A 72,089-nucleotide genomic window follows, 5' to 3' on the forward strand; every position below is an offset into this window, starting at 1 on the left:
ACCTGATGGCTGGTCTGTAATTACAAAAGTTGGGCACTGACCCTAAAACTGGTAATACTTCTTCAGGTGCTCTCCATTCCAATGTTTCGACATTACCTCACCATTGAGCCTCGCTAGCTTTTACATCAAAATTGCATGATGCCTTCTACCAAATAAGGCGCCTTCCAATTCGGACCTAGGACCCCGACAAAGGGGTCTTGTGTATTGAGGCACACGAAGAAGAACGAGGTCACCAATGGATAATTTCTTATCCTTGACACATGCATTGAAGTAGTGAGCCATGTTCTGCTGGTAGGCTGCCACCTGCAAGTTAGCTTGCTCTCGCTTTTCTTTAGTAAGATCTAGGGACTCGGGAAGTAGTTCTTTGTTATGTTGGAGATCATAGTTCAATCTTCTATGTGAAGGAATGTCTACCTTGATGGGTTACATATCCTCATAGCCATAGACGAGTGCGGAGGATGTGTGGCTGGTGGAAGTTCGGGAAGTGGTCCAGTACGACCGTAGTACTTATGGGAGTTTGTCTTGACATGCACCTTTTGCCTCTTCTAGGCGTTTTTTCAAGGTTCCTTTCAGGGTCTTGTTGACAGCCTCTGCCTGCCCATTCGACTGTGGGTGTGCCACCGCAGAAAAGTTCTTCACAATTCCATATCAAGCACAAAATCTTGTGGAGAGTTCGTTGTCAATTTGAGTTCCATTATAGAAGACAATCTTTTATGACAACCCTTAGTGACAAATTATATTCTTCACGACAACCTCCAGCACTTTCTTGGAAGTGATGGTCACCAATGGCTCCGCTTCGTACCATTTGATGAAATAGTTAATGACGACTACTGCATACTTCACTCCACCACGACCGGTAGGAAGCTGACCTATCAAATCAATCCCCTAAACTACGAAAGCCCATGGGCTTCACATATGCTTCAATTCATTTAAAGAGGCTCTTGGAATTCTAGCAAACCTTTGGCATTTGTCGCACTTCCTCATATTCTCGATAGAGTCCTCATTCATGGTGTTCCAAAAATTACCTTTCCAAAGTATCTTTTTAGAGAGGCTCAGCCCCCTAGCATGATCATGGTAAAATCATTCGTGGACTTCTTGCAACAAGGTTTGGGCCTCCTCCTTAGTAACACATCTTAGCAGAGGCATTGAATGTTCCCTTCGGTATAGGGGACCATCATATATGATATAGCGGGGTGCTTGGTAAAGAATTTTCCTTGCCATGTTGAGATCCGATGGGAGGACACCTTGTCTTAGATATTTCATGATGGGGGTCATCCACATTTCTTCATCATCGATTAGCATTGACGTGTTGTGATCGCCACAGGTGGCGTTGCTGGGAGTGAAGTCACCGATGGCGCAGTCGCCGGTCTCGGCGTCGCCTGTGGTGAGGCTGATACTGCATGCCGCAAGGAATAACATTTAGTGTCTCCACATATCTTGTGCTTGCTAACTTTTCTAATGCATCCGCGTTGGAATTTTTCTCTCTAGGCACTTGCTCGATCGTGTAGCGGTCGAACTGGGCAAGCATGTCCTTGGCTTGCACAAAATAGGTAGCCATGCATAGTCCGCGGGCCTTGTACTCACAAGGATTTTGTTAACAACTAGTTGGGAGTCACTTCTGTTCGTTAGGAACTTATCTTTCAATTCTTTTACCATGCGCAATCCAACTAATAACGCCTCGTACTAGACTTCATTGATTGTAGCGGCAAAACCAAACCATAGCATGCAGTAGATACAGTGGCCTTCCATGGTTACTAAGATTAGGCCTACCCTAGTGTTGTGTTGATTTGAGGTGCCATCCACATAAACCTTCCAATAAGTGGTCATCCATCACCTTCGGTCGCTGAATTCACCTGACAATGGAGTCCGCAAGGGCCTATCCCTTTATCTCTGTTCTTGGATGGTAAGCGATCTCAATCTGTACCAACTCTATGGCTCATTTCAACATGCGACTTGAGGCATGAGATCGCTGTAAGACTAGTCTGAGAGGTTTATTGGATGAGCTTGGAAGTATGGTCGTAGTTTCCAGGACGCCAACACCAAACGGTAATCAACATTCTCCATTTGGGGTTATCGTGTCTCAACATCTACTAGTCACTTGTTGACATAATAGAGGGGATGTTTTACATTTCACTCGTCTTGAACTAATGTTGTGCTCAATTCATGGTCAGAGACATCCAGATATAGGTACAAGTCATTGCTCTTGATGGGTTGGGATAGGACGGGCGGCTGTGCCAAATGTAGTTTAATCGCCTGAAAAGCCTGCTCATATTCTTCTGTCCATTCAAGTTTCTCTCTAAGGGGGATTTCCTAGAGTCATTGGGAGCATGATGGATCCAATAGGGTCCAAGCTCTCACCATTGAATATTTGTAACACCCCTCGTTTTGTAACGTAGTAATAGCAATTCAGATCGAGATTTTATAACCATATATATATATCATACTTGGGTCATATTATGATTTGAAAATCAAAGTTCAAATTAGGATGTGACATCATTATGAATTTAATTGACTTTTGGTCAAACTAAGAATTTCGGTCCTGGACCGAAACAAAAACCTTGCACAGGTAAAATCTCGGGTAATAAAATATTTTGAAAAATAAATAATTATGGAAAAAATTATGTTTGGGCATAAACATGTATCAAAATTTCTAAGAATTTAATGGACTAAATAAAATTTTAGAAATTTTGTGAATTTGTAGTATTTTGAGAGAAAATGCTTATTTGGACTTATTAGGGTAAACAAATTGAAAATAGTTTCCACAAATAATATAATAGGACTTTAATGACATTTTGGCTGGCCATATTTACAATTTTATCATGTTTTAATGGACTTTAGGTTTATACCACTATAGTTTATCATGCAAAAATCCCATAATACACTATAGTTTCATGTTTTTAAGATAATTATTTAAATCAACATGGGAAAATTAAGGGATCAATAGGAAGTGGCAGAGTGTATTGGTCTAATCACATGTGGTAGTCAACTCTCAATAGTGTCTTGTGACACTTGTTGAGTCAAAGGAGCCACTCAACACCAACCTACATAAACTCACCATCATCATACCACCTAGCCTCACACCCTACTCTATCTCATTTCTTTCAATCAAGCTCTTAAAAATTCAGAGCACTTTTCTCTGTCTACCTCTCAATTTCATTGTTCTCTCTCTCTCTCTATCTCTCTCTCTCTTTCTTGTTTCCTCAAGGAAACCTCCATGGAAACTTGAGAACAAGCTGGAGAAACAAAGTTTAAAGGTGAGTTCTTGCACCATTTCCTCTTGTTCTTCATTATGCCGACCCTAGGGCTCCATTTTTGCACTATTATCTCTGAGTGTTAACGACTTTTATCCATGGTTTTAAGGTCTATAATCCCAAGGCAGCCACAAGTCTCTCAAGCTCACTTAGAAGCTTGCATGCAACTTTGATCATCAAGGAGGTAGCCCTCTACTTTTGAATTGTCCATTTCTTCCCTTGTTTCCTTATCTTCTTTGGGTTATGATTTGAATTGGTGAAGTTTTGGGAGAGGTTTCAAGATATTGGAAAATGGTGGAGAGGCCCGAAACCTAGGAGGGACATGCACAACCAAAAGCTAGAGCGACCAAGGTAAAACTCTAGTGAATTGGGATTTATGTTTTGACAAGCTTAGGAAATATGTTTTGTATGAGTGTGTCATGTGTTGTATTCTTCTTTTGGCCTATAATATTGTTTTTATGATGTATTGTTTATGCATGCATGGTGGTAGGGTTAGTTGTTAGCTTGGAATCCAAAGTTCAACTAAGTTGTATGATCTTATGCTTGTTGGCAAAGTTTTGTACTTTAATTCAAAAGGGTCAAGCCCTGCCATAATGACTTATTTCATAAAATATATTCTATAAATCAATTCTATAGGAAGAGTACATGATTTTAGGCTTTTTAAATGCTCCAAAATATTTTGTATGCTAGCACTTATCCATGTTTTGTGAAAATCTTTAAAAAATGATTACACACTGGATTCATAAATTTTGGGCAGTGTGTTTAGTAGGTAAATCAAAGTATTTTCAAATGAAATTTTGTGAAAATATTTATGGTAGATCAAAGTTTAAATCTTGAAAGTTTCATGGAAATATGATTAAATATTGGGAGTTATAAAATGTTAATTTAGACAAGAAATCAGGAAAAATATTTTTAGTCAATTTCGCCCTTGCGATTTGGAAAAATGTTTAAGTAGGAAAAATTATATATTTTGAGTTGATTTTAAAACTATACACTCTCTGTATATTTTTATTAACATGTGGATAGATTCATAGAAAGATAATTAAAATGATAGGAGTTATATCTTTAAAAAGTTAGAAGAAAAGATACGATTTCTAAAAAAAACCTTATGGGTTGCCACCTTGGTGAACGTTTTTCACCAAGAAAAATCTATATTTTGGGCCTAGTTTTTTCTCAAGGATATTTTTAGCATAACCTAATTTGGATCTAAGAAAAATAAGATAAAAATACCAAGCTGATTAGATTTGGTAGGTCTCCTAAGTTTAGGAAAAATCCAGATTTCGAAGAAACAATTCATAACATAATTTTGGCGACAACTTTCATCAAATAAAATGTGTATGTTTGTGTAAAAATTTGTATGGAATATTATTGAATACCCAAGTATGGCTCTATAAAAATTGGGAACATTTAGGTCTAAGGATTTAAAAAGGCAGCCTTCCAAAGTTTGGAAATTTTCACAAATTGAACAATTTTTACCAAAAAGTAAGTTATAATGGATATTCAAAAGTAGGCTTAGATTTTCATCTTAATAAAGTAATAGGATTATTTTAAACACTAATAAATGGAAAAAACTTATAATGACAAGATTTCATGTTAAAATATTTAAATAAATAATAATAAATAAAAAGGGGTCCAAAGCCTATTTTTCCAAAATAATTAAGGAAAAAAACAATTATTTTCTAAATAAATCTCAAGGGATTTTTGTAAATAATAAATTAATTCTTCTAGGACCTAAATAAAGTAAAATAGTGAACCTATTATCCCTATTATCGAAGTACTAAGGAAGGAAATTCTTGCTTCCTCATTAGTTGGTAAAGCATTAAGCTTAGTGCATCATTAGTGCTCTAAATTTAAATAACAGGCTAGGGTCGATAATAGAATAAATCTTGGAAAGTAATTAGGATCGAACCTATCTAAAGAATCTATGGTTCACGATGGCTTAGAGGGAAGGTTTGAAGAACTAATAATGAATTTTTGTACTAGTTCAATATTTTCTATATTGATCTTAATGCCCAAAGAAAACATAATAATTATTAATCACCATAATTAATCCAAGTGTACTGTATGACTAACTATAGTACTGTCTAATTGAGGTCAGGACCTCTACTAGAGGAAAATCCTGCATATTGCTAAGGACTACTATATGTGAACCTTGACTTCTTTGACTACAACAGGAATAACTAGTGTATTGCTTGTTAGATTTAGGTCACGAGCTCGTATCCCTGTGAGGAGGTAAGAATACCTAATGGCACTAATGACTCTAATGGTACTAATGGCAATAAAATACACTAGTGAAGCCGAGGGCTCGATAACTGTGGACCATTATTAGACTGGTGTTGCCACACTCATGATAGTAGTTGATAGGTGATATGACTACTACTTAATTGAATATTGATAAGATGCATGCTCTCTCTAATTGATGTTTGGATTTGTTAATCCGATTAAATAGAGATATTATTGATATGAAGCATGCTATCCCTAATTAATGTTAGGATTGGTTAATTCGATTAAATAGAAGAATGAAATAGAGAGATTACTGATGTAATGCATGTACTCAATGAACTATATTTTGGATGAGATGATCTGAAATGCATTGGAATGTAAGTTGTAGAGAAAATATTTGGGGATGAAATTATAGGTTGCCTCTAGAATAGTATGTTTTGGTGTTGTTGCTGATGTGATTGACCGATCATTGTTATGACTACTCTAGTGTTATGGAGATTATTCTATATATATGTTCTATATCCAGGTTAGATTTCTGAATGTTGTTGTTATGGCTAAAACTTTGTTGTCTTTATTGTTGTTATTTGTGTTGGGTTGATCTTACTAAGCGCTTTCGCTTAACTAGTTATTTCATTATGTAGGTAAGCTGAAAGGTAAGGAAAAGCAGTAAGCGCTGGAGTTTGTGTTGTGGAAATGTACATGTGGCTCGACTGTGGGAAATCTACAATTTTGGAAAATATGTCTTACTTTTATAAGAACATATTTTGGGCTATGTATTTTGAATGTTTAGAACTTTTTAATGTTGTAATGACTTTTGAAGTATGCAAATACTTCCAAAGTAAAACATTAATTTTTTTTTTAAAATAGTTTTTTATATGAATTTTTTAGCCCTTTTAAGGTTACAACTGTAACGCCCTACTTCCTTAGAGCCGTTACCAAGTGAGTTTTAAAAGAAAACTTTGTGCAATTAACTCGCTAACCGAGATTTTGAAACGAAAGTGTGACTAATTAAAAGTTAAGGCTGTAATCTTTGAAAATGCGTTGTTTCAATAAAAACTTCTAGTATTAAACATTTGGGATCCCAAAATAAGGTTTGAAAGCTATTTACATCTTGAAATAAGTTTACAGTTGATCAGTTCTAAAAATCATAGATTATTACAGCCATTTTCGAATAAACCCCCAACCAAAGCAGTCGGGCAGGCCAAACATGTACACGTCGCTTCACGCTCTCCGTACTCATGGCTGGTTGACTCAATCTTTGCCCTTACCTGCAACACAGAGCACCCGTGAGCCGAAGCCCAGCAAGAAAACTCATGCAGTACATAACATATGCAAATTATACAATTAATCATACCAGATAGTCCACAGATAAACAAGTCAACCATTAGACTAAGCAAACACGGCTGTGCCGCCCCAGAAACCTTACCAAAGCTTGGGGTCTCGGTCCTTACCGTAAGGATATCACATTTATCCACTGGGTCCGACCCTGACTATAAGCATCCCAGGTGCTAAGTGCTACTTCCGGCCCCACTGCCGTTCTCGGCCTTTCGCCGTTCTCGGCTCCGCGCCGTATCATTCAACTATAATCACAGATAGTCTAACTCAAATAACATTTGAACATATATATCAATTCAATAAAGTCTACACCCTAACATATAATGCAATATAGGGCCGTGCCCTGCAATCACACTATGGGCCCATGCCCTATCCTACGGGTGTTATAGTTTTCTTACCTGTATTTCGAGCTTTCCGATGCACCAAGGTCACAAGCACGGTCCTCTAGCACGAGCCTCCCCGAAATCCTAGTCACAACACACATAAAACACTTTCAATACTAACCAAGCCCAAGACCACTTCCCGGGACCAATCCTGCACTCCTGGGACCTCTAAGTCCATAAAACAAAACATCGGAACCATCCCCCATGTCCCTGGGCAAAAGCCCAAAAAACCCAACTTTTTGGCTGCCAAAATGGCCTAGGGCCGCGGCACTCCCTTCAAGGGCCGCGGCGTCCAGCGGCTTGGCCCCCATCCTAAAGCATCCTCGCGCCGCGGCGCCCAAGAACAGGGCCGCGGCGCTCCATCGCGAACCCAGAATTTCTGGGTTTTCCCATGCGTTTTTCCCGAGCTTCAACCTCTCCAAATCACCCCAAACAAATACCTCAACCCCAAAATCAAATCAAAACCTCATATAAACCATCTAACAACCCATAAACTCTAGATTCAAGCTCAAAACACAAACATACCCAACAATCCACCCTTGGATTGCAAAATCAGCAACTTCAAACTAAAACTTTAAAAACTTAACTCAAGCTTTAAATTTCACAAATCAAAACAGAAACAACTCTTAAATATGCATAAGATCCTTACCTCAAGTTGAGAATCCACCCTAAAATTTTCCTTGATCTCCTCCTAAACTCCCACTTCAGCCCATTTTTCTCTTCTTCTTCTTCTTCTTCTTCTCATTGCCCTAACTTTCCTTCTCTTTATTTTTAACAAAGCCATCAAATAACCCAAATGCCCAAACCGTGTACCCTCTAATCCCAGCTGAAATCGCACATAAATCCCAACATGCCCTCCTGGCACACTAATCAAGGTCCTTAAGCCTTGTTGACGGTGAGAACTCGTCAACGAAGTTAAGTTGGAAAAATTATCGAATTGAAATTGCTAATTCGAAAGCTATGAAAACTTGAACGATGACTCAAGAATAATGGAGTAACAACAATGGAGAATTCAGTATCTTATTCACACTAATGTCTCTGTTACAGTAAAATTTTCCAACAACCTCTCAGGTGGCCTTGGAATTCCATTTATAGTAGGCTCTAACGGCCTTAGGTACATAGTGGTCCAGGGGACCAAGAGGTACAAACGTACTGTACCAGGGAAGTGGCTTCAGAGGTTGTGGCTGTACATCCCGTACAGGAGCAGGTGTCAGGAGGATGTCTCCACTACTTGTCTGTACCCCTTCCTGAGGCGTGGTAGCAGGCGTGTTGGCGCAGGAGGTAGTGGTGTCGGCTCTGACCTATGGCCGTAGACGTACGGACCACGATCCTCACTGGTACTGGCATCCGTACCTGGTACCTGGTCGTACAAACATGTCTCCTTTGACTCACACTAAGCATAGGGACTTTGAAGTGTGAAAAAGGGGATCTTCGGTGTCCGTATTGGCCGTGGCGTTGAATAGGGGTCTTGGGCCCATACACGTTAAGTCATGGGGCGTCGGCCTCCTGAGAAGATTATGGGCTGATGGACCTCCCGGGGCGTGCGCGCGCGGGACCTTGCACGGCCTCGCGCATGGGGCGCCGTAGACGGCCCAGTGGCCCCTATTGGCCTTGCGCATGGGACGCCGTAGACGGCCTCGCGACCCCCTCTTGGCCTCGCGCATGGGGCGCCATAGACGGCCTCGCGGCCCCTCATGGCCCCGCACATGGGACACCTTAGACGGCCTCGCGACCCCCTCATGGCCTCGCGCATGGGGCGCCTTAGACGGCCTCGCGACCCCCTCTTGGCCTCGCGCATGGGGCGCCGTAGACGGCCTCGCGGCCCCTCATGGCCTCGCGCATGGGACACCTTAGACAGCCTCGCGACCCCCTCATGGCCTCGCGCATGGGGCGCCTTAGACGGCCTCGCGACCCCCTCTTGGCCTCGCGCATGGGGCGCCGTAGACGGCCTCGCGGCCCCTCATGGCCTCGCGCATGGGACACCTTAGACAGCCTCGCGACCCCCTCATGGCCTTGCGCATGGGGCGCCTTAGACGGCCTCGCGACCCCCTCTTGGCCTCGCGCATGGGGCGCCGTAGACGGCCTCGCGGCCCCTCATGGCCTCGCGCATGGGACGCCTTAGACGGCCTCGCGACCCCCCTATGGCCTCGCGCATGGGACGCCTTAGACGGCCTCGCGATCCCCTCATGGCCTCGCGCATGGGGCGCCTTAGACGGCCTCGCGACCCCCTCTTGGCCTCGCGCATGGGGCGCCGTAGACGGCCTCGCGACCCCTCATGGCCTCGCGCATGGGACGCCTTAGACGGCCTCGCGATTCCTTCCTTGGCCTCGCGCATGGGATGCCGTAGACGGCCTCGCGACCCTTCTTGGCCTCGCGCATGGGGCGCCGTAGACGGCCTCGCGGCCCCTCTTGGCCTCGCGCATGGGGCGCCGTAGTCGGCCTCGCGGCCCCTCTTGGCCTCGCGCATGGGACGCCTTAGACGGCCTTATATTTTCTCTTGATGAGATTATGAGCATCAACACTTGCCCCCCCTAGTCTAGGAGAGGGCCTTTAGGTGCTCTTGTAGACTATTCATCTTGGTTCCTATAAATAGGCCGTCATGCATGGCTTAATATTTCACATCTTACCTCCTTGGCTTAGTGGTAGTTAGACCCTTGCTCCTCCCAAAAGGTAAAGGGTTCAACCCCCCACAACTACACTTTCTCTACAATTTCATCACTTTTCCACTCATTTTTATTTTTTTTTATTTTTTTTTATTTTTATTTTTTTTTTATTTTTAGCTAATTTCTTGGTGTGTACATTTTTGGGCTAACACACTTTTCTGATTAACTCTTGCAGACGCGCATTTTCAACGCTTTGGTACTTTTTGCCTCCCAACTTTCCTTGGACTCCGACTTCGTTCTTTCAATTGCTTGAGGTATATTTTCTTTTCTTCTCCTGTTTATTTACTTATTTTATCGGATTCAGACCAACAATACTTGGGGTGGGGTACGTTAGCCCGAGCTTGTTTTGACCACACGCGCGCCCCTCCTCTTTCTTTTTATACATGTCCCTTGTAGTAGTCCATTTAGGGCGTTTGCACCTAGGGGTATTAAGCCTGTTCCTTTGTGTTTTGTAGTCTTCCCCTTGTTTAAACGTGACCCCCTTTTTGCTGTTGGGACGCGGTTTCATGGCCAGTGAGGGCCCGTCCGACATACCCTCGAGGGCTGAGTTTATCGACCTGTCTTCAGATCCTGAGTCCCCTGAGGGCAGCCCTTACCAGGACTATGAGTCTTTGAGGCAAGCCCGCATTCGCCACCTCGAGTGCATGGCTGATCTTAGGCATAAAATTTGGGTGGTAGAGAGCGAAATTGACTCGGTGTCGAGGGGAGACGGAGGACCTTCACCCCCGGGCCTTAGCGACCATATAGCGCGTCTTAGGACGGCTCTTTTTGAATTGCGGTGGGAGTTAGAGTTTATGGAGGGACACATTCCGCCAGAACCTCCCACTCCCCCTTCGCCTGATGACGATCACGGGGCTATCAACTCCTCTCCTCAGCCCCTAGTCTCCGTTGATCCTGGCTTAGCGCTTCCGCCATCGCTCCCTCGATGGAAAACCCTTGCTAGGAAGAGAAAATGGAGGGTTAAGTGCTCTGCCTCTTCCTCACATGTTTCTTTTGATTTTGCAGATATGTCGAAGGTACGCAGACAGGTGTCCGTCCAGGAAGAAGACGACGCCCCCCTACTGGCGTCCAGCCTAGTGTCCAATATGTCTTCGAACAAACTGAAGACCATCGTGAAGCGCTACCGAACTCCTCCAGAATACGCCTTGCATGTTCCTCAGGAGACCTGCCGGGCCGACCGCCCTGAGAAGGGCTTTGTGACTTTGAGTGAGCAGATTATGAAGGCGGGTGGCACCGTTCCTCTACACCCGTTCTTTGTGGCGGTTCTCAACTATTTTGATTTGGCCCCTCTCCAACTGTCACCCAACAGTTGGTTGACTTTAAGTTGCCTCTTTCTTTGGTTCAAGAATAATGAGCAACGCGCCCCGACGGCGCAAGAGGTGCATTCCTTGTACAACCTTATTGGGGTGCACAATTCCAAGGGCTTCTATTACTTGCAGAAGGCCAATAGTGAGCTACCCTTGATAGATGGCTCAGTGTCTAACCCAGGGTCCTGGAAACAGGATTTTTTCTGGGTACAGGGGCCTCTTTCAGTTCGTGAAGGCTTTCGCGCTGAACCTAGTAAGTATCCAGTCTTTTTCTTTTTCTTATTAGAACTCACCATTTTGCACTCTCGCTTGTACTGATATTGGTGCGGTTCTTGCAGGGCAATTTGCTGATCCCTCGGTCATCGGGTCGGAGGCGGAGGCGATAAACAGACTCATTGCAGCAGACCCCGCCCTGAAGAAAGCAGCAGTCCTATTTACCATGACGAATCTCAATCGCCACCAATTGTCTCCGGTCTCTAACCCCAAGTTCCTATGGTCAATCACCGGGTCTAAGAAGGTTGTGGCTACGCCGGCTGGGCCATCACTGCACGAAGATGAGGCTGAGGTGGAGATGGAGGATGCCCCCCTGTCCCCCAGGGGACATCCTCCTCATGACTCCCATGACCAGGACACGGCCTTTCACCCTCTAGGTCCGCAGGCCGCGGCAAGATGCTACGCCTCTCCTGGTTGCGGTGGTGGCGATGCCTTCCCTCCAATTCATCATGATCTCGGCATACCGGCTGCTGATTTCGTCGGGCTCGCGGAGCCCCCTGCCGATGCACCAGAGTCTCAATTTTTCTCTTCTGCTGCGCCTCCTCCTGCCTCGGCGAGTGGGTCGTCTGTCCCAGTCCAACCAGATGCTCCTAGCGTGGGGGCAGAGGCTTGGGTGACCAGGATGGCCTCAGTTTATGGGCAGCGTTTCGTTCCAATAGCTGAGAGTCTCCCTGTCTCCGACTGGAGGGGCCTAGGGAACGTGACTCAATCAGACCTCGGGGAGATGCTAAGGCGTGCTGCGGCCTGGGTGAGGCTTTTCACTTTGCGTTGATTAGTATTATGCATAGATGCACCTGTGTTCCTCTTTTTGTTACTTATTGCTGATGCCATTGGTTTTCTTGTGCAGGTCTATATCGTGTCTCTTCGACATGCTGACTCAACTGGCATCCTTTCCGCATCTACCACTGAGAGGGACGGCCTCATAGTCCAGGTCCAGGAGCTCGAAAATGAGCTTAGCGCAACCAAGGTCCAATTGTCAAAAGCCCGGACTAAGTACACCAAGTCGGACTTGAAGAATGAGCAGCTGAAAGCTAAGATCAAGGTGCTGAAGGGCAAGGCTAAATGTTTGGAGCGCGAGCTCAAGGAGGCCAAGATCGCTGCATCCGGGTCGCATGAGATGGTTGTTCGACAGGGGACTGAAGTTGAGGCCCTTAGGACTGAACTACAGTCGGCTCAGGAGAAAGTCGCTTCCTTGGAGGCGGAGAAGGCTGTAATCGAGCGCAAGTCTATAGACCGGGCTCTTTACAATGTGTGGAAGCAGGATCCCAACTTCGACTTCTCCTCTTTTGGCGAGCAAGCTGTTGCCCGAGCGGCCTGGTGGAGTGCCCACTACAGGAGGCCTTGAACTAGTTTCGCTCCTTTTTTTTTGTTTGTTTTGTAACGTCATTACTAGTGCTACTTTTCTGTTAGTAACCCTTGTATTGTCTTGAGAACTCCTTTCTTTTTTATGTATGAATACATGTGATGTTGTTGTTTATTTCTTGTTCTACTGCACTTGAGGCCCTTTTATGCCTGTATGACGCGGTTTGGTTGGTTCCCTTCTTTTATTTGTCAGGCTGGAGGTCCTTTGGATCCCATGTGAGAGGGTTCACTGGGACCTCTTTTGGTGCCCCTTGGCGGTTTTTGTAAGGATATTTTGACCCCTTGGGTCTTAGCTATCCTTTTGGGTTTTTCTTGCGCGCGCTTATTATTTCTTTGCGAGAGGCGTCCCTCTCGTCCTTTTGCATAGTACTATTTCGGCAAGGGTCTTTTTTGGGACCCTTTTTGGCTGGGCGGCTTGGTGGCCGCTCCAGACTTATTAGTGTTGTCACTATATATATATTTTTCTTTCGTAAGGCCTTTTGGCCTCCTTGATGTTCACGAGGGTAGCTAATCCTTGTAAACTCAGGGGAGGCCTTGCAAGGTCTTTTTACTACTTTCTATGTTTAGGAACTTCGTCTAGGGCCCCGATATAAGGGGTCCTTCTAGGAACTCCCATTGAACGGTCCTTTTTAGGGCTACGGTCCTTCTCGGGTCCTCCTGATGCATAGGGGGTCGCTTTTGGGCTACTCCTAATCGAGGGCCCTTTTCAAGATCCCTTATCAGAGGGTCTTTTTTAGGAGCCTCTTTTTTAGGAGGGCGAGGGGTCCTTTTCAAGACCCTCCGTTAGAGGGTCCTTTTCAGGTCTCCCTTGCTAGCTGCGTTATCGCCCCCTGTCCTGCCCCCCAAGTGTTTGGTGAAATTTATTTCGGCGGACACTTTGGCTGATGCCCTGGTATTGAAGAAAAAATAACACACGAAGAGGCTAACAGTCTTACTTATAATACGTGGTTTCATTCATTATATTCGTAACATAATGGTTTCATACACGTAGTTGCAACGGTACATAGGTGATTTTCACATAAAACGAAATAAAATGGCTCACGCCTACTTAGGAGGTTATCTAGGTAACCTCTTTGATTTCTTCCTACCATATCAAGGCAGCGTGCCACACTTGTGCTTTTATCCGTGGGCACCGGCGTCTTACTGGTAGTACTTCCTCAGGTGTTCCGCGTTCCATGCCCGGGGCACGATGGTGTCGTCCATGCGCGCCAGCTTGTAAGTGTTTGGGGGGATGCACTGAGCGACTTGGTAGGGTCCCTCCCAATTTGCCCCCAGCACTCCTGCACTCGGGTCTCGTGTGTTTGGGAGCACCTTCCTCAGCACTAGGTCGCCGACTCTGAAAGTTCTCTCTCGGACCCTCGAATTGTAGTACCTTGCGGCGCGTTGCTGGTATACTGCCACCCTCATCTGGGCTTTTTCTCTCTTTTCCTCCAGGAGGTCTAAGCTTTCGGTCAGGGCTGTGTGGTTGGCTTCGTCTTCATACGCCTGCACCCTGTGGGATATGACTCTCATTTCGACTGGGAGCACAGCCTCGCATCCATAGGCCAAGGAGAATGAGGACTCCCCAGTCGTCGTGCGTGGGGTGGTTCTGTAAGCCCACAGCACATTTGGTAGCTCATCTGCCCAGGCTCCTTTCATCTTCTCTAGCTTTGTCTTTAGGTTCTTCTTTAGGACCCTGTTGATGGCCTCCACTTGCCCATTGGCCTGGGGGTGTACCACTGCGGAGAAGCTCCTCCTTATACCTCTTTTCTTACAATATTCATCGAAGGCTCCTCCTTCAAATTGGGTACCATTGTCGGAAATAATTTTGTAGGGTACCCCATACCGGCACACAATGAATTTGTTGACAAAAGAGGTGATGTGCCTAGCGGTTATTTTCACAAGGGGTTCCGCTTCTACCCATTTGGTGAAATAATCTACTGCCACCACCGCGTACTTTGCTCCACCTCTACCTGTAGGCAGAGCGCCGATCAGGTCTATCCCCCAGATGGCGAAGGGCCAGGGGCTGGGCATGCTGGTCAGTTCGCTCGGGGGTCTTCGAGAGTAATTAGAGTGCCTCTGGCACTTGTCACATTTCGTGGCAAAGTCCTGCGCGTCTTTCTCCATGGAAGGCCAGTAGTATCCTTGTCTTACGGCCTTCCTAGCCGTGGAGGGTCCACTTTCGTGGTTGCCGCACTCTCCCTCATGGATCTCTTGTAACACCTTCAACGCCTCCTCTCCTTCTACACACCGCAGGAGAGGCATGGAGAATCCTCTTTTGTAAAGGACCCCATCTACCAAGGCGTACCTCGCGGCCTTGTACACCAACCTCCGAGATTCGTTTTTATCCGCAGGCAAGACTCCTTCCTCCAGGTACTTCTTGATTGGCTCGGTCCATGATTTCTTTGGGACGCTGATCATGTGCACATCTACGCCTCCGATGCTGGGCTTTGGCAAGTACTCCACGGGTATTGATTCCAAGACGTCACCATCCTTGGTGGATGCCAGCTTTGCAAGTGCATCGGCATGGGTGTTCTTTTCTCTGGGGATTTGTTCTATAGTATATGCCACCATTCGCCCCAAGTAGCCCTTCACCTTCTCTAAATATGCTGCCATCTTGGGCCCCCTTGCCTGGTACTCCCCCTTTATTTGGCATACCACCAATTGTGAGTCACTGAAAATATGGAGGCGCGTTACTTTCAATTCCTGGGCTAGGCGCAGGCCAGCTAAGAGCGCCTCGTACTCCGCCTCATTATTGGAGGCCTCGAACCCAAACCGGATTGCGCAGTACATTCTGTGTCCCTCGGGCCCAGTCATCATGATGCCCGCTCCTGATCCTCCTTCATTTGACGCCCCATCAACATGCAAACTCCACTTCTCTACATTTCCCAGTTCATCCTCCACAACAGGCTGCGCCCCTCCTTCACTCTGTCCTTCAGTCGGCTGATGGGTGAATTCTACTATGAAATCTGCCAGCACCTGCCCATTGATGGAGGCCCTTGGGGTGTAGACAATATCAAACTGACTTAGCTCAATCGACCATTTCATTAGCCTCCCTGAGGTCTCTGGCTTATGTAAGACTTGTCTCAAAGGACTATCCGTTAAGACATCAATCGTATGCGCATGGAAGTAAGGCTTCAACTTCCTCGACGCCACTACTAGCGCATAGGCCAGTTTTTCGATCTCTGGATACCGGCTCTCTGCGTCCACCAGACGCTTGCTGATATAGTATACGGGCTGTTGTTGCTTCTTCTCTCCCTTAACTAAGGCTGCGCTGATGGCATGCTCCGACACCGCCAAGTATAGGTACAGCTTCTCGCCCTTCTCTGGCTTTGCTAACAGGGGCGGCTTCCCCAGGTGCTCTTTCAACCTGACAAAGGCTTCCCCACATCTTTCATCCCAAGCGAACTTTTTGCTCCCTTTGAGGATGTCAAAGAATGGGAGGCACTTGTCGGTGGACCTTGAGATGAACCTGTTAAGGGCCGCCACCCTTCCTGTTAGGCATTGTACCTCCTTCTTATTCTTCGGCGGGCTCATTTCTATGAGCGCCTTTATCTTGTCGGGGTTGGCCTCGATTCCTCTGGAGTTGACCATGAAGCCCAAGAATTTTCCCGAGGATACCCCGAAGGTGCATTTGGCTGGGTTCAGTTTCATCCGATATTTCCTGAGCGTGCCAAACATCTCACCAAGGTCTTTGTTGAGTTCTGCAGCTACTTTGGTCTTCACCAGCATGTCATCCACATACACTTCCATATTCCTCCCTATCTGATTTGCGAACATTTTATTCACCAGCCTTTGATAGGTGGCTCCCGCGTTTTTGAGCCCGAAGGGCATCACCTTATAACAGTAGAGCCCTTTGTCTGTAATGAATGACGTGTGTTCCTCATCTGCAGGGTTCATTGGGATTTGGTTGTATCCCGAGTAGGCGTCCATAAAACTTAGTAACTCATGCCCCGCTGTTGCGTCTACTAACTGATCTATCCTGGGGAGTGGGAAGCTGTCCTTAGGACAAGCTTTATTCAAATTCGTGAAATCGACGCAAGTCCTCCACTTCCCGTTTGGCTTCGGCACGAGTACTGGGTTTGATACCCACACAGGATAGAAAGACTCACGGATGAACCCGTTGGCCTTCAATTTGTCAACCTCTTCCTTTAACGCTGCGTACCTTGTTGGATCGAGCGCCCGCCTCTTCTGCCTGACGGGCCTTGCTCCTGGGGAGATGTTCAGGTGGTGGCACATTACGCTGGGGTCTATGCCCACCATGTCCTCATGACTCCATGCGAACACGTCCAGATTATCCTTCAAAAATCTTATCAATTCTTCCTTCACGCCACCTTGTAGGCTTCTCCCTATCTTCAATTTCCTTAAAGGCTCCTCCGTCACCGTAGCCTCCTCTACTTCTTCTTCCGGTTCTGCTCTTGCCTCATCCACGACCCGAGGGTCCAGCTCCTGCGGACCCCCTGTGGGCATGCTTATCGCCTCGTGTACCACCATGGCCATCGGCTCGCGTGGCTTTGCAGGCGTGCGGAGTGAGGTGTTGTAACACTCCCTTGCTTCCTTCTGTTCTCCTTTCATACTCGCGATCCCTCCTGGGGTCGGGAACTTGACAACTAAGTGATATATTGAAGTTATGGCTTTCAATTCTCTCAGGGATGGCCTCCCTAATACCGCGTTGAAAGCTGATGCGCAATCTACCACAACAAAGTTAGACATAATTGTGGTTTGGCGGGGCTGCTCCCCCATGGTAAGTGTCAACTCAATCATTCCAAGGGGTTGCACTGAATCCCCTGTGAATCCGTATAGTGACGACTGGCAAGGCTTTAGGTGACGAATGCCCAGTCCCATTTTTTCCAAAGCTGGGCGATATAGGATGTCCACTGAGCTCCCGTTGTCCACCAGGACTCGATGCACACGCATATTTGCCAACTGAACTGTCAGCACCAGCGGATCATTGTGGGGGAAGTGTACCCCCCGTGCATCTTCCTCAGTGAACGTTATTGAGTCGTTTTCCCCCTTGAAACTCTTCGGGGGTCGCTGTTCTAAACTCATGACACAGGGGGGCGGACTTCGTCGAGCCTCCCTTGCATATTTATCTCGTCCCTTCCGAGAATCTCCTCCAAATCCTGGGCCTCCAAAAATGGTGCGGACCTCCCCTTGTATTTCTGGGGCTCGCTCCTGTGCCTGGGATGCTCTGGGCTCGTTTTCTGGCCTTTGCCTTTCTTTCTTGACATAACGGCCTAAGTGCCCCCGGCGGATGAGCTCCTCAATTTCCTCTTTCAAGTGGATGCACTCTGCCGTGGTGTGTCCAATGTCTTTGTGGTATTGGCAGTATTTACTGGGGTCCCTCTTGGACCGATCCTTTCTCATTGGTGGGGGCTTCTTGAAGGGCACTCGATCTTCGTTGGTGACGTAAAAATGCTCCCTGGTGTCAGTGAGGTTCGTATAGTAAGTATAGGTCGCTGGCCTATGATCACCCCCTCGTTTGGTTTTTCTCTGCTGGTCATCTCTCGACCCCTCATACGTCCTCTTCTTCTTAGCTATATTCGGCCCGTCGTTAATTGGGGGCTTTGCATGGGACTCCTCCTTTCCGGCCTTCAGGTTTGCATGGCCATCCTCCACACGGATGTACTTCTGTGCTCTTTCATAGAAGTCGTCCAAGTCGGTGACTTCCCTCTTCAGCATGTTGTCCCACAACTTGCTCCCTGGGAGTACCCCAGCAGTAATGGCCATTTTTAACTCCCGGCGCGTCAGGCTCCCCACTTTCGCGGCCTCCATATTGAACCGGTGAATGTAGCTTTTTAGGCTCTCCTTTTCCCCTTGCTTCACGTTGGCTAAGCTGGTGCCTGGCATCGTGTAGTCCCGCACGGCATGGTGCTGCTGGAGGAACTCATCAGAGAACTGCTGCCAGGACCTGATGGACCCCGGCCTTAGCCTTTTGAACCATTTGTAGGCGGGTCCTTTCAGAGTAACAGCGAAGCAATGGCACCTGGCACCACTTCCAATCCCCCTCAATTTCATGAGATCGTTAAACGCATCCAGGTGGTACTTTGGATCCGTGCTCCCTTCGTAAGGGGTCATGTTAGGCTCCTTAAAATTGGCAGGGAGCCGGATTGCCTGAATTTCTCGCACGAAGGGTGACTCGTGGTCGAATTCTTCCTCAAAGGCCTGGCCACCCGACGCGGTGACAATCTTGCTCCGCAAACTCCGCATCTCTGTGTCTAAGTCTTGCCTCCTTTTGCTGAGGGAGTCTCTTAGAGTGGACGGGCTAAGACCCGCCTTTCCCTTGCCTTCTCGAGGCGCCTCAGGGGGTGTGGTCCCTTTGCCTGCCCTTTTCCTATTGATCTCCTCCCGCAAGTCTGGGGGCGTTCTTTTGGAGGTGACCTCATCCTCGCGTCGAGGGGCAGCCGTGGTTCTCGGCGTTGGCTTTTGGGCCTGCTTAGGTGGTTCGGGGTGATCACGTTGCTTCGTGCGGGGGGTGTTGCTAGTCGAGTGTCGGGTTCTTCCATCATCTACTGGCACAGTGGTCTCCACCCCACCCTTGCCCTTCTCCTTTCTCTTGGGCAAGGTTATGCTGGATTTACCCTGCAGTAGGCCGTTAAGGACCTCTTGCATGTTCTCCAAGGTAGTTTCTAACCTTTGGTTTTTACGGTGGAGCTCACGTATCTCCTCTTCGTAAAATCGGGACTTTGAACTCGAGCTCACGGAGTGGACCCGGGGGTGTTTGTCTGGCCTATGAGTAGAAGGGCCCGGGTCTTGCCGGCCGGAGTTCGGTGCCCGCGGTGGTTTCGGAGGAGGGAACTCATCAGCGTGCACCGGTGGTGCTCTGGGAGGACTCCCCCCAGGTGGAGCAGCCGGTGACGAGGCCACCCTGTCTCCTCCTTGAACCTCAGGGTCTTTCGGGGGCTCCACGTCCCTGGGTGGAGGAGCGTCCTTCATGGAGGCCTTCAGCTGGACTCCGTTTAAGTGAACTTCGACCTCCTGCGTCTCCCTTAGTCGCTTCGAGCGTCTCGGCATCTTCTTCTTGTCGGGAATAATGGTGGAACAGTAGCTTAAAACTAACGTTCCCACAGACGGCGCCAAACTGTTGACGGTGAGAACTCGTCAACGAAGTTAAGTTGGAAAAATTATCGAATTGAAATTGCTAATTCGAAAGCTATGAAAACTTGAACGATGACTCAAGAATAATGGAGTAACAACAATGGAGAATTCAGTATCTCATTCACACTAATGTCTCCGTTACAGTAAAATTTTCCAACAACCTCTCAGGTGGCCTTGGAATTCCATTTATAGTAGGCTCTAACGGCCTTAGGTACATAGTGGTCCAGGGGACCAAGAGGTACAAACGTACTGTACCAGGGAAGTGGCTTCAGAGGTTGTGGCTGTACATCCCGTACAGGAGCAGGTGTCAGGAGGATGTCTCCACTACTTGTCTGTACCCCTTCCTGAGGCGTGGTAGCAGGCGTGTTGGCGCAGGAGGTAGTGGTGTCGGCTCTGACCTATGGCCGTAGACGTACGGACCACGATCCTCACTGGTACTGGCATCCGTACCTGGTACCTGGTCGTACAAACATGTCTCCTTTGACTCACACTAAGCATAGGGACTTTGAAGTGTGAAAAAGGGGATCTTCGGTGTCCGTATTGGCCGTGGCGTTGAATAGGGGTCTTGGGCCCATACACGTTAAGTCATGGGGCGTCGGCCTCCTGAGAAGATTATGGGCTGATGGACCTCCCGGGGCGTGCGCGCGCGGGACCTTGCACGGCCTCGCGCATGGGGCGCCGTAGACGGCCCCGTGGCCCCTATTGGCCTTCCGCATGGGACGCCGTAGACGGCCTCGCGACCCCCTCTTGGCCTCGCGCATGGGGCGCCATAGACGGCCTCGCGGCCCCTCATGGCCCCGCACATGGGACACCTTAGACGGCCTCGCGACCCCCTCATGGCCTCGCGCATGGGGCGCCTTAGACGGCCTCGCGACCCCCTCTTGGCCTCGCGCATGGGGCGCCGTAGACGGCCTCGCGGCCCCTCATGGCCTCGCGCATGGGACACCTTAGACAGCCTCGCGACCCCCTCATGGCCTCGCGCATGGGGCGCCTTAGACGGCCTCGCGACCCCCTCTTGGCCTCGCGCATGGGGCGCCGTAGACGGCCTCGCGGCCCCTCATGGCCTCGCGCATGGGACACCTTAGACAGCCTCGCGACCCCCTCATGGCCTTGCGCATGGGGCGCCTTAGACGGCCTCGCGACCCCCTCTTGGCCTCGCGCATGGGGCGCCGTAGACGGCCTCGCGGCCCCTCATGGCCTCGCGCATGGGACGCCTTAGACGGCCTCGCGACCCCCCTATGGCCTCGCGCATGGGACGCCTTAGACGGCCTCGCGATCCCCTCATGGCCTCGCGCATGGGGCGCCTTAGACGGCCTCGCGACCCCCTCTTGGCCTCGCGCATGGGGCGCCGTAGACGGCCTCGCGACCCCTCATGGCCTCGCGCATGGGACGCCTTAGACGGCCTCGCGATTCCTTCCTTGGCCTCGCGCATGGGATGCCGTAGACGGCCTCGCGACCCTTCTTGGCCTCGCGCATGGGGCGCCGTAGACGGCCTCGCGGCCCCTCTTGGCCTCGCGCATGGGGCGCCGTAGTCGGCCTCGCGGCCCCTCTTGGCCTCGCGCATGGGACGCCTTAGACGGCCTTATATTTTCTCTTGATGAGATTATGAGCATCAACAAGCCTTATTAGCGATTTTGGGTTGTTACAACTATCCCCTTCTCATAAAAATTTTGTCTTCAAAATTTACCCAAACACATTAGTCAGCAACCCGCAATGCTGACCATAATTTCCAAGGTCCACCGCCTTACTTTAGTTCCCAACAACACTTTTTCAGGCGTAACAATCTTGCCCCACAAGATCTTGTCTAATATACATACTCTCGTTATCCCCTCGTTTACACCGCAACCCTGCTGAAGCCTCAGGGTCTGCCTAGATTACAATGACCAATTCATTGTCTTATTCCTGATTCCAGAGATACTCAAAAGTCATCACCTCTACTAGGTGGGATCAATTAGTAGGCCCCGCTGGCCTAACCCTTGGTAAAACTTCAGAATTTTATGTTGAATCAGGAGACAGAATTCTCCCTTCTTTCTCTGAACACCATACAAATCCTTGTCTGATATACGTAGAATTACAAATCTTTCCCTCCGGAACATTATTTCCTCATAATTTAACAATTCACAAGCTCTTTATCCTTTCAAATAGGCAGACACTCCTGCCTTAAGAATTCCAACAACCTGTTTGGCTTTCTCTCTGAACCAATGCCAAATCGTAGTATTCACTAACCTTCACCTCTTACCATATCCTATGTCGTGTTACATTAACATGACACCAGCAACTGCTACCACGACTAACTCATCAGGGATTACACTTCCCTTAATACCTCAAGTATTCGCCTACTCAGCGCTCAATTCTTTAAGATATCTGATGAACTTTCAGACTGTTATTCAACTCGCAATCAACTGATAATTCCAGATTCCTTCTCTGTTCTTTTCGTTCTCTAGCTCCATTCCAAAATTTAAAATACTATAGGGTCTCAATTCAGTATCATCGACGTTCTACCCTGAAACCAGTTCACTAGACCCAACCACATTAACTCCATCAACTGAGTTAAAACTTTTCATGTTTGGATACCTTGCTTAGGGTCTAAAGTGGACTATACCCATGATACACTTCCACATCACTTAACCTGTCAGGGTCCAAAGGAAAACACTAGATTCTGTCACCCGGTCAACCCTCCCGGTACAACGTACCCTAGGAGGTGGGATGATATCCATTCAGAATTCTCATTCATGAACCAAATCTAATTGGACCCTTCACCCATTCCTGGTATCCTAACTTGTACCACCTTGGCAGGGTTCTTCCCTGCTTCAACCAAAGCCGCCACTTCAGATTCCATAGTTCAATGACACTCCCCAGCTAATCATTACCTACTAACGTTGCGCCGAACTCAGTCGTTGCCTTGTCCACCCCATTACAATCTATGGCGTTATTCCCTGACTGACACACGCCTCTCAGTTAGGAGTTCCGCCTCCAACTAAATTTCCCCTCGCTCAATCGAGGACTTCAAACACTGATCATCCGTCTGTTACTTTTCACCACATCTGGGTCTCAACGTTATCTTTCTTACTAATACCCAATACTCAAGCATCTTATGATATCCATAACTGTCAACTTAACGCTCCAAGTATAACAACCGTGTTCATTCTTTCGTCTCCCGCAAGGTTCGATCCATCCTCGCATCAATTTTTTCCTGGGCGTGCCCAAATCATGATACACTCCCCCATTTCCATATCCTACAATAGATCAGGTTCTTTATGCTATCACTCTATACTTAACCATATCACACACATAATCCAGCATCGCCAAATACCAATCCATTCTTACCTTGTCTTCTGAATTTTTCTGATTTGACACCACTCATTCTGTCTAAGAATGATTTGACGCCCAGTGGCTTGGCCCCCATCCTGAAGCATCCTCACGCCGCGGCGCCCAAGAACAGGACCGCGGCGCTCCATCGCGAACCCAGAATTTCTGGGTTTTCCCATGCGTTTTTCCCGAGCTTCAACCTCTCCAAATCACCCCAAACAAATACCTCAACCCCAAAATCAAATCAAAACCTCATATAAACCATCTAACAACCCATAAACTCTAGATTCAAGCTCAAAACACAAACATACCCAACAATCCACCCTTAGATTGCAAAATCAGCAACTTCAAACTAAAACTTTAAAAACTTAACTCAAGCTTTAAATTTCACAAATCAAAACAGAAACAACTCTTAAATATGCATAAGATCCTTACCTCAAGTGGAGAATCCACCCTAAAAGTTTCCTTGATCTCCTCCTAAACTCCCACTTCATCCCATTTTTCTCTTCTTCTTCTTCTTCTTCTTCTCATTGCCCTAACTTTCCTTCTCTTTATTTTTAACAAAGCCATCAAATAACCCAAATGCCCAAACCGTGTACCCTCTAATCCCAGCTGAAAATTGTCTAAACCCCTTGCCAAATGACCATGCTACCCCTCCAAATAATCCTTTCCCAACTAAGTCCTCAAGGGCACTCTAGTCCTTTCACTAATATTTCAATTCTACCATTTTCCAACTAAACTTGTTACTCACAGTAGTAATTAATGGTTACCCAGGTTACTCAATCACCAATAACCATTACCCGCTAAATCTCAACTTAACCATAGAATTCCCAAGGTACCCCTAGGCTCCTCCCGAGCCGGGTATAGAAATCCCGTTGTGACTTTTAAGTTAATTTGCTCTCTAGGACCGGCTCGGCACGTGCATCACAATAATAACACCACACTCACGTGGTACAATTCATAGAATACAACTATCACATATATGCCCTCAGTGGGAAAAAATTACCAATTTACCCCTATCATGCAAACGGGGTCCACATGCATATTTATTTCACCTAACATGCATACTAACCACGTATTCATGCATCTCGAATGTTCAATTAGTCATATAACATGCTTTAAATCATAATCATGCATTTAACTCATAAAATCGCACATAAATCCCAACATGCCCTCCTGGCACACTAATCAAGGCCCTTAAGACTTATTAGCGATTTTGGGTCGTTACAACAACTATTATTATTCTGCATTTTTGGTCTTATAAATTATTTAGGCCGTTACACTATTGACACCCTTATCTCACCTATGTGGTTGGCTATGAAGTGAGCGACTATCCGAATCTCCTCTATGGTTTCGAACCTGGGGTGGTCGCTGACCTCCTTTGTTTGGAGGCTAAGGGGGTCATTCTACCCAGGACCAAGATCTTTCAGGGTTTGACGTGCTCCAGGAGTGATGAATGGTTGATTGTCCTAAAGGAGCTTGGCAATGCCTTGCTGCCATGCAAACTGCCATCTCGAAGGCGAGGGTCGCCTCTCTCTAGTGCTGCTCCATGTCCTGTAGTGGGACAGCCATCTCAGCTATCGCGACAGTGTTCATGGCGTGAATCGCGCCATCTATTCTTTCAGAGTGGCGACATCTCCCCGGGTTGTCTCTAGCTATTGGTTGATTTGGTCGCCAATGCCTTCTTTCAGGTTCCCATGAAGGTCTTCCTCAATGTTTCGAGGTGGAGGAGGAGGAGGAGGAGGATTCGGCGGGGCCGCAAGGCCATTTTCTTTGGCTGGACCATGCCTAGGTTCCATGACCTATGAGATGGTAGGCCCTCTCCAGTTGTAGGTGAGAAGATCACACTCTCAACGAAAGCACCAAAATGTTGACTCATTTTTTTTCCAACTTGCACAGTTCAATAAATGAACAGTTGTTTTGTGTGTAAAACCCCAAACGTGAGCTTAATGATGAATAGTGAGCCAAATAAAAGAGAAGGGAATGCAATAATAAATGAAAGAGACAAATATTTATAGTGGTTAAGCTAAAATAAGATGTCCTACGCTCATTTGAGTAAGTTTTATTTGTGATGACCTGTGAGGGCCACAGGCGAGTGGCGAGCATCCCCGGTGACCAGCGGGGGCCTTTGGTGACCAGCTAGGATTCCTGGTGACTAGCTGGGGCTTGTGGTTTGTACGCGATCGACTAAGGCAACTGGCTAGCACGATCGGCTAGGGCGGCTGGCTAGGGCGATTGGCTAGATCCATTTTCTTCTTATGATTGGTGCCAACATCATCATCTGGGATCATTTGGCTTCACACAATTGAAGAATTAGGCCAGCTCTCGCGAGATCCGCTTCTTCTAAGTGTTGGGAGAGTGGCGAGGGTCACTTAACTTGGCGACTAGTTGCAACTGTTGTGTCTCGCAACTTGGTCTAGATACATCATCGTTTTGTGGGCCATCACGCTTGGTTCAAATGCATACAGCTCGACTTTTACCTTGGCCAGGTAATCAGCCATCTTGGTTCCCCATGCTTGGTAGTCACCTAGGACCTGGTTTACCACGAGCTGGGAATCGCTGTAACACTGAACGGAGCTGGCCTTTAGCTCCTGGGCCACCCTCAGCCTGGCCAGCAAAGCTTCATATTCAGCCTCGTTGTTAGATGCCTTGAACACAAATCTCAACACCGAGTGGAATCTATGTCCTTCTGGGGATATCAAAATGATTCCAGCCCCGGAGCCGTTCTCGTTAGACGAGCCATCTACGAAGATCTTCCATGAGGCCTAGACCGAGGTGGCCTGTGGTGAATCTTCCACAGGATCTTCTCGGAATCTTGTACATTCAACCACAAAATCAGCCAAAGCCTGGCTTTTTATTGCAGTTCGCGGAGTGTACAAAATCTCAAACTGGCTGAGTTCAATAGCTCATTTCAACAAACATCCCGATGCTTCAGGTTTTTGCAGAACCTTCCTTAAAGGTTGATCGGTTATGACATGTATTGAGTGGGACTGGAAATACGGCCTGAGCTTTCAGGAGGTCGTAATGAGACTGAAATCCATCTTCTCCATCAATGGATACCTGGACTCAGCTCCGAGAAGCCTCCTGCTGATGTAATAGACTGGCTTCTGAACTCGGTCTTCTTCTCGGACCAATACAGCACTAGCTGCGTCTTCTGTGATAGCTAGGTAAAGGAAAAGAGGCTCTCCTGCCGTTGGTTTGGACAATACGGGTGGCTTGGCAAGATGTACTTTCAGGTCGAGGAAGGCACGTTCGCACTCCTCGGTCCATTCGAACTTCTTATTCCCCCGGAGCAGGTTGTAGAATGGCAGGCAATTGTCGGTAGATTTAGAGATAAATCGATTAAGGGCTGCCACCCTTCCTGTCACGACCGATGCGAGGGTAGCTCGAGCAACGACCTGATCTTATCGGGGTTTGCCTCGATTCCTCTGGTATTGACAATGAAACCCAGGAATTTTCCAGATGCTTCCCCGAAAGCGCACTTCTGCGGGTTAAGCCTCATGCCGTACTCTCTCAGTATCTTAAAGCATTCTCCCAGGTCGGAAACATGGTTATCGGCAGTTTTCTACTTGACCAGCATGTTGTCAACGTACACTTCCATGTTATTTCCGATCTGGTTGGAAAACATCCTGTTTACCAATCTCTGGTATGTAGCTCCAGCGTTCTTCAGCCCGAACGGCATGACCTTGTAACAATAAACATTAGTTGGGGTCATGAAGCTAGTGTGCTGCTGGTGCGCGGGATTCATGGCGATCTGATTATAGCCCGAGTATGCATCCATGGTCGATCCTTGGCAAGGGAAAACAGTCTTTGGGGAAAGCTTTGTTCAGATCGGAGAAGTCGATGCAGGTCCTCCATTTCCTGTTGGGCTTCGGGACCAACACAGGATTGGCGACCCAGACCAGGAACTTAGCTTCGCGGATAAAGCCGCACTTTTTGAGCCGGGCTACTTCCTCTTCTAGGGCATCAGCTCGGGTCGTTCCTAGGCGCCTCTGTTTCTGGGATTTCGCAGGCACGCTCTTATCCAAATGGAGGGTGTGCATGATGACACTCGGACTGATCCCTACCATGTCCTCATGAGACCATGAAAACACGTCCAGGTTCACCTGCAGGAACTTAATCAGCTCCGTCTTCCTCTCGCCACAAAGAATTTTCCCGAGCTTTACCATCCGTGAGGGATTCTGTGGATCGATATTTACCTCCTCGAGCTCCTCGATAGCTTGGAGCTCGGATTTATCCTCGCCTATTATGGGGTCAATATCATCACTTAAGACGATATTTTCCCCTTCGACACTTTGAGGTTTTTCAATCTTAGGATTAGGCAAAGGTTCCTAAGATTCCTCATTTCCATCTTGGACGGTCATCGTTAACTCCCTGGGTTTTAACTTTCCCTTCATGGAAATGCTGTAGCATTCCCTGGCAGCAAATTGATGGCCACAGACCGTGCATATCCCCATGGAAGAGGGGAATTTCAGCGCTAGGTGGTGGATGGAGGAAACAGCTTCAAACTCTATTAGTGTAGGTCGGCCCAAAATGGCATTGTACGCGGTGGGACAATCGATGTCCACAAACTCGAGGAGTTTCGAGACCGTTCGAGGTCCCTCTCCCAAGGTGATCACTAGCTCGATCGTTCCTATTGCCACCGATCCTTCTCCAGAGAATCCGTAAAGCATCATGGAGGTGGCTTTCAGCTTGGTGACAGACAAACCCATCTTTTCCAGCGTGGACTGGAACAGTAGGTTTACTGAGCTCCCATTATCAACCAGCACCCTCCTAACCCTGTGATTAGCAAGCTGCACTGCTACGACCAGAGGGTCATTATGAGGGAACTGGACGTGGCTGGCATCTTCTTCAGTAAATATGATTTGTTGCCTCTCCAATTGTTGCTGCTTTGGTAGATGTTGTTCGGGGACGAACTCCACTCCATTATGAGCCTTAAGTTCGTTAACGTACCTCTTTTGGGCACCTCTGCTCATGCCAGCCAGCTGGGGACCTCCAGAGATCGTGGAGATCTCTCCTCCTATCATTGGAGGAGGGACGTCCTGATCTACATGATACCCGGGCTAACTGACCGGGACATCCGGAGCTGGATGGCCTGCGGGAACTCTATTCCGCGCATACTCAGCCAAGGGTTCGACTCTGATGAGAGTTTCGATCTCATCCTTCAAGTGTCTACAGTCATCGGTATTGTGGCCAATGTCGTTGTGGAACCGGTAAAACTTGGAAGGGTCTCGCTTGCCCTTCTGGTGCTTTAGCGGCTCCGGCTTCTTCCAGGGAAGGTGAGCAGAATTTGCTAGGAAGATGTTCTCCCTAGAGTGGGTGAGCTCCGTATAAGTCGCGTAGACCGGCTTAAATTTTTCTACGGACTTGTTCTTCTTTGGGCCGTGTTGGTTGCCCTCGCCGCTTCCCTTTCTCTTGCCTCCACCAGACTGGTTATTCTGTGTAACGGTTTGGGTCGATATCACGACCTCCAGTCCCACTCCAGCGGGCTGTTCAGGGGCCTGGCTGGTTCCTGCAGCTGAGGCTTTCACCTCCTCCAGATTGATCCATCCCTGGGTCCTATTTAGGAACTCATTTACGGTGCTGACTCCCTTCCTTTGTATCTCTTTCCAGAGTCCCCCTCCGACGAGGATCTCAGTTCTCAAAGCCATGAGTTCGTAGCTTTCATCTGGGTCTCTGGCCCGAGCAGCGACGTTCGCGAATCTGCTCAGGTAAGCCTTCAGAGGCTCGTCGGGTAGCTGCCTTATGTTTGGTAGGGTGTTGGCCTTGACGCGGGCAGCCTGGGAAGCTTGGAATGCTCTCTTGAAGTTAGTGGAGAAAGTTTTCCACGAGCTGATTGACTGTTTCTTACTCTGTTTGAACCACTGTCTAGCCGACCCAGTCAAGGTGGAAGGAAATATTAAACACCTCAGCTCGGGGCCAATGTTGTGGGCCATCATCAGGGTATTTAACATACCCAGATGATCTGATGGATCCCCGTCTCTGTTGAATTTGGACAAGTGCGGCATACAGAAACCAGGTGGATACGCCGTTGCTGCTATGCTGGGGGCGAAGAGCTCGAGTTCGTCCCCCAAATCATATTCATCATTTTCTTTTTCCGATAGGAGCTTCCTCATCAGCTCCTCCATCTGAGCCAGACGCTCAAGGGTTTTTTCCTGATTTCCTTTGTTGTTCCGAGGCTGTTCAACAACTCCGGATCCATTGTACGCGTTTGGTGGGTTATTGTCCCTCCTATCTTGAGATAGGTTATATGGGACGTTCTCGCTGTCACGTACCTCGGACAGGTCTTCCCTTTGGTGAGCACGGCTGCCGTTTCCCACTGGGTTTCCCCTTTGAGAGTTTAGATGATCTCGGAGGTCGTCCCTCAGGGTGGCTTGAGGACTTTGCGCTGAGCTCAAGCGTTGGCGCAGGTCTCTGCCAGAAAGGTCACTTCGACACCTTCCGGTCCAATAGCTTCCATTTGAGAAGCTTGGAGCCCGCCTCTGGGGATGAGGATCCGGTACTTTGCTGGGCGCCCTGCTACGATGGGAAGGTCCTGCGGAAGGTGGATTTCTCCTACTGCTCCCATGAGCTGGAATATCTCGGACCAGTCGAGGAGGAGACGGGTATCTTATCGGTGAAGGAGGATGCTTGACCGGGGATGCAATTTTGGTCTCGTCAGGGCGGATCAGATTAGGTCGGGGCTGCTCGGCTCTACCAACCTTCGGGTCCTATGCTCGGCGGTCTGAGTGGGGCGCAGGATGGCTGGCCGGGGCGGGCTGTCGCTGTGAGCCCTCCTCGAATCTCCTTCGCGAATTCCCTTGAGCCCTCCTGGGCGCGTTTGAGGGTGGAAGTGAGATGGGAGTAGAAGTTCAGAACGATCAGCTATACTATTGCTCGGCCCTAGGCAGTTCTTCAAAAGTGGTCTCCCGGCGGTGCGAGGTAGGAGTAGAATTTGACGTCGGGGGTCTGACCGAACGGCTAGGCCTGGACCGATTACCCCGGCGGGACTTATGAGTCTCGCCTTGCCTCTTTCCGACGTTAGCGTGGGTTGTTAGAGGGGGTAGTCGGGCCAAAACCTCTTGAATCTACTGGTTAGCTTTCGCCAGCTGGCTCCTTAGCTGTGCATTCTCCATTTCCACCGCCGTGTAGAAATCTGGGTTCGGATTAGGTGGCCGGGGAGCCGAACTTCCAGTGTCATCTTGGCCTATTGGCTGCTTGCCCGGCTGCTGCTGAACCTCAGGGTTCTGATCATCGGAGATGGCGGCATGATGGGCCTCCTGCCCATCACGTTGGTCCGCCTCGTTACCATGTCTTGAGCGAGTGACCACCATGGTTGGGTATTTGCAATAGCACCAATCTAACACCCTCTCAATGAAAGCACCAAACTATTGACGCGGTTCTTCACCAACAGATAATTAATAGAATAAAGAGTGGGATTAGTGCTAAGTAATGAACCGTAATAGATGAATGATCTTGAAATAAAATGGTAACACAAATACTTTCTTAGGTGGTTCAAAGGTTAAAATCCTTTTAATCCACCAGCCAATATTATTGCTATCTCTTGGATATTCTTTACAGGGTATTTCTTTACACAATAGAATCCAACCCTTTGTAACTCCCAGGGTCTCCATATTTATAGGGAGAGGGCACCTGGGGGTTGGCAAAGGGGGTCATCCTGTGCCCTTCTTACCCATCATGTCACTTCTGTGACATTCATGATTAATTCCTAAAACCTGACAATGAAGTGTGGTCTAATCAATAGGTAAGGGGGTGTTGACAGTGAGAACTCGTCAACTAAGTTGATTTGGAAGAAATTATCAAGTTAGGATTGTCAATAAAAAAGCTATACAAATCAAAGCAATAAATCAAGAATTATGACAGAATAACATTGGAGAAATCAATCAATCTTTCATTAACTCTCAAGCCTTTGCTACAGTAAAACTCCCAACCCCCTTTCAGGTGGTGTTAGCGTTCATTTTATTGTAGGCTCTAATGACCTTAGGTACATAGTGGTCCAGGAGACCATGGGGTACATAAGTACTATGTCAGGGGAGTGGCTTCAGAGGTTGTGGTCGTACATCCAGTACAGGAGCAGGTGTCAGGAGAATGCCTCCACTACTTGTCTGTACCCATGTCTGATGAGTGGTGGCACGCATAATGGCGCAAGAGGTGGTGGTGTCGACTCTGACCTTTGGTCGTAGACGTACGGACCATGACTCTTATCCCAGCAGTCCCACTGGCACTGGTATCCGTACTCAGTACTAGGTCGTACAAGTACGATTCGACTCGTACTGGAGCCTCTAAGCATAGGGGTCTCAAGGTGTAAGGAATGGGACCCTTGGTGTGTGTTATGGTCCTGGCGTGAGGTGGAGATCTTGGGTCCTTGGTACGAGATTCCTGAAGCCTTCTGAGGTCACTCACGAGTCTAGTTGATAGGCATGTGGCCTTGATAGATGTCTAAGGATGCGTAGCTGCTCACGAGGCCCCCCTCCTCTCGCGAGGCCATGCGAGGCCATGCTCGGGCGAGGCCATGCGAGGCCACGTGAGGCTATGCTTGGGTGAGGCCATGAGAGGCCATACTCGGCGAGGCCATGTGAGGCCACACTTGGCTGAGGCCACGCGAGGCCATACTTAGGCGAGGCCATGCGAGGCCACGCTTGGCTGAGGCCACGCGAGGCCATCCTTGGGCGAGGCCACGTGAGGCTGCGCTTGGGCGAGGCCATACTCGGCGAGGCCATGTGAGGACACACTTGGCTGAGGCCACGCGAGGCCATACTTAGGCGAGGCCATGCGAGGCCATACTTGGGCGAGGCCACGCTTGGCTGAGGCCACGCGAGGCCATCCTTGGGCGAGGCCATGCGAGGCCACGTGAGGCTGCGCTTGGGCGAGGCCATGCGAGGCCGTACTCGGAGAGGCCATGTGAGGCCACACTTGGCTGAGGCCATCTGAGGCCATACTTAGGTGAAGCCACGCGAGGCCATGCGAGGCCACACTTGGCTGAGGCCACACGAGGCCATCCTTGGGCGAGGCCACGTGAGGCTGTGCTTGGGCGAGGCCATGCGAGGCCATACTCGGCGAGGCCATACTTGGGCGAGGCCACGTTTGGGGCCATGGGCGCGACGCCGAGAGGCTCCAGCGAGGGGACGGGCGTGACGCCGAGACACTTCAGCGAGGCCACGGGTGCGACGCCATGGGCACTCCAGCGAGGCCATGGGCGCGAGGCCGAGGGCACTCCAACGGGGCCATGTGGGCTTGGACGCGAGCCTATAGATGATGGGGCGTGAGCCTATGTGCGCGAGATTCACCTGGCGTGGCATGATCCTAGGCCTGCTAGGCCGTTGCGAGAAGGTGGCGGCTCGATCGCCTCGTGGCTCAAGTAGGCACTTGGGCCTCTGGGGGACCTTAGCGCCTGTCCTAGTTCTTTTATGGGCGCGGAATATTGGGCGTCCACACTTGCCCCCCCAGTCTAGGAGAGGACCTTTAGGTGCTCTTGTAGACTATTCACCTTAATTCTTATAAATAGGCCCTCATAAATGGCCTAAAATCTTCACTTCACTTCTTTGGCTTATTGGTTTGGAGAGCCCTTCCTTTTTCAAGAGGTAAGGGGTTCAATCCTCCACAACCCCATTTTTGCCATAGTTTCATTTGTTTTATTTTTTCACTTAATTATTATTTTATTTTTTTTACACATGAGCTAATTTCTTGGTGTGTCTATTTTGTGATTAACACATCTTTCTGGTCCATTCTTGCAGACGCATTTTCGACCCTTTGGTGCTTTTCACTCCGCGACCTCCTTTGGACCCCAACTTCGCTCTCTTAATCGCTTGAGGTATATTTTCCTTCCTTCTCCCTTTTATTTTTTATCGGGTCCAAACTAGCATTCCTCGGGATGGGGTACCTTAGCTTGAGCTTGTAGTGAGTTTGACCACATACATGCCCTTCTCTTTTTTTTTTATACCCTGTAGTGGGCCATTTAGGACGCTTGCATCTAGAGATATTGAGCCTATTCCTTCGTGTTTTGTAGCCATCCCCCATTTGTACGCGAACCCAATTTTCGCTTTCGGGACAAGGTTTCATGGCCAGTGATGGCCCGTCCGACATACCTCCGGGGGCTGAATTTATTCACCTGTCCTCAAACTCAGAGTCCCCTGAGGGCAACCCTCACCAGGACTATGACTCCTTAAGGCAAGCCCGCATCCGCCACCTTGAGTGCATGGCTGAACTTAGGCGCAAAATTTGGGTAGTGGAGAGCAAAATTGACTCGGTGTCGAGAGGAGATGGAGGACCTTCACCCCCAGACCTTAGTGACCATATAGCGCGTCTTAGGACGACCCTTTTTGAATTGCGGTGGGAGTTAGAATTTATGGAGGGACACTTTCCACCGGAACCTCCCACTCCCTCCTCGCCTGATGACGGTCATGGGGCTTCTAGCTCCTCTCCCCAGCCCCTAGTCTCAGTTTATCCTAGCTTAGTGCTTCCGCAATCACTCCCTCGATGGAAAACTCTTCCTAGGAAGAAAAAATGGAGGGTTAAGTGTTCTGCCTCTTCCTCACATCTTTCTTTTTATTTTTCAGATATGCCGAAAGCACGCAGACATGTGTCTGTCTAGGAAGAGGACGACGCCCCTTTACTGGCGTCCAGTCTGGTGTCACATGTGTCTGCGAACAAATTGAAGGAGATCGTGAAGCACTACCGTGTTGCTCCAGAATACACCCTATACGCTCCTCAGGAGGCATGCCGGGCCGACCGCCCTAAGAAGGGTCATGTGGCTTTGAGTGAGCATATTTTGAAGGCGGGTGGTACCATTCCTTTGCACCCGTTTTTCGTTGCGGTTCTCAACTACTTCGACTTAGCCCCTCTTCAACTGTCACCCAACAGTTGGTTGACTCTAAGTTGCCTTTTTATTTGGTTCAAGGAAAAGGTCGGACGCGCCCCGACGGTGCAAGAGGTGCATTTCCTGTACAACCTCATGGCATTGCACAAGTCCAAGGGCTTCTACTACCTGCAGAAGGTCAACAACGAGCTCCCCCTGATAGAGGGCTCGGTGTCCAACACAGGGTCTTGGAAACAAGACTTTTTCTGGGTAAAGGGCCCTCTCTCTGTTCGTGAAGACTTTCGCGCTGGCCCCAGTAAGTACCCTGGTCCTTCTTTTCTTCTTATTAGAACTTACTGTTTTGTACTCCTACTTGTACTGACATTGGAGTGGATCCTGCAGAGTAATTTGCTAATCCTGCGGTCATTGGGGCGGAGGCGGAGGCCGTGAACAACCTCATTAATGCAGACTCCGCCCTGAAGAAGGCGACGTTCTTATTTACTATGGCGAACCTCAACCGCCACCAGCTGTCCCCGGTCTCTGACCCCAAGCTCCTGTGGTCAGTTACTGGGTCTAAGAAGACTACGGCTGCGCTGGCTGGGCCGTTCCTACACGATGGTGAGGCCGAGGGGGAGCTGGGGGATGCCCCCCTTGAATGTGGGGGATCTCATCAGCGCCCCCTGTCCCCCGGGGGATGCCCCCCCTATGGCTCCTATGACCAGGACATGGCCTTTCAATTTCTGGACCCGCAGGCCGCAGCGGGATGTTATGCTCCCCCTGGCCTTGATGGCTGTGACGCCTTCCCTCAGGTTCCTCATGGCATCGGATCACCGGGGGCTAACTTCGTCGACCTCGCGGAGCCCCCCTCTAATCTACCAGGGTCTCAGTTTTTCTCCTTCCCTGCGCCCCCTCCCGCTTCAGCGAGCGGGTCGTCCGTCCCTGTCCAACCAGATGCTCCCATTACGGAGGCGGAGCCTTGGGTGACTAGGATGGCCTCATCTTATGGGCAGCGTTACATTCAAATTTCCTCGGGCCTCCCTGTCTCCGACTGGAGGGGTCTAGGGAATGTGACTCAGCCAGACCTTGGGGACACCCTAAGGCGGGCCGCGGCCTGGGTGAGTTCTTGCACCTTGCGTCGATTAGTATTATGTATAGGTGTACGTGTATTTTTATTTTTGTTACTTATCGTTGATGCCATTGACTTTCTTGTGCAGATCTACACCGTGTCTCTTCGGTATGCTGACATGTCCGGCACCCTCTCCGCATCTACTGCTAAGAGGGACTGCCTCATAGCCTGGGTCCAGGAGCTCGAAAATGAGCTTAACGAAACCAAGGTCATGTTGTCGAAGGCCCGGACTAAGTTTTCCAACTTGTTCTCAAAGAGGGAAAAAGTAAAGGCCAAGACTAAGGAGCTAAAGGGCAAGGTTAAACGCTTGGAGCGCGAGCTCCAGGAGGTCAAAACCATTGCGGATGCGTCACAGCAGAGGGTTTCCCAATTGGAGACTGAAGCCGAGGCCTTTAGGGCTGAACTACAGTCGGCGCAGGAGAAGAATGCTTCCTTGGAGGCGGAGAGGGCTTCCTTGGAGGCGGCGAGGGCTTCCTTGGAGGCAGAGAGGGTCACCACCGAGAGTTGGTCTATAGATCGTGCTCTTTACAATGTGTGGAGGCAGGATCCTAACTTCGACTTCTCCTCTTTTGGTGAACAGGCCGTTTCCCGAGCGGCCTTGTGGAGTGCCCACTTTAGGAGGCCTTGAAGTAGTCTTGCTCTTTTTTTTTTTTACTTTGTAATATCATTATCACTGCTACTTTTCTTTTGGTAACTCTTGTACTATCTCAAGAACTCTTTTTTCTAATGTATAAATACATGTGCTGCTATTTATTTCTTGTTCTACTGCATTTGAGGCCCTTTTAAGCCTGCGTTTGAGGCCCTTTTAAGGCTACCACCTCTTTTATTTACCAAGCTGGAGGTCCTTTGGAGCCCATGTGAAAGGGTTCACTGAGACCTCTTTTGGTGCCTCTTGATTACTTTTATAAGGATATTTTGACCACTTCGGTCCTAGCTATCCTTTTATATATTTTTGCGCGCGCTTATTATTTGTTGCGAGAAGCGTCCTTCTCGTCATTATGCATAGTACTATATTTACAAGGGTCTCTTTTGGGATCCTTTTTGGCTAGGCGGCTTGGCAGCCGCTCTAGACTTATTATTGTCGTTACCATATAATGGCTAGACATATTATTGGCTAGACGGCTTGGTGGCCGCTCTAGACTTATTATCATTGTTACCATATATATATATATTTTTTTGTAAGTCCCTAAGGCCTCCTTGATATTCGCAAGGGTAGCTAATCCTTGTGATCCTAGGAGATTCCTTGTAAGGACACCGCTTAAGGCCCTGATATAGGGGGTCCCTCTGGGATCCCCGTTGAAGGGTCCTTTTTGGGGTCCTTCTGATGGAGGATTGTTTTCAGGATCCTCTTGGTAGAGGGTCTCCCTTAGGAGTTAGGAAGGCAAGGGGTCCTTTTTAGGATCCTCCGTTAGAGGGCCCCTTGTTAGGAGTTAGGGGGGCAAGGGGTCCCTTTTAGGATCCTCCGTTAGAGGGTCCCTTTTTAGGAGCCCTTTTGCTGGCTGCATGTTCTTGCCCCCTGCCCTGCCCCCCAAGTGCTTGGTGAAATTTATTTCGGCAGGCACTTTGGCTGATGCTCGTGCAGCGAAGAAAATAAACACAGGAAGTAGCAAACGGTTTCATTCATAGCACGTGATTTACATCTAACTTTGTAAATAAAAATGGGGGGGGGGGGGTTAGATCTAACTAGGAGGCTACCTAGGGTAGCCTCTTTGATTCTTACTTAGGCTAAAATAACGAAGAACAAGCTAAACATAGGTTCTTTTGGCATTAAGAGCCGAAGCCTTGCTGGTAGCACTTCTCGAGAGGCTTCGTAACCTGTCCCATCTTGTGCGGATCTAACTTGTGTGAGTCGCTCCTTCATGCACAGCCATCGTCATTGACATGGATGGTTTGGTGGCTGCGCAGAGGGACATGTTATAGCATTCCCTTGCTTCCTTCTGCTCCCCTTTCACACATGCTACTCCCCCAGGGGTAGGGAATTTCATGGCTAGGTGATACACATAAGTTATTGCCTTCAATTCTCTCAGAGAGGGTCTCCCTAATACCGCATTGAAGTCTGAGGTGCAATCTACCACGACGAAGTTAGCCATTACGGTGGTTTGCCTGGGTTGCTCCCCCATGGTGAGGGCCAACTCGATTGTCCCCAGGGGTTGCATCGAATCTCCCGTAAATCCATACAAAGTCGTAGTGCAAGGCTTTAGGTTACGAAGGCTCAACCTCATCTTTTCCAGCGCCTGTCGATACAAGATGTCCACGGAGCTCCCGTTATCCACCATGACCCGATGTACCCTCATGTTAGCTAGCTGGGCGGTTAGCACCAGAGGGTCGTTATGAGGAAAGTTCACCCCCTGCGCATCTTCTTCAGTGAAAGTGATTGAGTCATTCTCACCCTTGAAGTTCTTCGGGGGGCATTGCTCCAAACTTAAAACGCAATGTGGTGGACTTCGTCGGGCCTCCTTGGCATACCTGTCTCGCCCTTTTTTAGAATCGCCTCCGAATCCTGGTCCTCCAAAGATGGTCCTGACCTCCCCTTGCACTTCCAGGGCCACCTCACGTGCCCGCGGCGGGGACACTCCTCCTTCTGGCCTCTGGTTATCCTTGCGCACATACCTGCCTAAATGTCCCCTGCGGATGAGTTCCTCAATTTCTTCCTTCAAATGGATACACTCTGCCGTGGTATGACCGGTATCCTTGTGGTACTGATAGTATCTACTAGGGTCCCTTTTGGACCGGTCCTTTCTCATTGGTGGGGGCCTTTTGAAAGGAACTCGATCTTCATTGATGAGGTAAATGTGCTCCCTGGTATCTGTGAGGTCTGTGTAGTAGGTGTAAGCCGCTTGCCTGTGATCATTCCCCTGTTTGGTTTTCCACTGGTGGTCATCTCTTGATCCATCGTATGCCCTTTTCTTCTTTGCTACATTCGACCCGTCGTTAGTTGGGGGCTTCGCGTGGGGCTCCTCCTTCCTCGCCTTTAAGTTTGCATGGCCATCCTCCACGCAGATGTACTTCTGCGCTCTCTCATAGAAGTCATCTAAGTCGATGACTTCCCTCTTTAACATGTTGTCCCACAACTTGCTTCACGTTGGCCAAGCTGGTACCTGGCATCGTGTAATCCCTCACGGCATGATGCTGTTGGAGGAATTCGTCAGAAAACTGCTGCCAGGATCTGATGGACCCCGGCCTTAATCTTTTGAACCATTTGTAGGCGGGTCCTTTCAGAGTAACAGCGAAGCAATGGCATCTGGCACCACTTCCAATCCCCCTCAGTTTCATCAGATCATTAAACGCATCCAGGTGGTACTTTGGATCCGTGCTCCCTTTGTAGGGGTCATATTGGGCTCCTTAAAGTTGGCAGGGAGTCGGATGGCCTGTATCTCCCTCACAAAGGGCGACTCGTGGTCGAAGTCCTCCTCAAAGGCCTGGCCGCCTGATGTGGTGACGATTTTGCTCCGCAGGCTCCTCATCTCCGTGTCCAGGTCCTGCCTCCTCTTGCTTTGAGTGTCCCTCAGAGCTGACGGGATAAGATCCGCCTTTCCCTTGCCCTCCCGGGGTGCCATAGGGGACGTGGTCCCTTTGCCCGCCCTCTTTTTATTGAGCTCCTCCCGTAAGTCTGAGGGTGCTCTTTTTGAGGTGACCTCGTCCTCATTGGGAGGGGCAGCGTTGGTCCTCGGCGCTCGTTTCTGGGCCTGCTTAGGCGGTTCGGGGTGCTCACGTGGCTTCGCTCGGGGGGTGTTACTGGTTGAATGTCGGGTCCTCCCATCATCTACCGGTACAGTGGTCTCCACCCCATCCTTGCCCTGCTCCTTCCCCTTAGGCAAGGTCACGCTCGACTTACCCTACAACAGGCCGTTCAGGACCTCTTGCATGTTCTCCAAGGTGGTTTCTAACCTTTGGTTCTTACGATGGAGCTCGCGTATTTCCTCTTCATAAAACCGAGATTTCAAACTCGAGCTCACGGAATGGACCCGAGGGTGCTTATCATGCCTATGGGCAGAAGGGCCCGGGTCCTGCCGGCCGGAGTTCGGTACCTGCAGTGGTTTTGGAGGAGGGAACTCAGTAGCATTTCCTGGTGGTGCTCTTGGAGGACTTTCTCCAGGTGGAGCGGCCGGTGACGAGGCCACCCTATCACCTCCGTGACCTTCAGGGTCCTTAGGGGGCTCCACGTCTCTGGGTGGAGGAGCGTCCTTCATGGAGGCCTTCAGCTGGACTCCGTTCAGGTGAACCTCTACTTCTTGTGGCTCCTTCAGCCGCTTTGAACGTCTTGGCATTTTCTTCTTGCCGGAAACAATGGTGGAACAGTAGCTTGAAACTAACGTTCCCACATACGGCACCAAACTGTTGACGGTGAGAACTCGTCAACTAAGTTGATTTGGAAGAAATTATCAAGTTAGGATCGTCAATAAAAAAGCTATAGAAATCAAAGCAATAACTCAAGAATTATGACAGAATAACACTGGAGAAATCAATAAATCTTTCATTAACTCTCAAGCCTTTGCTACAGTAAAACTCCCAACCCCCTTTCAGGTGGTGTTAGCGTTCATTTTATAGTAGGCTCTAATGGCCTTAGGTACATAGTGGTCCAGGAGACCATGGGGTACATAAGTACTATGTCAGGGGAGTGGCTTCAGAGGTTGTGGTCGTACATCCAGTACAGGAGCAGGTGTCAGGAGAATGCCTCCACTACTTGTCTGTACCCATGTCTGATGAGTGGTGGCAGGCATAGTGGCGCAGGAGGTAGTGGTGTCAGCTCTAACCTTTGGCCGTAGACGTATGGACCATGACCCTTATCCCAGCAGTCCCACAGGCACTGGTATCCGTACTCAGTACTAGGTCGTACAAGTACGTCCCATTCGACTCGTAATGGAGCCTCTAAGCATAGGGGTCTCAAGGTGTAAGGAATGGGACCCTTGGTGTGTGTTATGGTCCTGGCGTGAGGTGGAGATCTTGGGTCCTTGGCACGAGATGCCTGAAGCCTTCACGAGATGCACGAGGTCACTCACGAGTCTGGTTGATAGGCATGTGGCCTTGACGGATGTTTAAGGATGCGTAGCGAGACGCCCTCCTTGCGACCCCCTTGGTGACTCGGCTCCCTAGCTGCTCACGAGGCCCCCCTCCTTTCGCGAGGCCACGTGAGGCTATGCTTGGGCGAGGCCATGGGAGGCCATACTCGGTGAGGCCATGTGAGGCCACACTTGGCTGAGGCCATGTGAGGCCATACTTAGGCGAGGCTACGTGAGGCCATACTTGGGCGAGGCCATGCGAGGCCACGCTTGGCTGAGGCCATGCGAGGCCGTCCTTGGGCGAGGCCATGTGAGGCCACACTTGGCTGAGGCCATACTTAGGCGAGGCCACGCGAGGCCATACTTGGGCGAGGCCCTACGAGGTCACGCTTGGCTGAGGCCACGCGAGGCCATGCGAGGCCACGTGAGGCTGCGCTTGGGCGAGGCCATACTCGGAGAGGCCATGTGAGGCCACACTTGGCTGAGGCCACGCGAGGCCATACTTAGGCCAGGCCATGCGAGGCCATACTTGGGCGAGGCCATCCGAGGCCACGCTTGGCTGAGACCACGCGAGGCCATCCTTGGGCGAGGCCATGCGAGGCCACGTGAGGCTATGCTTGGGCGAGGCCATGTGAGGCCACACTTGGCTGAGGCCACGCGAGGCCATACTTGGGCGAGGCCACGTTTGGGGCCATGGGCACGACGCCGAGAGGCTCCAGCGAGGTCACGGGCGTGACACCGAGACGCTTCAGCGAGGCCACGGGTGTGACGCCGTGGGCACTCCAGCGAGGCCATGGGCGCGACGCCGAGGGCACTCCAATGGGGCCATGTGGGCTTGGACGCGAGCCTATAGGTGATGGGGCGTGAGCCTATGTGCGCGAGATCACCTTGCGCGGCATGATCCTAGGCCTTATAGGCCGTTGCGAGAAGGTGGCGGCTCGATCGCCTCGTGGCTCAAGTAGGCACTTGGGCCTTTGGGGGACCTTAGCGCCTGTCCTAGTTCTTTTATGGGCGCAGAATATTGGGCGTCCACAGGGGGATAATGGGCCGCATGTCCCAACCCTGTCGTGGGTGCCTGAACACGCACGTTTATGCTGCGTGACCGAGAATTCAGGGATATATCAGACACGTGATGTCTAATATATGCACGTTTACATTGCGTGGTTGACTTTATAAGGGGTCACAGATGCCAACTTAAGCTCGTACCTCGAGCTTGTTGTATTCTTAGCCCGTGCTGTCCATACTTCTGACCCGACTCCTTAATAATCTTAGTAAGCCTTTGGTTACCTCGAGCTAAAGAGGTAGGACCTGGTAATAGCAGCTCTGAGTACATGTCATCCACACGGCTGATATAATTATGCCATATCTCAGCTCGCTAATAGCTCGTGGATAATTAGGGCGTACAGGAGGCTAAGACGTTTTTTGATCTACACGTATTCTACACCATTTAGAAGGTCGTTGGCAGGCGGAGCTTGTGTTTATTCTTCTTCATGAAAAAAGTTGCAGGAACCTTCTCTCCATTTACTCCACCTTCTCTTTTTTGGGACGTGTCTCTCTCGTCCATCGGTGTCTTCTTGTGGGTGAAGGTGTTTGCACCATGTGGTTGCTCCCATCTACCTGAATGAACTGCAGACATGAAACCTTCAAGGAGCATCGAATGTGGGGGATTTCTCCTTGAAGATCAGGTCCTCCCACCATCTATGTGGAAGGTTGTTTCCTTCCTTCTCCACCTGCGCAGATGGTGGGAGGTACACCAGACTTCGCTTCTTTTATGCACTTGATTACCTCTAGCATTTTTTCAACTATTTCTTTTAACTTTTGGTTCTTTATGTGTAGCTCATCTATCTCTCTTTCATAGGTTCAAGTTCTAGAACTTGAGCTTGTCTAGTACATCTGGTTTGTGTTTCTCTTCGGTCGGCAAGTTTAGTGGTCAGGATCACATCTACCCGAGTGGCGAATAGTAGATGACATAGGCTATGGTGTCGTCTTTAAGTTCCTTCTAGGAGCAACTGGTTGTGCCGGAGGAGCCACAGAGGGAGGCATTACTAGAGAAGATACTTCTTCTTCCTCACCATAGAACTGATGCACTTTTGGCGCATCTCCATTTTCTGGAGGTGCAGGATTTCTCATAGATCCTTTCAGCCTAGTTCCATCATGACGAACCTCTACGTCCTGGAGGCTTTTTGGATACCTTGGCATAACACTTTTATGGAATAAATGGATGAAGAACTAATTGGCACTTGTTGTACGCACAGACGACGCCAAACTGTTCATGGTGAGAGCTCGTCAACGAAGTTAGGTAAAAAAACTCAGAGATTGATAAGAAAATAAGAATTTTCTCTTTGAAAGGTATATTTCTCTTAGAAAAGTCTTTTGTTATAATAATTTTCCAAACGTCCTCCTTAGAGAAGGGAGGATCCTCTTATTGGTGAGCAATACTAGCTCTTACTACACAGTGGTGCCAAGGGGACAAAACTTACATCTGCAGACTGCAGGTGATCGTGGTGCTGGTAGTAGAGGTGTTGAAGTGTTGGTTGGTTATGGTACATATCAGACACCTGCGGAAAAGATCCATACTTTGTACTATTTTTTACCATCACTACTTGTCTGGTAAAGATGTCAGGAGCATGATAATGGATGTCTCACCATGTACTGCCTTGTATTGCCACTACTTGTCTAGCAGGGACAGTATATCCATACCTATACATGTACCACATACCTAGTGGATGTTTTCACTTTTCCATGATGTTCATGCGCCTCAAGCCTCTTTATATTTTGCTAAGTATCGTTTTTCTTGTAGTGCACCTCGATGGTGGGACCTTGCAAGTCAATTTTGGGGTGCAAGGTGAAAGGGACATGGTGTAGATGGGTTGTAGCTGCCTAGGCGTGAGGCGCCTGCTCTCTACATCATGCCACCCAAGGCGCAAGGCACGCTCATGTTGCAAGGTGCCATCTAGGGCTGAGGCGCAATTCTGGCGCGAGGCGCCATCTGAGCGCGAAGCCCCCTGCAAGCTCAAGGCACCATCTGGGCACAACGCGCCACCTAGGCGCGAGGCCCCTGCTGACACGAGGCTCCATCTAGGCGCGAGGCACCCCCTAGGCGTGAGGCATCACTTGGGTGTGAGGTGCAACCTCAAGTGTGAGATGCAGGTCTTGCAAGGTGCCTACTTAGTGCGTGGTAGATGTCCCACGAGGCCCGACCCATCTTGGGCGCGAACAACCTACTTTGGCGTAAGACACGGGTCTTGCGAGGCAACTCTTTATGCATGAGACATGGATCTAGCTAGGTGGTCACATCTAAGATTTAATGAAAAATTACTCAAAGTTGAAGAAGGCGAGAGTCTCACTTTTTGACCTTGTTGGGTATCGGTGACAAGGAGGTCGTCTCGGGTACGCATCAAATTTTTGGTATCCACATAGTGTAAAGCCATAAATTCCCAACAATTGATATCTCTTTTTACTAATTACTTTCGTTTTGTATTTTGCATAATCTACAATGAGAAAAATGTGTGCTTCTTCTACATCCTTTAAATTCTTGCTTCAAGATTTGGTTTGTGTTGAACACACAACCATTGGAGATCAAAGAAAATACTATTTGGATATAAGCTATATTAATGTGAATTTGGCTCCAAAGTCTTCACCAACAAAGGATGAGACAACTCAATGAGATTACATATTTTGTTATACTTTTTTTGTTTGTAAAATTATTGATCATCATGTGAGATATGGTAATTGTAAATTAACCATAATGAGATTAGGGTTAAGGCAATTAATGATGATATCATTGCTCTTCTAAATGAATTTAAATGGGTTACTTTAATTGATGATGAGATCTTTGTGAGCCTAGTTAAATCTAATTTATCCGATGATGAATGCATTCTAACCCTAATTTAGAATAATGCATTCAATGAGGAATGTACGATAACCCTAAAGGACATTGACATAGTTTATGCATGTAGTGATGAGACTAATGCAACCTTAAGAGAAGGTAAACATTTCAATGCAATTGATGTTGAGATTATTACAATCATGAGTGGAGTTAATGCAACCCAAGGAAAGGTGCAAGGATGGTGGCATGATAATTGTGCCACCATTCATGCAATCGATGATAAAACTCATTTTGAAACCTTTGAAAGTGAAAATGATGGACTTAAAGTCCAAATGGAAAATGAAAAGAGATCCAAGGTAATTGAAAGGGGTTCCATTGATTTATTCTTCACTAATGGAAAGAAAGTGACCATAACTATTATTTTCTATGTTCCTGGTATGACTAGAAACATTATAAGTGGAAGTCTATTGAGTAAATCCGGTATCAAATTGGAGTTTGAATCCAGTAAACTTATTTTGACTAAATTTGGAACTTTTATTGGAAATGGTTGTTCATGTGATGGGATGTTCAAACTATGTACTATTGATAATGAAAACAATTATATGGCATCTAATTCTTGTAATGTGATTAATTCTTGTTCAATTACTTTGTGCCATAATATACTTGCTCATATAGGTTATAGCCCGATTAAAAGAGTTGTTAAATGTGGATTGATTAATTGTGATGTGAATGACCATGATAAATGTGAATTATGTGTTAAATCTAAAATTGTGAATTATGTGTAAAGAGTTGTTAAATATAGATTTAGTACATAGTGATTTATGTGAATTAAATGGCATGTTGACTAGAGGAGGAAATAATGACTTCATGACTTTTATAGATGATTGATCTAGGTAAACTTATGTGTATTTGCTTAAGTGTAAGGATGAGGTATTTAATGCATTTAAAATGTATAAAGCTGAAGTAGAAAATCATTGGATATGAAAATTAAGACTCTTAGAAGTGATAGAGGTGGTGAATAATTTTTAAATGATTTTAATGAGTTTTGTGAAAACATTGCATTATACATGTATGCACTGCACCATACACTCCACAAAAAAAAATTGAATAGCTGAAAGAAAGAATAGGACTTAGCTTGAGATGATTATCTTTATGTTTTTACATGCTAAATTGTGTTATAAATTGTGGGGTGAAGCTTTGCTTGTTGCGTGCCATATATTGAATCGAATTCCTATGAAAAAGAATAATGTATCTCCATTTGAGTTATTGAAAGGAAAGAAACCTAACTTAGCTATCTTAAAGTGTGGGGGTGCCTTGCTTATTGCACGAGCTCGGAGCCTAAAATGATCAAGTTGGGTCCAAGGGTCGTAAGGTGTGCATTTGTTGGCTATGCCTCTTGTAGCAAGGCTTATAGGAATTCTTCCCCAAAATAAATACGAACGAAATTACTCAGTTTGAAGTACAACTGGTAGACAAGAGTATGAAGAAAGTGTACAGATAGAACATCTAGCTAACTCTAGAGTGAGCAGCTCGAGTCAAACTTGAAAGCTTATGACAGCTAGACAATATCCAGATCGCCTCTTGCGCCAACAACTTATTTTGGAATGCGCAATGGCCAGATCACCTTCGTGAAACTGTTCTTAGCCTGTCTCAGAAGAGGTTAGTTCAGAGGGATTTAGATCAAAAGAACTGACCAGCTCATGGAAGCTTGGTCATGACGCATAGTGAAGGATCCCAAAAAACTTGGAGATTCCTTATCAGCTCATTAATTCCTAGATTTTATTACACATTTACTAACCTAGATAATAGATGTAAATTCCATAGCAGTCATATCTGTATGTAAATGGAAGGTTATCTGAATTTATTATTAACCATATTTATGTCACGGTTACCCAAAGATGTGTAGGAATACTAAAGGAATGGATAGGAAAATGGATCGATTCTTGACATACAAAAACTCTAGTGAAATTGTCAAGAACAATTTCACCCAGAGCCCTAAAGAGACTAATAAGATTGTCTCGTGGACTAGGTAGATTTTAACCACTGAACCACGCAAAAGTGTGAGTGTTTGTGATATCTTTCATTTGTTCAATCACGATTTAGTTAAAATTCCTAATGTCTCTATTGTCGAATTCTTAATCCACTATTGGCGAAAATCCGCGTCAACAGATTGTGTAACATCCCGAATTTTCTATTAAGGCTGAGTGCCTTGAGTATTGTGCCAGGAGGTCATAATTAGATTTATATGTGGAATTAATTTAATATATGTATGATTATGCAGTATAAATTATTTTTTTGGTAATGTGAATATTTATGCATGTTTATGTGTTTTAAATATGCATGTGGGCCAGTTCTTGTAAGTAAGGGCATATTCTTAAAGAATTTGATGGGTTGGCCAAATTCGCTTTTAATTTGGCACCAACAGATGCGACCCAGAAGGAAACGATTCATTCTAGGGTTGAACTCTGTGATAGCCCAGAGAGTTATGATCGCTCCAGTACATGATATTTCTACCTACGCTCAGGCGGTAGGGAGGGCCCTAGCTATAGAGGTTGCAAGAGATGAAACATGGAATGAGAGTGTCGTAGGGCAGGAAGCTCAGGCAATGGTTCCCCCATTTCCTATATCAGGTAGGGGCGGAGGCCTTAGTGATTAGAAAAGAAAGACCCCTGACAATTCTACTACTCCTATTCCTGACAGGAGGGGTCATAGTACTCAGTGTGGCCACTGGGATAGCAACAAGGTCTGGAGAAGTTATCCAGTATGTGCCAGGTCCAGGAGACGCCATTTGGGAGAATGTCGAGTGAAGGCATGTTTTCTATGTGGAATAATTGGGAACATCAAGAAGGATTGCTCGAAATCGATGACTGAAGAACCAAGGAGTATAAATAGCTCAACCCTAGCTTGAGTGTCCATCTCAACGCAGTCAAAGCCTGAGGCTGGTTCCTCAGAGGTCGCTCAGCTTTCTAGTTCCCAATATTTTATATTGTGTTGATTGCATCTTGTTGACAGTGAAATCTCGTTAACGATTAAAGGTTAGAAAACTAAGATTTTTATACTAAGGGTAGCTTAGAATCAGGAGGAAAGAACTTCAATCAATAGAAAAAAAACCAGAGCAACAATGGAACAAAGATCATGTATTTCTTTTGCGTCTCCTCATACACTCAGTTTTCCAACCCCTTAACCTGAGGGGTTGAGGCCTATTTATAGGTGGGCTCTATTGGCCCTTGATACAAACAAGTCCCAGGAGACAGGGACGTATGCGGGTACACTGATAGTGTAGGGGCTCAGGGCGTAGTGGTGTCTACCCTGACAATGCCAGAGTCGTGGCTCAGGACATAGTACTGTCGGCTCTGGTGTATGGTCGGGGGTGTTCAAGTGGCGCCACTACTCTTTGTACAAGTCCGTACTACCACTACTCCTCGAACGTAGATGACAGGGCCACGCCTCTGTTCTCTTCACAACCGTACATCTCGTGTCAGTACACGTGACCTGTACCCGGCCATCCTTATCAATCCCTGTCGATGCCTAATGTTCGTTTGACTCCCCCTTAGGTGTCCCCAAGTGTTCCTCGTGCCTATGCCAAGGAGGCTTCAACCTATGTGTATCATGAGAAGCCAAGGTGCTAAGGGTCGAGGCTGACCTACGCAGGTCACATGGAGGCGAGGCTCGAGACATAGGCGGTGCAACGGGGCCACACCCTCGCATAGCGAGGGTGTCTCGCATAGCGAGGCTGGCCCTCTTCCCTCGGGTATAGACGAGGCTTGAGACGTGTGCGGCGTGATGAGGTCACACCCTCGCATAGCGAGGGTGTCTCGCATAGCGAGGCTGGCCCTCTTCCCTCGGGTGTAGATGAGGCTCGCAAGGCACGGGGCACGCGTGAGGCAACAAGGCTGAACCCTCATAACCCTCGCATAGCGAGGGTGGTGTCCGTGTTGGTCAGCGGTTGGGGACCCTCGCATGGCGAGGGTGACTCCCTTAGCCCAACTCCTCTTATGCCACATGACGCCCTTGTCTCTTTGTTCATGTGGTAAGCAGCCAGTGAGGCTCTCGCCCCCTTTGTTCCACTGACATGCGCCTCATAGTTTCTAGGGTGCCTCGTAATGTAGAGGTTCTCTTGAGTTGAATTCACAAGGGAAGAATTCATACATTTACAAGGGTAACTATTAACTATGGCTCTAGTCAATTTTTGGCATTCACACGTCTCATACTACATATCTCTCAGAAGAGACATAGATATGTGGCACATGCTATATGATTTTTACTCCACGAGGTTTAGAATTTTAGTGTTTGCTAGGGGAAATCGGTAATTTCAAGGGGATGGGTTAGAGTATTACTGGTAGAAAGTTAGTGGTAATAATTGATTGATTTTTTTATTTGAGGATTTTGGTTTGATCCTGAGTATGGATTAGTTGGCCAAATAAGGGACAACCATGGACTGTAAGAAAGGATGGTGACTTCTAAGTTTGAAAGGATAAAACCCGATTGCGTTTAGGGGGTGCCTAGCTATTGTGGTAGGTACCACTAGCGTTATATTAGTTAGTCTAGATGAAAACTAGATCAGCTAGTGAGGTTTCAGATGGGTTTATAAGGATTTGCTACGATCGTTGTCTCATTAAGGAATTGAGTGTGCTATGGGATTGAGGCAGGGATAGAACCGATATCAGAGAAATCATGAAGAATGGCAGTAGCTGAGTAGAAAGAATTAAAGGTTCAGTCGAAGGAGTTATTTGACTTGAGAATTGATCAGATGGAAAATCTTATCATGGAACATGTCAACACCATTTGTTAAGAAGAAGGCCAAGTGTGCTAGAATGTGTACTGCATATGGATAGCCGAATAGAGTAATTTCCAAGAATAGGTGTCCATTGCCAAGGATGGATGATTTATTTGTCTGGTTACAAGGTAGGAAAATGCTCTCAAGAATTGACCCTCGATCTGGTTATTACTAGTTAAGGATTGGGAAAAGAGACATTTCAAGAATTACCTCTCGCACCAAGTATGGTATGATGGGTCTTTTTAGTGAAGGCTCTTGAACTAGCCAATGCTCCAGCAGCCCACATAGACTCAACAAGTAGAAAGTACAGGGATGATATAGACAATTCAAATCTAGATCGATCGAGAATTTTTTAGACTACTTCCCATTACAAGAGGAACACGAAAAACATTTTTGCTGATACTACTGAGGTTGAGGAAACAGAGATTACAGGTAAGGTTCCGAAAGGGATAGGTTCTGATTTCTCGAGATGATATCCAAGGTCACATTATGGGAAGTGATGGGATTGTGTATGATTTAATTAAGATAGAAACAATAAGGAATTGGATAAAGGAATGTTTTAGAGGTTAGAAGCATTGTGGAACCAGTAAGACACATGAAATTTTACTTGAAGCATCTTCGAGGATTGCCATACCCTGAAAAGATGTAATGTAAGAACCTAAAGTTTGTCTGAATGGACAATCGCGTACAGGAATTTCATAATTGAATTAATGATTGATTAACATGCCATGGTATTAGAATATGCAGATGATGGACTAATACAGGAGGATGGTGCAGTGGACACTGTCCTCGCTTAAAATGAAGAGTTAATGGTGTGGTGCGTCAAGGACTAGGGTGCGCCCATGTGTAGACTAAAAAGGTGATTGTTTGTGCTTCACGATGGATGAAGGAATAAGAACATAGATGCTTTACACGGGACCTTGGGTTGACAGTATTATCGAATAGCCACCGTTAGGGTGAGGTGACGACACTTATGGAAAAGAAGTTAGCACACTAGCATGAAAGTTAAAGCGTTTTGTCACCCATAGGGGGTTGACCATGAGACTAAGGCACTAGTGAAGGACTCACATTGAAATCCTTTATTACTTAGAGAAAACCAAAGTGGAGGCTGACATCTGGAATTAGAAAGGTCTATGCCAATTGTATGGTTCGCGATGGATTACAGTAAACTTAGAGGAGATAATGACCGGGATTGGTATATGTTTACCGAGTTTTTCGGAAACGAATAACTAACAGAATAATAAAAAGATAAGAACTGTAGAAATGCTAAAATGTAACTAAACAAACAGTGCTTTTACGTGGTTCAGGCGTTAACAAGCCCTAGTCCACGAGTCGATGTTATTATACTTGGAAAAGGTTACAGTAAGATGGCTGGTGCATAAGAACTTCACACACTCACAATGTTTCTCTCGGGTTCTCTTGAAGAAGATCAAGCTAGAGAGATTTTAGTAGAGATTTTGCTATATATCATTTGTCCGTCCCTCTTCTTGTAAAATGAAGGGGTATTTATAGCTAGGGTTTTGGATTAGGGTTTTTCTCTACGTACATGAGTCTTAATTACACCAGCCATAAATAGGGATACAATTACTGTAGTAGCATGGCTACAAGACTCTATGTGGGTATATTTACGTGAAAGTATGGGGAACACACAAAGTCAGCCGTCTTATCCAAGTTGTCAGCGGAACAGTAGGCGAAAAGGTACCCTTAGGCGTGCTGGGATGTGTGCGGCTTTGACCTGACGGGCGTGTCAGGCGGGATCCTGTGTCAGGTGGATATCATTCCAAATATGCCTCCTCCAGGACTCGACCGTTTGGCTTTGTTCCGTGCGAGGCACGGAACTGCTTCCGCGGAGACCACTCGAAGAGCTTCTCCTGGAAGGAGCTTCCCCGAAGGATACCCCTTCGGGAGTCCGGGAGAGTTGACGAGTTTCCGTATTGTGTTTGCTTGGAAGAGTAATCCGGACACTAAACGGGAGAGGCGAAGCCTTTCTGTTCATCCGCGAGCTCTGGTCACCTACCGTGAAAGACATCGATAATTCTGCTTCCCCGAGGTCATCAATCCAAACGCTATCCGGAAATCTGGATAACATTTACCCCCCAAGGTCGCGGAGCTTTGAGAGATCCGGGAGCTTGTACAATCGGTTTCTTAGACTAGGCGATGGGGCACCTTCTGTGTTCCTGGAAGGGTTCCTTTTTCCCGCCTGAGTATTAGTATGAAAAAGAAAGGGAATTTCTTCTGTTTGAGATCAAGTACTCAAGTGCGGCAAGGACCACGTGTCATTCTGGGAATGGTTCTGCGACCAAGACGTGTGCGTGAGGCGACTGGTTGAGGATGCGTGCGTCAGTCATTTGACTAATGATTTGACGGTTTTTAATGGTACTCAGGGCCCGAGGTGGTGTAATGATGGGAAATAAATACTTTATTCCCATCCGAGGAGTCATAAATAGGATCGTCGCTTCCTCTCCAGCCGTTGGATCTGACGCACACGGAATGGGAAGATCGGGACCGTCCACTTGAGGAATTCGAAACGGCTTCTTCCCTGCTATAAAAACGAGGGAAAGGACCTTTCTTCCTCTTTACGCTTTCAGATTCTCCATCTTTAGGATTTTCAGATTTCCAAACCTTCGAACTCTCAGGCTTCCCAGCTTACGTTCCCCCGAACTTGCCATTTCTTTTGGTAAGTATCTGGAAACTTTTCTTTTTGATTTGGCAGTGGGTTTATTCCCCGAAGTTCCTGGTTTGAATCGCCGTTCGTCTTTGTAGCTTTTACTTCTCGCGATCGTGCTGTGCAGTGATCCAGTTACTTCTTCAACCTCCAACTACCCGAATATCAGTAAGTATTTCTACTTTGCTCTTTCCTCTCAGACCTTAGGTTGTTGGTAGTTGTTAGAGTAGAGGTTTCTGCCATTATTGCTTATGTGCATGCGTGAATAGGGCTTTGGTAGGCATGTGATCGATTGTGAGTCGATAAGTAGCCTTTTCTGCATGCTTTGGCGATTTGCGTTTGGAAAGTCGTCCCTTATTTTGCTGTTTTAGAGCATAAGCATGAACGCCTTTAGGGTGTCTTTCTCTGGAAAAACACTTCTTTTGGTGGGCTTAGGCTCGGGGTCTGAGTCTGGTTCCTTGCTGCCCTTCGGGTGGCATGGTGCCAACCCCTCGGTAAGCTCGGTGGGAGCCTCTCCAAGCAGTTTTCGGGGAGGGTCTCCCCGACGCCTTTGATACCACTAGGGTATGACAAGGGTGCTGACTGCTTAGAGTGTTTTCTTCTTTCTTTTCTTTTGTCCAGTGACGATCATCTCAAAGGAACAACTCCTTGCTGTGGGGGAGGCTGATTCTGCCCAAGAGAAGGGCTCTCCTGTTGCTGGTGGAAAGGGGATAGGAAAGGCGAAAGTGGTCGCGGCTAGCCCACCAATCTCCAATAGTTCCATCTGGGAGATGGACCAAAAGCCGAACCTTTTCAGGAATTATGGCATGCTGGAGCTGTATTCCTCTGAGGCAGGCCTGAAGAACATCCCAGGTCTGATGTGGCACCGTCTGTCGGTGCTGGGCGAGTCAGCTAGCCAGAGTCACGAGGGCTTTGGTGCCTGGAGTTGGGCACACATAGTGTGTGGGGCGCACTTGCCCCTAAGGAGTTACTTTGCCAATTTCTGTGTGAAGGCTGGGATTGCCCCCTTCCAGTTAATTCCTCCCAGCTACAAGCTCTTAGCAGGGTGGTTCATCTTTTGCAAGTCCCGGAGACTGGAAGCTCCTACCCCGGAGGAGGTGCTGTACTTTTACGGGTTGAAGTCTCAGCCTATGAGGGGTCATTCAGACAAGGTGGGGTTTTACAGGCTAGAAAGGAACCCGGACGTGATGTGCCCCACTTGTCATACCGCGAGGGTTCCAGACCTCCGGGAATACTGGTTCCTGACGACTGGCTTCCCGCTGAAGAGGGTGCCAGCCCTATCTTTGGACTTCAAAATCCCTGGTAAGTGCTCCTTCCTCTCCTTTTCAGCTTTGTTTCTTTGCGTTTGATTTGCCTTTTGGGAGGATCTCTAACGCTTGTATTTGATTTTTGCAGAAGTCGTTCCGCGGACACCTCGCTGCGCGGAGATGATAAGGAGGTCCAAGTTCTACGAAGGGCTTTCTGAGGAAGAGTTGAAAGTGGAGGGACTTGTGACCTCCGAATCGTTGAGGGAGTATGGGTTACTCGCCTCCTTCCAAAATATCGAGCCAGTAAGTGGCAGGGGGCAGACTCAGGTGTCGGCTGACATCCGGGAGCAGATTGCCCTGGAGCTGTCTAAGGTAATCACCCAAGCAGCCCGAGACAAAAATACTATATCTCCTAGTTGGGCGGAGAGGTTCCCCGACCCCCAGCCGGAGGAAGAGGAGATCGAGGCTCGCCACGCCGCGGCTTACCCTGACATAGGGGCTCCGGGGGCTAGTACCTCCGGGAGAGGTAAGACTAGTTTTCGGTTGATTCACACCCCCAGCCTGTCTGAGGTTTCCCGGACCTCTCAGATGGGGTTTGATCCCCGTTTCCTTAGGCTAGATCCGCGTAGGATACCTTTCGACAGGTATTGCGATAGGGTAGATGAGCTCCTCTGGTGTCTGAGTGACGGTAGTCTGCCAGAAGGTGTCATCATGGTTGACCCTTCTTCTCTCAGCATGTCATTCCCGGACTTCAAGGAGTACGGGAGTTTCCTGGAGCAGGAAGCGATGTTTTGTTTTGCTCGGGGAAGGCCATCCACGTTTCTCGTGCATGGTCGTCCCTTTCAAACTTTTCTTTTTCTCGTTTCTTGTTCCCTGCTGGCGCGCTTGCTTGTGCTTTTTTGTTGATTGCCGCTTCTTACTTATTTTCTTTCTCATTGCTCGTTGGTTCGTTAACCTTGCTTTGTACGTTTCTTGCAGAGTATCCGGAAGCCAAGATGTTGGGGAGAGTGACTTTGCTCATTAAGAAGGCTGCCACTAGCCAAGACCCGTCCACGGGGAAAGGACGGAAGACCAAGGCTGGTAGGGGAGGTAAAACTGCCTCCCCCAAGAAGACGAGTGGCGAGGCGCAAGTGTCTCTGAGGGTAGAGAAGTCTCCTGCTGACGGGCCTTCCGAGACCATGATGGTCTCGAGTAGCAGCAGCGACGGGGAAGGGCTTGTGTTCCCCGTGAAGACAACTGGGGTGAGCAAGCGTCCGGGAGAAGATGCTGAGGGTGCTAAGAAGAAACGCCTTAGACACTCTTCTCCTGGTCGAAGGCAACAACAACAGCAACGACAGCAAGCACAACTACAACAACAGCAGCAACAAGAACAACAGACACAATCACCATCGTCACAGCTGCAGCAACCACAACATCCAAACCAGCAGCAGCAACAAGGGCAATTACTTCTGCTGCCGCAGCAACTCTTCGGTCAGCTGGGCTTTCTGCTCGCGCAATTCATCATTCTGGTTGGTCAGTTCTGTGTTTTTCTCGAGTAGGTCAGCATTCTTCCCCTCATGAACCTTCATTGCCTCAGTGTGCCTGATGTCAAAGTCTTTGGTCTGGGTAACCAAAGTCCGTGTGCGGTGCCAACTAGCAGTGATAGTCAGCAATCCCTACGATCAGATAAAAGAAATAAGATGATGGCAAAAATTAAAAGAGTAAAATGACTCAGCAACAGAATACAACTTACACTGGCTATCTCGTTCAGCCCTCAGTTTATTATTTGGTCGGCCTCCATGGAGCTAGTGCCAACAATGGCCTCTTGACTCCGTTTGTGCTTGGAGAGTTTGTATATTCTCTCCCTGGCCAAATTGGCCACAGCGTTGGCCAGAGTGTCTTTGGGTTGAGTGTGGTGTGGCTGGTTGGTAGGCACTGAAGGAGTAGAGTGCTGGCCGAAAAGTGCAGTTGGAGACGGCTGGTCGAGTGGTGAAGGAGGTAGCGTTGTTTCCTTTGTGGGAGGTGGCGTGATTTCCTTCGAAGGAGCAGCTGCTGAAGGACCCTCAGTCTGGGCCTTCTTTGAAGCAGTTTTGCTGCTTTCTCCACGAACCCTCTTGCTGTCTTTCTTCCAGCTCGAGGGAGTAGCAGCGGCGGTGTAGTGATCGAACACGTCTCCGAAAGACATATCTTCATGTAGGGAAACATTGCGAGCAGTGAGACAATATAATATAAGATGCTTACTAAGATAAGAAAACAAAGGCAGAGAAATTAAAAGCCTAATACCCGAGCTATAATTACTGGTTGGTACACTATTTGCTATACTAACGCTACATTAACTCTCTCGTGCTGAAGAAGTCTGAATTTAAAGTAGGTGTGTATTTAAAGTTGCCGCCCCTGTCAAATAAGTGACAGGGAATTGGCAAACTATCTAAGAGCGAGAGATCAGTACCGTTCTTGTCCGAAGACTCGTCGATAGGTGTAAGGGATTCAGAAGCTTTCTTCTTTCCCTTTCGCGAAGGGGCAGGAGGAGCGGCCGCTCGCGAGGTGCTGGAGGGTTCCCTGATTCTCACTCCAATTGGTCTCCCCCTTTGAGGTTGCAACACATCTATGTGCTGCTCGGGAATCTCTTCGCCGGTGGCACTCCCCACAGTTGACTCCCTCACATCCTAGTGAGGTGCTAGAAGCCCGACCAGTCTCAGGTTTGCTTCAGTGAGATTACCCAAGGAGGGGACTTTTAATTTTGGAACCTTTTTTCTGAATACTCGTAGAAAGAGCATAGTGTGATTATCCACTGAAAAGTTATAATTCTCCTAAGGCTTGTGAAACTCAAGAACCCTAGTTCTTTGATCACGACATTGGGATTCAACATCAATAATAACACTAAGTGGACGTAGGTTGTTACCACATTGTTGGGGCCGAACCACTATAAATCGTTTGTGTCATTTCTTTACCATTTGATTCTATTCTTGATTGTTTTCATATTTCTTTATCGTTAATCTGACTCTGTGTGGTTGGCCAAATCGAGGGTCAACACCTATATATTTTGTATTTGGCTGGTTGGCTGAACATTTTCGTGGCATGCATAGCAATTGGAGTTCCTCTATTGATTTTCCTTTTTTATGCAAGTATGTTGGGGTACCAGCTGAGAATCGGAGTCTTAATGAAACCGGCCGTATATTAAGAGAAGAGGAGTATATCATTCAACGACCATATTCTTTCCACGCTGAGGAAGATTTTGATTGTATGGACAATGAAGACTTATGTGATGATAGATTTGAGATGTTGGTTTCTATGCATTATTCTATGTTACATGTGAGAGTAGGTAAAGATTTATATGTTGAGCCATTGTTTCCCAAAATATTTGTTCGCCAATTTGGTTTTGATCAAGGTGTGCCCTCGAATGAACTTTGTTATAATTTTTCTCAAAGAACACCCGTGCGATAGGTGGTGTTGCTAAAGCGTGGACTTTGCTTTTAAGGAGAGATACTAGTATTCATTTTCATATTCCTAGTATTACCCGTATGGGTCAGTGTACGTGGTGGTACTGTCATTGGTGGGCATGGACTTGTATGCCTTTCTTAGAGAGATTTGTCAAGAATCTTCATTTAGAGCTGTCGAAGCAACCTTATGAAGAAAAGGATCCTAAGTATATCATTAAGGACATTCAAGAGATTTACTCCACTCTTGATGATGTTTATATAAAGTTTACTCTCAATGATACTGAATTTTATAATGACAACTATGTCAATGTTGGGTCAGATAGTGAAAATACCTTAGAAGTACATTTCAAAAGGAAAAAGCGTACAAAAACCCTTTAAATCATTGAAGATAAAAATATAGCTTTCCTAATTACATAGGATTCATGAATTGCACCACTTGACATTGGTATTGATGCCTCTAGTTTGAGAGTAGATGAGTTTGTTGATTTTGATGAGTTTGATGACTATGTTGATATGGAATTTTCTGATTAAATGTTGTCTCAAGAGAATATTGTTCCACCAGAAGAAATCTCATCTATGTCTGTTTTAGCAATTGCCAACTCAAATTTAAAGGAATGCACCAAGGAGTTTATAATTGGCATCATGAATGACATATTTAATTTATTATCTCCTTCCAGACAAAAACAAGAAATTTCTGAATGTCGTGCTGAAGCAATTAAGAAGCTTGACTTACTGGACGCTATTTGTAGGACAATGAATGTTGAAACTCCAGTGATTGAATGGTTTATCAATTCCATCAACGATTCATTTGCCCTGAAAGAAAAATCTGTAGCTGCTACCTAGGTAATTGAAAGTGCCATCGCTATTGATATATCTCTCATCCATGATATAATTAATCACGGTGAAGAAAATTCAGCTACCATGGATAGCTTATTTATTTTTGTATCAGAAAAGAAAAAGGCTTTGGAGGCTCTTAAGACTAAAGAGGCAGTTATTATTGTAGCAGAATTTGGTCTACAAAAAAGACGGACTGATTATGAGACTGAAAAAGCATCAATCGAAACAAATCTTTCTAGTCTGGAAAACTCATTGAAGCAGCATCAGCAGATTGATGAGAGGATAAAGCAATCAAAGCTTAAAGCTGCTGTGGAAAAATTCTATGAAATTAAAAGAGCTAAAGCTGCAATCGAAGCTCAAGAAGAAGAATTTCAAGAAATCCACAATTTTTTGACCTCATTCCTCAAGATGGACTGAAGATCTCATCAATTATTTTCTTTTAGTTTCAAAACATTAAATTTTTTTTTTGTTTACCAGCATTAGAGACTGTATGGAGAAATTGTTTTGTTTTGATTTTGCGGCAGCATCTAAATTAATAATATATTTTCTTTTTAGATTTCCCACATACCCAAAGTGGGATCAAGTATTTCGTAGTTCTTTTTTTTTTTGAAGGGGAATATGAGTTGTTTTATTTTTGTGGTTGGGCCTAGTTATAAACTAGATTGCCTACGTACCCAAAGTGAGATCAAGCCTTTCGTAGTTCATTGCACGCTATTTTTTTGTTTTTTTTAAGTGTACGGTCTACACATTAGGTGAAAACCCTTTTGTTTAAGTGTAGAACAACTTGATGAACTTTCTGTTTACGCACGGGTAAATGCGTCAGCCTTCTAAATCAGAAAGTTCATATGCCCCTTTTAGGAAGACCTTAGTAACAACATATGGTCCTTCCCATTTAGCTTCAAAGTTTCCTTTCATCCTTCTAATTATAACAACCGATCTTTTTATAGTCAGCAGAAAATCTCCAACTGAAAATGACCTGAATTTGACTTTCTTGTTGAATGGCCCAGCTACCTGTGCTTGGTATATTTCGAGATTTTGTTGGACAGCAAGTAGTTTTTCAACTAATGCCTCAAGCTCAGCTAAACAGACTTGCACATTCTCATATGGACTCATTAATTTAGTAGCAATTCTCAATGAAGGTATTTGAACATCCAAAGGTAGTACTGCTTCAGACCCAAACACCAAGCTATAAGGAGTACAGCCAGTGGCAGTTCTTACAGTGGTCCTGTAAGCCCATAGAGCTTCTGGGAGGCGTTCATACCAATCCCTTTTGTTCTGGCTTACCATATTCTTCAAGATTTTGCATAACACTTTATTAAATGCTTCTGCTTGGCCATTTGAAGACAGATTATAATTAGTTGAAAAACTATACTTGAATTTGTACTTCTCCATTAGTTTGACAAGTGTCTTACATTTGAAGTAAAGAGCATTGTTTGATATATTTTTTTATGGAACCCCATAATGATAAATTATGTGAGTTCTTATGATGTTGGCGACATCTTCTGCACGTACTTCTTTCAAGGGTACAACTTCAGCCCAACAGCCAGGAGGTATTTATGGATTTTGGAAGATGGTGGCATGAAAGGACCAATGACATCCATTCACTATGTTTCGAAAGGCCATGAAAATATAGAAGGATGAAGTGGTTGAGGGGGTTAATGGATAAAATCTCCATGTCGTTGATACAACTTGCAACATTTGGAAAAATTAATCGCATCTTGGACCATAGTAGGCCAATAATAACCTAACTGTTTCAATTGAGCTGACAATTTGGGGCTAGCTTGGTGTGCACCACATGTACCAGCATGAGTTTCTTAAAGAGCATGTGATGCCTGTTCTTTATAAGACATCTTAGCAACATTCCATCAAAAGACCACTTATACAATGTGTCATTAAGGAAAAAAAATCGACTAGCTCTTCTTTTTACATCCACTCTTCTTTTCAAGTCTATTGACAAGATTTCTTTTTGGATATAGCTAATAATTTGTTGGCGCCAGTCATTGTCGTTTGTATTTTCAAGGAAAGTTACCAAATTTATGGTACTTATTTATTCTTTCCTCTCCATAATTTGGGATAACAAATGGCGTTCTCCTATTGTTATTTAAATATACCTTTCACCAGGAAGTGTTAGTGATGCAGCTAATTTAGGTAAAGCACCAGCTTTGCCATTTTTTTAACCTAGGGATATGATCTAACATGATAGTTTGGAATTGAGCAATAAAATGCTTAGCCTTATCATGATAAGGAATTAGAGCTTCATGCTTGACTGGAAATTCACCATTAATTTGTTTGATAATCAAAAGAGAATCGCCATATACCTCTAGTGATTGTATTTGCATTTCAAGTGAAATTTCGAGACCGATTACTAACGCTTCATATTCTGCTACATTATTGGTACATATAGCCAAATTGTCTAAAGAGTAAGGTATTAGTCCACCAGAAGGTATCACAAAGACAATGCTAGAACTTGCCCCACACTTCTTTGCTGCCCCATCAATATAAGGTTTATAAGACGAGGTTTCAATTGTGAAAACTTCTTCGTCTGGAACATCCTCATGCAACTCCATATTCTATGGAATCGGGTGCATTGCCAAAAAATTAACAAATGCTTGTCCTTTTATTGCTTTTTGCAGGACAAAGTTTATTTCCAACTCTAACAAAACCATGGACCATTTTGCCAATCGTCCAAACAACACGGGTTTCGATAGAATGTACCTCAAAGGGTCAGCTTTTGACACTAATGTCACAACGTGTGAGAGGAAGTAATGTCATAATTTTGTAACAGAAAAAATTAAAGTCAAGTACACCTTTTCAATTGGAGGATATTTATGTTCTGCCCCTACCAAAGTTCTACTCAAATAGTAAAGGGCGACTTCTTTTCCATCCTCGTTATTTTTTTCCAGCAATGCTCCTAAAGAGCACTCTAATACTGTGATATACAATATCAATTGCTTTCCTAAAATTAGACCCCTCAACACTGGTGGGTGTAACAAGTATCGCTTGATACTTTCAAAAGCATTTGTGCATGCCTCATTTCATATGAATGGTACATTTTTATGCATTATTCTTGTGAAAGGTTGGTATATACCAGATAGGTTTGAGATGGACCTTCAGATAAAAGCAATTCTTCCTTGTAGTCCCCATAATTGACACAAGTTGCATGGGGGAGGCATTTCCAATTTCGCTTTTTTTTTTTGCAGGGTTAATTTCAATTCCTCGATGTCTAACAACAAATCTGAGTAACTTCCCTGATGTTACCCCAAATGCACATTTTAAGGATTCATCTTGAGCTGATGTTTTCTAAGTCAATCAATGACTCGCCTTAAGTCGTCAAGACAGTCTTTTCTTTCTTTAGTTTTCACCACCACATCATCAACATAACATTCGATATTATTGTAAAGCTTGTCTTCGAAGACAGTGGACATTGCCCTTTGGTAAGTTGCCCCTGCATTTTTAAGCACAAATGGCATAATTGTATAACAATAAATTCCTTTCAATGTTCGAAAAATGGGGAGTTCTTTATCATCTGATGCCATTTTGATTTGATTATACCCAGAAAACTCATCCATGAATGATAATGCATTGAACCCAGTAGTAGCATCTACTAGTAATTCAGTAGTGGGAAGTGGGAATTCATCCTCTCGGCAGGCACGGATGAGATCTCGATAATCCACACATATGAAAATTTGCCCATTTTTTTTAACACAGGGACAATGTTTACGAGCCAGGTTAGGTATTTAACTTCTCGAATGAAGCCAGTTCTTATCAATTTGTTGATTTCTACTTCAATCTTTGGAATTAACACTGGTCAAATTCTTCTTTGAGATTGTTTCATAGGTGGAACATCTTTTGATACTCCCAACCCATGTACAACAACATTTGGATCCAAGCCTATCATATCTTGATATCCCCAATCAAACACAACATTGTATTCATAAAGGAATTTTTTGTACTTTTTCAATTCTTCTTCAATTAATAACGAGCTGACGAATACAGGGTTTAGATCATCCTCGATACAAAGATTGAGTTATGCTAAATCATCAATTGTTACTTGCCCCCCATCTTGTAGTTCTTGATGTGCTGGTTGAATGATATCCAAAAAATATTTTGAAGAATTTGAACTTGAGTTTTCTTCATCTACAGCTAAACTCTCTTCAAAAGAAAGATGGTCAACTTGCACAACATCTTCTTGATTCTCTTGTGCTTCGTAGAAAGATAGTTAACTTTCACAACATCTTCTTGGTCCTCTTGTGCTTCGTACCCTTCATTTTGGTGAGAAGTAATTTTCAAATGTTTCTTTTGCTTTAACTGCCATTTCTTATTCTTTTTTAATGCATTTGGTTGAGAAATAGATGGAAATTCAAGCCTCTCAAACGGTGACACTAGTAGAGTTGATGTGCCAACTTTGAGTCTTTTGAATACCGACACCCGTGGGGTTGATGTACTAGTTTCATCACCAAGAAACATCCTTTGTTCCTCTTTTGTTAACTCATCAGGCTTAAACGAGGCCTTTAAACAATCACTATTTTGATGAATTATGATTTGTTTTTATTTCTTAACATGAAAATTTTTCTTTTCCATCTTGAAGACCTTTGGAGTTACAGCAGTTGAGGATCTTTTCCTAAGAGTAATGACCTTTTTTTTTTGTTTTCACATTTTCACCAAAAGTTATTGATAATTGCATTTTTCCATTGGGAAGTAACTGATCAATCTTTCGTAATGGTAAGGTGAAACTCATCATAAGGTTTGTCACTGTATCTTTGATAGGTGTTAATGCTTTTTGCCCCACTCCCCGTTGTCTTTTAGGAGTATATTTAAAGTTTTTTTTTTGACAAGACAACTTTAAATTCTCCTCTTCCTTTTGAGAAGATTTCATAGGGGATAATTGTTTAGTTTGTAGGGATTTTTGAGAGGTTGAGCCCTCAAATTGTTTGGGACAACATTTTGCTTCCTGAGGTTTCATTTTTAATATAGTGACATTAGTTGGCTTGTAAAATTTTGCATCAGTGTAGTTCACTTGTTCCCCATATCTGCGTTAATCATTTTAAGTTTTCCTCCTTTGTAAAACTTGAATCATTGGTGAAGTGTTGAAGGAATGACTCCATATTCATGAAGCAAGGGTTGCCCTAACAACATGTTATAGGATTGAATCCTTGGATTGTTAATGATGATGGAGATAATTGACGTGGTTGTAAACCAACATCTTTAAAATATTTTACAGGAAATACATTAACTACCGACCCACAATCCACATGATGCGACTTACGAGAATATTGGAAATCATACATGTCACATAGAGGGGTCGATTATGCAAGGCGACTCTCAATTGATGATCTTCATCATCAAAAGTAATGCAAGAAATACAAGAAGAATTTGCCTCAAGTGACGTACGTTTAATTGGCTCTATCTACTCTGATTAAAATTTAGGACTTGTTAATGCAACGACAAGAGCATTTCTATGCTCATGAGACATTTGTAAAGCATCATAGACACTCAAAAGAGCAGGGATATGTTTTTAGATGAGCCTATATGTCATATTTTGCTCGCGTCATCTCATGTTCACCATTACTTTTGCTTTGGTGACTATCACTGCATATTTCATTATTAATCGAGGATGAAGGTTTTCTGAATTGAATGGCATGCTTAGCTTTTTCAAGCTCTTTATTTTCTTTCCTCTGCATGTCTTGTAAAGTAATCTCATCTACTTCAGTTTCATTTTCCAATAAGGAAGAATTATGATTTTCTTCTGCAAGTATATCCATGCAACTACTCAACAATTCATCATCATTATCAGTGAGAGTCATTTTATGTAGCATCATTGGCATGAACTTTTCTAGAGTTATGAAATTTCTTTTTTGCTCATGTTCATCCTCTTTATGGATAAGTCTTTGTTTTTTCGCCTTTTTCTTTTTGTTGTTCTTCTTCAGTCATGCTTTTCCCCAGAATTTGACTCCAGAACTTTCAACCAAAATATTTTTTGTTAAGAATTAATGTAACGACCCAAATTTGCTAATAGGGCTTAGAGCCTTGATTAGTGTGCCTGGAGGGCAATAAATGATTTAATATGCTGGTATGTGGATTTATGTGAATATATGATAATGATGCATGTTTAGTTGAGTTAAATGTGCATGTGGCCCCTGTCTAGACATTAGGGTATAAATGTGATAAATGTTATATCTATGTGATATGTCTGTGAAGCACGATCTGAGACAGCCCTAGGGAGCAGTTAGCCAGAAAGTCACAACGGGGTTGAGATTCTGACTCGGGTTGAGTCGAGGGGTAATTTGGGTATTGGATGTGTTATGGGGTTATCGGTATACGGAAATAAATATTAGGAGATATATTTGAGGATAGAATGCCTAGGAGGGAATGTTGGGGAAATTTACCAATTTGCCCTCGGGGACGTTTTGGTACCCCGAGCCCTGAGGTAACCACATAGACTAAGTTAAAAACAACAAAGGAAGGAAACGTTTAGAAGCCTAAGAAACCGACACTTACTTCCTCCCAGCTGAAGATAGTTCTTATCTCTTTCTCTCTTTCACTCCCTAAGACAAACTCAAGGAAATTCTGGTGTAAGCTAGGTAAAGCAAGGAATTGGGCTGAGAAAACTTAGGAGCTAAAAGATTGAGGATTAAGGATCAAACTCAGGGACTAAGCTCTGCAAAGGTAAGCTTTAATTATAAAGATTATGTTTAGAATTGTTGCTGGTTTGTTAGAGTTTGCATGTTAGTTAAGCTTGATTTGTTTTTGGGTATTCTAGTTGAGTTTTGGAGCAGGTTTTAATGGGTTTTGATGCTGATATTGAGCTGGAATGATTGTGTTGATTATCTAGGCTTGTTAGCTAAGTTTTGGGTGAATTTTCTTGAGGAAAGGTGTAGAAAGTTGGTGAAGAAAACTGGGTTTGGAGGTGAGGGCCGCGGCCCTAGGATGGGCATGTCGCGACCCGTGTGCGCGTGCGGCCATGGGAGGCCGAGAAGTTCATGTGTGCCGCGATGCTTGGTGTGCGTGTTGCGGCCCGTGTGGGGGTCAGTGAGGTGCTAGCCTCTGTTTTGAGGCTAGCCACGACGCTTGAGGGTAGGGTCGTGGCTCTTAGTGCCTGTTTGTGTTTCTAAGGGTGTTTAGGCTTGGGAACTCAATGGTTAAGGCTCAGGATGGATTTTATCACCCAGATTGATAGAATTAAAGGTCCCGGAGGTTAGGGTAATGGCTCAAAGTTATTTATTGGATTAGAACTTGACAAATGGATGTTGTTAATGTGTTGTGACTAGGGTTTCGACGAGGCTCAAGTTAGAGGACTGTTCTCGGGACATCGATGCTCGGAGATCTCGGGACTCAGGTAAGAAAACCCTTGTTCCAATAGAGCTTGTATGCAGGGCTGAGCCCAATGTGTCTGAATAGAACTGGTATGCAGGGCTGAGCCCAATGTGTCTGAATAGAACTGGTATGCAGGGCTGAGCCCAATGTGTTTGAACTGCAGGGCGTAGCCCTATGACTGAATTTGCTAGAATTATGTATTTGTTTGTTATGCTATGAATGTTATTAGATGAATGATCTGCAAGAGTCGGGAACGGTGTAGGCCGAGGACGGCAGAGGCTGGGAATGACAAAGGGTCGGGAACGGCGTTAGGCACGTTGAGTGCAAGGCCGAGTACGGCAAGGGGCCGGGAGCAGCGTTGAGCACGTGGAGTGCGAGTTGCCAGGGTGAGTCCCTAAAAGGATACCTGGGATATCCTCTCGGCGTGGTCCGCGAACCCAGGGCTTGGTAAACGTCTGGGACAGCTAGGTCGTATATGTTTAGCCCATTGGTGGCCTATTTATATGCTTGATATATGTGTTGCATATGTTATCTGTTTGTGGGTTTTCTTGCTAGGCTTCGGCTCACAGATGCTCTGTGGTGCAGGTAAGGGTAAAGAGAAGGCCAACCAACCATGAGTGTAGCAGGCATGAGGCAGCGTGTACATGTTTGGCCAGCCTGGCTGCCACAGCCAGAGGATTTTGGGAGATGTTTGTAAATAAACCTAGATTTTGTCGTTTACTCGACTGGGTTTAGTTTATCTATTGTAAATGTTTCTAAACTGTATTTTGGGATCCCAAGTGTAAAACTTTTATGATTTTCTATGGAAATTAATATTTCTAAAGTTTTTCCTCTGTTTATGGCTTAATTACACTAGTTGACCTAAAACCTCGATTAGCGAGTTGAAAGCACGTTTTTAAACTCACTTAGTAATGGCTCTAAGGAAGTAGGGTGTTACAATGAACCTTGAACTTTTGTATATTTTTTCCATGAAAATATCTACAACATACTTTCTAACTCCTCTTCACTATTAGACCAGTCGTCCCACAACTCCAGATTTGGTTCCGTCATAAGTTCATACAAAGTAGGAATATTTGGATTTCCTGACTTTGGCATCTCCAAAGGAGCTTGAACTATTGTAACTTCTTTATCAAGTTCAAAATGCTACAGAAATTACATTCTTGTTTGATGGTTGGTAATTTTCAATTAATGAAGTTGCATTCGTAGTTCTTTTTGCAAAAGAAGGGTCTATCTCAATCTCCTTTCTTTTAATCATGCCTTCAATGATGTTTTCAAGGACATAACAGTCCTTCATCAAATGGCTGACAATTCTGTGATATCAACAATAATTTGGATCATTAGTCTTGTCGAATTCGTTAGGTCTTTTAGGCTCGGGGAGCTTAATAGCTTTGGAACTTATTAACTCATCAGAAATTTGTTCAACATCTTCATCATCAAATTAATATTTGACTTCTTTTCTTTCTTTGAGAGTTAATTTCTTTTGTGGCTCTCGCGTATTTCCCCTATTGTAATGCCCCAAATTTCCTAATAAGGTTTAGGACCTTGATTAGGAGGTCAGGAGAGCCATAATTGATTTATTATGCAATGAAATGATAATATGCATGTTTAGGGGTATTAAATATGCATGTGAACCCATTTTTGATTAATTGGGTGATTTTCATATTTCGGCTATTTTGGGCATATTTGGCATATATGTTGTAATGACCCACTAATCTAGACTTTTTGGACCATTAACGAAACTATACATAAACTTACATTTTTACGAAAATACCATAGTTTTATTGAGTAACTTGTAAAATAAGAGTTACTTACAAATAAATACTAAGAAGGATATGGGATCCCATTGTCTTTAAAGCAAAAACATGATTTAAAATAAAAAGACATTACATAAGAAATGCGGAAAATACATGTAAAACCATAAAAAGGTAAAACGAGACTACATCCTCGAATCGAATAATGCTCGGCCCCTTGACTCCATTCACCATCGATACACATCCTCTAAGAGTCACGAATCTTACTGCCTCTAAAGCTATTTTCCTGCACATAAAACAAAAAGGAATGAGCCTAATGCCCAGCAAGGAAAATTTAACACATAGTCATACACATAAATTTCATAATAAACGTAAAGACATATCATAACACTTAATACATACACTTATTATAATGGCCATTATTACTTGGGGTCCCATAGACTAAACAAGCTTATGCCCATGAGATTAGTGGGGTCCTACTAGCTAAGTAGGCATATGCCCATAATCTTTTTGGGGTCTTGTTAGTCAAATAGGGCATAAGCCTAAGCCTACAAACCTACACATTCATAACATATTCATAACATATCATATTTCATAACATAACACATAAGATAACATAAGCAATGAACATATAGATTCTATCCTATTTTCCTTACCAAAGTTACCGGGATATGATGGACTGAGTTGGGACTTTTGGAACACTCCTAAAACCATATGAGAAAGAGTGAGTCTTAAGAAGAAGAAATGAAAATGAATAGGAAGACTAAACCATTGAGAAATATGCTTACCACAACTTATGTGCTTAAGAACTTGGATTCCCTAACCAAAATAAGAATGAGGTTAGGGGACTGAGTAGAAGGCTTTGAGAAAGAAAATAACATGAAACAAATGAAATAGAGTTTCGGGTTTACCTCAATGACTTGCAAGACCAATCTAACCATAACCGAAATACTAACGAACCTCACTTCCCAAAGTGTTTGATAAGCTTATGATGTTTAAGCTTATGACTTTCCCACCCAAGTGTTTAACTCTCACACTCTCCTAGCACTTCCAGCTTCTGAACTTAGAGTAAAAGGTGAATAAATGGCTGGGTACTAGGTCCTATTTATAGAGTTTGGGAATGAAAGTATCTTGATTTTACTTGAATAAAAATAATGGCTTTTTAGGTGAAAAATATTTGAATACTCGTTCAGCAGAGGCTGAAGACTCGTTCAAAAGATGCTGGACTTATGAAGGAGTTTGAATGGCTGAAAGGAAAAGAATTCAAAAGTATTTGAATTTATGCTGGAGGAGGCGATAGATCGCCCCCTATAGGCGATATATCGCCTGGACCATTGTTCGCGAGGCGACCGTGCATCGATTCGTGTTTTCCGTATCTACGTGCTGCGATATATCGCCCCCTATAGCTGCGATATATCGGCACACGCTGAATATTTAAACACGAAATTACACATTTTTAGCTAAGTTTGAATGGAGTAAACAGCCTTGACTAAGCCCTCAACGTATTCAAAGCTGCTGATTGACCCTATAACATTCAAACTTTACTCCTTATTAAATTTAATCCTCAAAAATACTTAATCCTTAATCACCATTCATAACATGTGCTTAAAATCCTATTGGTTGATATCTAAACCTTATAGTATAATAAATATAATCCTTAATATCAGTCATATTAATCCATCTTAGGTTATACTTAATATTCTTAAACTATAGGTTAAACTTAGAAAATTTATAAGTACTACTATGAGTGTCCAAATAATTCCCGGTCTGAACCAAAAATCCACAGTAACAAAGATAATACTATACATACTATAATACTACTAAATAATTTGCTAAGTAAAGTTCTTGGACTCTACATATGTGGCATGTGTGTGGTGTTTCATTATTATTTGGTTATGCTAAAGTTACTCAGCACAAGACGATCCTAGGAGGTAAGCTAGTGGGAAAGTCACAACGGGATTTATTCTTGACTCAGAGTAAGTCAAGGGATATTTAGCACATTACTGGGTTATTGGGTAATGGGAATAAATATTTGATGATAAATTGGGAGATAATAAGATTGGGGGGAAATTATGGAAGTTTTGACTATTTTACCCCTGAGGGACCCCGAGCATTAGGTTTTATTTGAGGCTACTTAAGCTTGAAGTAACCTGTTAAGAAATAAAAAGAACGTTCAGAACGTTCTCTCTCCCTTAAAGTTCCATTTTCGACATCTAATCTCATTTTAGAAGGAAACTTGAGTTCTAGGACTCGGATTCAAGCAAGGATCGAGGCATAGCAATTCTAGGGAAGATTAGAAGCTTATTATTCAGAGGATTTAGTTGAGAAACAACTCAATCGTAAGTAATACAAGTTTTAAGTTCTAATTTTTGAAAGTTTTTAAGCTTAAATTGGATTTTGTGTTTTGATGAGTTTTTGATTGAATTGAAGCTTGGGTTTTGGATCATGGGGATGTTTGGGAACTTTGATTTCGGGATTTGGGGTTGTATGGATAGGTTTTTCGAAGGTTTTTAAATGGAGAAAACGAGGAAAAATGGCTGGTTCGTGGTTGGGCCGCGGCCCTGTTCTTGGGTGCCGCGACTTAGGCTCGATGAAGAAGGTGGAGGTTGTTGAAAGGCCTGAGGGTCGTGGCGCTTGGAAGGTGGGGCCGCGACGCTTGAGGTCAATTGTGGCTGAAGTGATGTTTTGATCATGGGAACTCAAACCATAGGCCTCGAGATCAGTTCTACTACCCGGTGTAGTGGGATTCGATGTCTCGGAGGCTAGGTTTTTGTTCCGGGATTATGTTTCAGAACTTGATCTCTTTGGATCACCGTTTATGGTTGTGACTAGGTTATCGCTAGGGGCTTGGAATCAGAATCGTGCTTGTGGCTCATTTATTGGTAACCTGTGCTTGGACGAGAGGTAAGAAAACTGCATCCCGTATGTGATGCATGTGATGCATAAGATACATGAGATTAGGGCATGGCATGAATGTTGAAATTAAGATTGATCAAAGCTTGAGTCTCTGTATTTGTGCATGATTATAATTATGCTTCTGATTATTGATTAAGCATGCTAAATGCCTCATATCTGAATATTTGACATATGATAAATGTCTGGTTTCATTACCTCATTGAGGAAGCACTGACTTATTTGTCAGGGATCGGCATTGGTGTCAGTATTTACTGTGAAGCTGTGACTTACTAGTCAATTTCGGCAGTAGTACTGAGCACTGGCATAGGGCATTGACTTATGAGTCAAGGATGCTTGTATCTTGTTTAACGCAAGCCGATAAAGATTAGATCTAATCGACATCTGCATCGAATGACTCATCATGAGCATTAATGCCGGACCGACCTCAAGTTCGATGAAAACTAAAAGCGCTTGTCTAGTCTAAGGGCTAGTCACTTAGAGCCAAAGCCGAAAAGGCTAAGGTGACCTACACGTCACATGGCTAGGAGGGTATGGGACCTCCGAGATAGACTTATTAGTCATCTGACCGAGATGGACTTATCAGTCATCTGACTGAGATGGACTTATCAGTCATCTGACTGAGATGGACTTATCAGTCATTTGACCGAGATGGCCTTATCATTCATCTAACCGGGATAGACTTATCAGTCATCTGGCCGAGATGGACTTATCATTCATCTCACTAGGATAGACTTATCAGTCATCTGACCAAGATGGACTTATCAGTCATCTAATCGAGATGAACTTATCAATCATCTGACCGAGATAGACTTATCACTCATCCGACCGAGATGGACTTATCAGTCATTTATTTAGAGAGTGACTTATTAGTCAACTGATCAAGGAATGACTTATTAGTCATCTACCTCAGAGTGAGAGACTTATTAGTCATCTACTCAAAGCGCAGGACTTCAAAAACATGTATTTTTACATGCTTGCATGCATGAGTATGGTTATTACTGCTAGGCATGCCTATTATGACTTAGTAACATGTTATTACTTGTTCACGAGCATATTAAATTTTCTGTCTGGGCTTCGGCTCACAGGTGCTATGTGGTGCAGGTAGAGTCAAAAGAAAGCTAGACCATCCTTGAGAAGGAGAGCTTAGGTGACGATGTGTACATATGTGGCTGCTCGACCGCCACGGTCGAAGGTTGAAAGAGGAACTAGGGTTAAACCCTATTTTGCCGCTTAGGTTGGCTAGTTGTAAAATTTTTTGATGTAATAAACCTTTAAATTACATTTTGGGATCCCCATGTATATAGTAAACATTTTAGTGAAACGTTATATCTTAACCAAAAATGTTAATCCTAAACTGCTAATCATACTTAGTTACAAGATTATGGCCAAATGACTCGATTAGTGAGTTTAGCACTATTTAAAAAGGCACACCGTAACGGTCCCTGGAGTTTAGGGTGTTACAACTTGGTATCACAGCAAGCCAAGGTTAAGGGTTCCTGAAGACAAGCTGGGCATGTACACTTATCACTAAAGATAACTTCACTCAGGGAATGGTAACTATTTCTCTAATTATGTTCTTAACTGTTTAAATAGAATGTAAATGCTTTACCTGCACATTGTATTAAGGAGCATGAGATTCTGATAGAGCCTGGCTCTGGACTATTGATATGATTATATGATTACATTCTTCGTGAATATATAAATGTGATATTTTCATGCTGGAGTTGGAGGCATGGTATGTGTGTTGGAAGAGCAGGGATTATGATTGATGTATGAATGCCATGGGCATGTTTTTAGCAATGCAGTTGTTTGTGATTGTAGTGTGGTATGATTGTTCCCATGGGGAAAGCTCTTGATATGCTCATCACATTTAATGGGTCAAGTTATTGAATGTAGATTCGACCAGCACGTATGTATCCAAGGCGGATTATGAGGGTCAGTGGTGGATATACAGAGGCTGGGAGTTACAGCCAGGGTTTGAGTTCTTCACCTACCCCTCAAAATTTTCAGCAAGTGCTTACAGATATGCAATTAAGATTGCAGAGGCAAGAGGAAGAGATTAGGTGTTTAAAGCAACATCAAAATCTATCGGGGAACACTTATTCCTTTGCTATGCCAGGAGTGGCACCAGTTTTGGCTCAGCCTAGGGTTGAGAACAGATGGGAATTTCTTTGTGGAAGATTCCAGGAGTATTACCCTCCAGTTTTGAGGGAGGCCTAGATCCATTCGGAGCTGAGCAATGGATGGGCATGATCAGCTCCATTCTTGACAATATGGGGCTGGTGGGTCACGATAGGGTGATTTGTGCAACATATGTATTGCGGGATGATGCCTAAACATGGTGGGAAGGATTATCCCAGACACGAGACATAACTGTGATGGACTGGAAAGATTTTAGGGAGCTGTTCAATGAGAGATATTACTGTGATTCGGCCAAGACTACTAAGATGAATGAGTTTATGAACCTGGTTCAGGGAAATGCAACAGTAACCGAGTATGTTAACAAATTTGATGGGATGGCCAATTTTGCTTTTGATATGGTCCCCACAGATGTAGCTCGGAAGGAAAAGTTTATCCAGGGATTGATTTCCAGGATAGCTCAGGGCATTACAGTTGCCCCAATGCATGAAATCTCTACCTACGCTCAGGTTGTAGGGAAGGCTCTGGCTTTTGAGAGTATAGGAAATAAGATTATAAAGGAGTGTTGGAGAGCACGGAGCTCAGGCAGTGATACCTCAACTAATTGGAGCAAGAAAAACTAAGAACTAGAGGACTTATCCAATTTTCTCTCGGTGCAAGAAGCGTCATTTGAAGGGATGCCGACCGAAGACATGTTTCTTATATGGAATGGTTGGGCATATCAAAAGGGATTGCCCAAGTCAAGAGACAGAGGAGAAAAAGGGGATGGAAAACTCGACTCCAGCTCGAGTGCTCATTCTAAGGCAGTCAGAGTCGGAGACTGAGACTGAGACTAAGGCTGGTTGCTCAGGGATGGCAGGTCAGCTTTCTAGTTTTGATTTTGTATTGTGCTGACTGATTTTGGTACCATGTTGTTCTTTGCTTGTTGCATATATAGAGGCATAGAGATGATATGCAAATTGCATGATTATGTTGTGGTGAGTTAGATTATGGTGGAAAAGACACATCAGTTGTTTAATAAAGTTGCTTATGACTGACTTCAGTATGATCCTGGATTTGGATTGGTTAACCAAGTGTGAGGCAATGCTAGA

The sequence above is a fragment of the Humulus lupulus genome, chromosome 5, assembly GCF_963169125.1.
Source record: "Humulus lupulus chromosome 5, drHumLupu1.1, whole genome shotgun sequence".
Taxonomy (NCBI): Eukaryota; Viridiplantae; Streptophyta; class Magnoliopsida; order Rosales; family Cannabaceae; genus Humulus; species Humulus lupulus.